Raw genomic sequence first — 72,089 nt, 5'->3', positions numbered from 1 at the left:
GGGGTGCTACGATGATTCTGGAGGCAGTGTTGTGGGTGGTCTGGAGTCTTTGACGGAGCTGGTTAGATATGCTGGTGTAGAGTGCATTGTCGTAGTCCAATCTGCTGGTTATGAAGGCCTGGGTGACAGTGCATCTTGCTTGCGTGGGGAGCCATTTGAAGAACTTGCAAAGAATTCTGAGTGTAAGGAAGCAGCAAGAGGTCACAGCATTCATCTCTTTGGACATTGTGAGTTTGTCTTCTAGGATGATTCTGAGGTTTCTAGTGTGGTCCATGGGGTTAAGCTGTAACTTCCATTTGGGAGCAGGTAGACAGTTCAAGTTTGATGGCTAAAAATGTGTAATTATAAGCCCTCTATAATGGTAAAGTTAGATATTTAATCACTATTCTGAAAATGTCACTTTTAGAATGTTGGTATTTTCTTGTACTAACCATTTGGTTTCTTCCCCCTGATCCTGGGTCACATGACTATCCGTAGGTGGCAGTTCTCTTTGTGCATTTCTCCCAGACAGTGAGACAAAAGGGAAGATAGATGTTGGCAGGATGGGCCACTCTGAATTAACAAAGGAGAGAAGCTGTCACCCAGCACACTTGCTCATCACAAAGGTCCTGCCTGAGTACACTCACAAATAGTTTGTCACTAGTCTTTTGTGACCCAAGACAAGCCGTGGCCAGGGCAGGGAGGAAGATGATGCCTGACACTTCAGGGGGATGGAAACTTCTAGAGGGTTTCTCGACTTCAAAGTGGGCACAAGAGAAAAATATTGGATCCTTGGGCTCAACTCTTTGGTACATTTCTGGACCTGTGGACTCTGCCAGGAAGGACTTCTGTACTGCTGAAAGGACTTCCACTCTGCTGGACTGCTGTTCTGAAGTACTACTGCCCTGCTGTGCTGACCTACTGCCCTCTTGCCTTGGTGAGTAAGACTGGACCTGCACCTCGAAACCCAGGTCTCGTGAATGACTCCAAAGCCAAGCTGGATGGCCTCCTGATAAGAAGCCTCAGAGACATAGCAGGCTTTCAACAACCTGCATTCTGATAGTCCTATCCTGCCATGCTATGTCATCCCAGTTATAGACCCTTGGAAGTGGACCTGCAGGTGCTCAATCAGTCCATCAGTGGACTCCGACACATCTACTCTGCTGCATGCTGCAACCCTGAGTAGAGGCTCTGCTGCATGGACTTTCCTGACACCAGGATTTCGCATTGCCCTCACTGCCTATTCAGAACTGCCACTGTTCAATGCATCAACAACACAGGCCCTCGCATTTCAAGCCTTTCATTGACGTTAGCTTCAACGACGAACCAGGATTCCCTATCGCAAGCTGTCAGCTTCTTTGGAACCACCTGGTGCGTGACTCGTCCTCGACGCAGGACTGCATATCGCAAGCCCCTTCATGTATGTCCTCTTTGACGGAACCCATTAGAACTGACGCTGGACAACACATCTCTGACCAGAACCTGGTATCACCTTTGTTGTGCAATGAATCCTAGATGCAGACATTTCAACTCTTCACAACCAGGATTTAAGGTATTGTTGTTCAGGGTCCTTGTAGCAGGCCTGTGCTCTAATGTAGTTAGCTTGAACTTGTGACTTTGCCCCAGTATTGTGCGGCCATGTATCCACAGTGGCACTTTGTGGTTTTTAGTCACTATTTTCACTTAAGTCTTTAAAATTCCATATCTCTGGCTCAACTGATTGGATGTTTGTCATTTTTGTCTTTATTTATTTATCAAAATGTAAACAGGTGTATCATTTTTCATGTGTTCTATTTTCACTTACTGTTCAAAGTCTTGCACACATCCTTTACACATTGCCTCTAACGTATGCCTGACTGCTCTGTGCCAAGCTACCAGAGATCTGAACACAGGTTAATTTGAGGTTTGCTTGGGACTTCACCTTGACAAGGATTATGGTTGCAACTTAAGTGGGGTTTCTTCCCCCCAACCAGTAACCCAATGTCCTAGTTGTAAAGAGAGAGCATATATAAATAAAAAGTCTTCTGCCCATTTGATACCCGCAACCTTGCTGAGAAACTCTTTGGTGTCCCTGAAAGAAAGGAAGACATGTAACAAAATCTCTGAAGTAGAAATAACACTATTTAGAGGTGTTTCCTAAGGTGCTGATAGGTTGAGATAATGAGCCTCATTTGGTGCCTAGTTTTGGTTTTATGAACCCTACATAGGAGATAAAATGCAGGCACACATGGGTGTTCTATCCTCAAGTGTTGCTACTCCTCTAGTTCTAATAGTCTCTTCACTCCATCCCTCTAACTGTTCCTTCCTAGTAGGTGACTAACCTACCAGTGTACCTCACTCTTGCAATGACTTCATAGCATGAGTGGTCATGCAGCTTGCGGTTAGCTTCCTCTATCTACATATCTCTAGGCAAAATAAAAACATGCCCCCCCATGCCAGCGGGGCGAATTACAATCCTATCATATTTAGCAAGATCATTCACAGCCCTCATCTATGTTATAGGTAAATTAAATTTGTTGTACTTTTTAATGCCTTTACGATGCACTGCATATATCCTTTTATATTACATAACTGATGCCATGTGATATCTTAGCATTCATAACCAAATTTATGACACCTCAACACTGTGCATGGTAGAGTGGCAAGTCATAGTTCATAAACTATGGCTAGCAAGTTGACAACATTGTGCATTGAGATGCACGAGTTATAGTAATTTCAAGGTGGAGCATAACATATGAATTTGAGGTCTAACTAGTTATAACTGTCGATGTTCTAATCTTTGTTTAGTTTAAGTTTGGTTTATAGAGAAATAATAAATCAAGTTATATTAACTTGAAGGTGGTGAATTAATTATAAATTTAACACCTTGGCTGCGGGGCGAATTTCGCCGCGGTGCTGGACATTCCAATCGCGGGCGTGGCTCAGACGGGCGCCAGCTGTCGTGTGCACACGCCCACAGTGACTCATGACGGATGAAAGGGGTTAGGATATAAATATGACTTTAGAATTTCGAATGTTTGTGTATTTTAAGTTTGATTTGTATGGAAATAATAAATAACATTTTCCTAAATTTAAATAAACTTTAACCTTTTTTAATTACATTTTAATGGAATTTATTTTTTAATAAAAAAGTGTATGAAATTATAGAGGGGAGAGTCATTAAGTGGATTGTCATAGAGTACAGTGGAGGAGAGTGTCGTAAAGTATATTGTGGTACAGTGGAGTGTTGAATAGTGGAGTGGAGTGGCAAAGAGTGGAGTGGAATAGCATAAAGTGGAGTAGCATAGACTGGAGTGGAGTTCACTGGAGTAACATAGAGTTGAGTAGTCTGGACCTTAGGTTTATCGAGTCTGAGCAGATCTTCAGACGTAAATTAAAAACCTGGCTGTTCACCCAACCTTGAGTAGGAGGGCTCCTGCTACACTAGGCTGGAGGGTAGGACCCGGGTTTCCTCCTCTGGTGATATTCTTGCTCTTTCAGCGCCGGGACACCCCCGACGGGGGTAGCTGCGCGCTTTATAAGCTTCCTAAATAAAATAAATAATAATAAATAAATAAAATAGTGTAGAGTGGAGTGGCATAAAGTAGAGTGGAGTAGAGTGGAGTGTCTTAGTGTGAATTAGTGCAGAGTGGAGTGACATAGAGTATAGTGTCATAAAGTGGAATGGCATAGAGTAGAGTGGAAGAGCATAGGCATTGAGTCGCATTGAGTGGAATAGCATGGAGTGGAGTGGCATAGAGTGGAATAGTTTTGAAGGAAGTGGCTCGATTAGGGTCACCCGGGTTACTCACGACCACCTCTCAGCCTTCCACAACAAATGAAGAGAATACAAACCAATATCTATTTATTCAATTACACTCAGAGTGGAGCCCAGTCTGCCCAGTCGCCTAGGAGTGCTGTAGAGGGACTGACATCAGCAAGCATTAAGATACTTTATGAACATTTCAGGACCAACAAAGGCACGCCCACAACGGAATTTTCCAAGCAGATGCAGCAAAACTATGAAATACAAAAAATTAAGTTTCAATTCTGAGGCTGGGCACACACTATTTACTATTCAAGGTTGTTCTGCCCATGCCCTCCACTAGACAAGGGGGAGAAGACCTATATCTAAAGGGAAAGCTGTGTGCTAATAACAACAGTGTATTCATTAGAGAAGCAAAACCTAACCTTGGAGAAACAGAACTTAACAGAGGCTTTTTCTCGGAAATAGCAGAATATATGTTTCAATTATAACCCAAGTGGCACCGGCAAAGCCAATGGTGCAGCGAATGCTTAAATACGTAGAACAATACATTAACATGAGTTTTCTATTCTAATAGTGTGTAGTGAATGAATGAATGAATGAATGACTTTTATTTGTGCAGGTTATCAAAACCATTACAAAACAAATCATATTTTAAAAAGAACGGGAGAAAAAACACTTTTAGAAATGTCAAACAACAAATAATTGTTCCCAAAAAATTATTGAAAACCACCATTTGTTTATGTTTATAAAATGAGCCAGAAATGTGCAAAAGACCAGTTATGGGAAAAGCAAGTCAATAGTTCAGTATTGTCCAAGCCTCCACAACCCGGCCCCAGCTTTCTACGGAACTCCGGAGGGTGCTCCTGAATCGGCGTGTGGAGAGTTGCCTTCAATAGTGTGCAAGTGTGGTAAACAAATTTCCCAAAGCTCGCCATGTGCTTTACAATGTCGAAAGTATAAAGTTGTTGGACTGCCTCTTTTGCTGTACGGGTGCCCAGTTGAAGGAGGATTGGTCTAAGATAAGTTCTACGAGCAGCTGGCTGAAGGGCTGGACAGCAAAATAGAGGGCCCAATTCACAGAACTAACTTAAGACAAAATACTAAACTTACTGCCATTTTGGTATTCACAGAAGGCACTTTCCCATTTCGGTAGTCACAGAAGTTAGGAGTCTTAACTTTAGGACTCCTAAATGCCTTCTGTGAATACCGAAAGTCTTAAAATTAGGATTTTTCTCAGTTTAGTAGTAATAAAGTTAGGACTCCAAACTTTAGGACTCCTCAATGCCTTCTGTGAATGCCGAAAGTCTTAAAATTAGGATTTTTCTCAGTTTAGTAGTATTAAAGTTAGGACTCCTAACTTTAGGACTCCTAAATGCCTTCTGTGAATACTAAAAGTCTTAAAATTAGGATTTTTCTCAGTTTAGGGGTCCTAAGGTTAGGACTCCCAACTTTACTACTACTAAAGTGAGAAAAATCCTAATTTTAAGGCTTTCGGTATTCACAGAAGGCATTTAGGAGTACTACATTTAGGACTCCTAACTTTACTACTACTAAACTGAGAAAAATCCTAACTTTAAGGCTTTCAGTATTCACAGAAGGCATTTAGGAGTCCTAAAGTTAGGACTCCTAACTTCTGTGAATACCGAATTGAGTAAGTGCCTTCTGCGAATACTAAAATGAGTAAGTGCCTTCTTTGAATACCAAAATGGTAGCAAGTTTAGGATTTTGTCTTAAGTTAGTTCTGTGACTCGGGCCCAGAATGTGGGCCAAGGATTCTCATTTGTAATTGCAGAAGCGGCCCTCCCTAATACACGTCCTTGAGTTCGCGGTTGGATAAGTTCTTTTAAAAGAAGAGGGTGTCATCTGGCAGCTAGGATCCTGTGTAAGGCGTGCATCCCCACGGCCTGCCTAAGGTGGAGTTTCTGGCTGCACTGTGTGTGTGGGAGACTTTGGGTCTCATGAAAGCATCTTGCTGCCAGAGATTCCATGTCTAAAGTTCGAGAGTGTAGCCGCAATTGCTTTTTTATTGTTGCCTTGTTGATAGCATAGTTGGTTAAACTGGGGTCCCAATTCTCTGTAGCAAGCTAAAGGTGATCTTCGGCTGAGGCAAGACGGGCAGACCATGGGTTGCTGGTTTGTAGGAAAATAAATCTTAAAACAGCCTTCATATAGTTTATGGAGGCCGCCGTTGTTAAGAAAAAGTATTTTGAGAGAGTCGCCAGCTCCTCTAGTTTTTGTTGATTGAGATTAAATTCCAAACGAATGAAGGTGTTCCTGGTGCAAGCTGGTAGATGGAATATCTTTTTGTAGGCGGAGCAATGTAATTTTTTCAGGTCATGCGCTAATTTCCCTGGGAATGCCTGTTGCGCGTATTTGAGTGACAGTAAAAGTTTGGCCCTCAGGGCTCTTTGTATGCCCATTGTCGTGGGGCTATCCAGTGTCGCGTATATTTGCAAAGGGCATAGGTGGCCATTTTCCCCTTCTGCTGCAGTTTGTGGAGGTGCACCTCTGGGTGGCCTGATTCGCTGATTCAAACCCCCAGGTATTTGTAAGATTGGACACAGTCCAGAGTCAGCGTGCCCAACCGCCACTTTGCCACCTTTTTTCTCGGGTAATGGCCAAAAATTACTATTTTGGACTTTGTTGAATTAGCATCCGCTTGTTCTGAGCGTTGTATACCGAAAGGGCCGTAAGCGCTTTTTGAAGATCTATTTTAGTATGGTCAAAAGGAACCAGATCATCGGCGTACTGCAGCAGCTGTATCTTTGTGAGGCCAATCCTGGGCATGGCTAGTGAGGCTCCATGCAGTGCCCGGCCCATGTCCGCAGTATACAGATTAAAGAGCATCGGGCCAGGACACATCCCTGCTTTAGCCCCGGTCTGTAGTAATTTTCCCTGTGGCGGACTGACTGGTGAGTTTGACCCTTAACCAAGTACGCGAGTATAGTGATTTAATGGCTTGTAATAGGGGTGGATTGATGTTGCAGTGAGCCAGTTTCTGCCAAAGGATGGATCAGTCTACACCATTGAAGGCCGCAGAGTAGTCAATGAAGCTGGCAAAAAGCGGCAGGGTGCAATGGGACACCGCGTGATGGGCTAGATATGACAGGGCAACAATGTTATCTACAGTTGAGCTCCCTCATCTAAACCCGGTCTGATAAAAGGGCAGAAGTCCTTGCGCCTTAACCCATTCCACTAATTCCGCCAAAAGTAAGCTTGCTTAAGCCTTGCCCTCGATGTCCAGGAGGGCGATCATTCGGTAGTTCCTAGGGTCAGAGTTTGGCCCTTTTTTATATATTGGTTGCAACAGTAAACCCCTCCAAGAGTCTGGGACATCCCCCAGTAGCCTACATTCTGCATATAATTGCACCAAGGTGTCTGACAGAAGTCTGTATTGTCCCTGAAGAGGGAACCTGGTAGACCACTGGGGTCGTATCTTTTTTAAAATTAAACTGTCCTCCCCTTTGCTTGGGAAAATTGAAGCGGCTAGAGGGACTGCCGGCTCTGCTAGAGTGTATCCATGTTTCCCTCCAGATGTTAAGGCACTGTTCTACAGAGTGCCGTTCGGAACATCGGTATACAGTCTTTTAAAATGGGCTACCCATGTAGCTGCATCATCTCTGTTTGAGGTCCCGTGGAATAGTTGGTTTAGATATCACCAGAATTCTTGGGATTTACACGGTGCCAATAGATCAAACATTTTCAGCCATGTTGCCTCAGTGAGTTCACGTTTCCCCTTCCAAACCTGCTGTGAATGATTTTTAGCGGCTAATTTGAGTTCCTTTTTGGCAGTGTCTGACCTAGTTTTTTGATAGGCCCTTCGTTTGGCCTTTAAGTGTTTAGCTCATTGCTTTATCGCTGGAACTCGACCCAGGATGTATGTTGGATTTCGTGGGATACTGTATGTGGTGTTCCCCCGCAGCAGTGTGGCCAGTGCATATGCAAGTTTGTCCCATTCCCCTACACGACCACAATTTTTGGGGCCGGTCTGCCATCCGACCCATGATATTTTCCATAGGGCAAATTCATTGGTTGTCTTTGCCCCATTTAATCCTTCTAAGGAGCCTATACTGTTCTTCACCCTGGCATGCTCCGATGCAGGGGACAGGATGGGGGATGTCTGTTCTGATGGTTAAGTTCAGAGTTAAGGCGGCATGATCACTTTCGCTCCGTGAAAGCACTTCGAAGTTTAGCATGTATTTTTGTAGCCACTCACCTAGTAGAATGTAGTCTATGGTGGTCTGGTTGTTGTAAGTGGGTGCGTGAGATACCCATGGCTTGCCCTTTGTAGATAGGGAGTGCGCAGAGGCCAGGTTGTGTGCCCACATAAAGGCGTTAAATCTCCCAGCCCTCCCAACGGAATGACTTCCCAGCACATCCTCTCCTATTTTATGCATGTTGAAATCCCCAAGGATGATAGGTTCCATAGAGGCAAACTGTGTGAGCAAAGACTCAATCTGTGCAATCAGTTGAGTAGTTTTGTCCTTGGGGGCCGGCCCGTGGGGGTTGTAATATACATTGATTAAGAGGGATAGCGGACCCTCACTCGTATTAAGATCTTTCAAGATCCCGGACAGGAACATGTCAGAGTCGTTCCTTATCTCGGTGAAGTGGACTTTCAAGGCATGTTTGATGTATATGGAGATGCCCCCCGCAGGTTTCCCGGTTATAGTGCCTTTGATTGCAAGTTTGAAGTATTCCGCATAGCCTCCTATTGGAATGGACATGGTTGACCACATTTCTTGAGCGAAGAATAGATCAGCCCCTGCAAGGAGCGGGGTCACCGAAGTACTTTGCAGAACCATTGTCATCCCTGCGATATTCCAGGTCATGATGTTTCGTATTTGGATGTTGGCAGAAAAGGGCCTGGGCTGAGCAAGGCTGTTACTTGGGACGAGCCAGGCCTTTGTCAATCCAGACCCCTCACTTGAGGGGGCCCTGAATTTTATTGGCCAAATTGGCCGTGATTGTTAGAAGCGGCTGTCTCTAGTTGGCAGAGGTATCCACTTCTGACAAATAGGGACACACCTTTTCTAGTCAGGGCAAGGGGATCACACACTTAGATAACCCCTGCTCACCCCTTGGTAGCTTGGCAAAGCAGACAGGCTTATCTCAGAGGCAGTGCGTTAAGTATTGATGACCACATACAGTAATAAAGTGAATACACTACAAATGGACACAACACAGTAGTATTATAAAAATAAGAATGTTTATATAAGGCTTAGCACAAGACCAAATAACGACAAAAATATACCACAATCTTCATAAATACTCTTGGAAGGAAAAATAATAGTTCAAGTACGGTTTCTTCTTAGCACACAGTCTTTAGTATCAAAAGCAACTCTTCTTCTCTAAAACACAGTTCTTGGCAACAATGTAACCCACACGGGAGTCACACGACGTCGAGGCAAAGTTAATCCAAAGGTTCGGCGTCGACCGCGAGGAGCGCTACGTCGAGCCCGGAGTCGCACAGACCCCAACAACACAGTACCTTGGAAAAGTGAAGCACTTGATGATCAGCGGCGTCGAGATGTCCGGCGTCGCGTCTTCGGCGTCGATCGGGCCTCGGAGTCGGGGCGATCTGCAGCGGCGTCGACCGAAGTCAGGCAGGAGCAGCGCTCATGAGATGAAGCAGGATACGGCGTTGTCGATGTCGATGTTGCAAGAGTGAGCAGCGCTCACGGCGTCGAGAGGGCTCGAAGTCGATGCGATCAGCAGCGGTGCAGACACGAGGTTACTTGGAGCTGGAGCCGAACTCACTACTCACTGGCGTTGTTGCTGGCGTCGATCGGGCCCGGCGGCCGGCGTCGAGGAAGCGGGACACTGGAGCCGTTACTCACGATGTCGAGCTGGATTCGGCGGCGTCCGTCGGCGTCGAGATTGCTGGATTCTTTCAGAGGTGCTGGATTCACAAGTTCCAGCAAACAGCACTTTAAGCAGATGAAGTCCTTTAGCCCTGTGACTTCAACAGGAGACTGGCACTCTTCCAGCCCTTGGAGATTTTCTTAGCAAAGATTGAGAGTACACACACAGTTCCTCTCTCCTGGTTCCTTGGCAAAAATAAAGAAGCAATGCAGGATTCCCCCAACAAACAGCACTCTGGCAGAAGGGGTAGGCAGTCCTTAGATCAGCAGGCTTCTTGTCCTTGGTTCAGGTTTCCTTGTCAGAAGTGATCTAAATTCTTGGTTCAGGGGTCCTTCTCTTATACCCCTTTTTGGCTTTGATCCCTTTGTCCATGCAGGGGAATTCCCCCCATCTTGGGTTTGTTGTGGGTGTTGCCAGGCCGAAGCACCTGGCCTATTCACTGTGCAGGGCAGAGTCTTCAGCCGCCCAGCAGGAGCGGAGCCAGCATTGTCACTGGCAGGGGCAGGGCCATCAGTTGCCCGGCAGGAGGTGGGCCAGGAAAGTCCCAGGCAGGCACAGAGTCATCAGTCGCCTGGCAGGGGGGCGGAGCCAGCATTGTATCAGGCAGGGCAGGCTATTAGGAGCTACTCTTCCCCTACTCTCAATGCAAATGTCCCACTCACCCCACACTGACTCATTCAGACCTCTGGAGCCACCCAGCTCCTGTCACACACACACCAGAACCAGCAGAGACCGGTAGACAGTTAGACAAGAAAATAGCTACTTTCTAAAAGTGCTATTTTCGAACACAGAGTCCAAAAACCATCCACACAAACGGATGCGTTATTAAACCCTGAGTTCAGGGATACCAAACTCGACATTGCACCATGCTCCCCGAGCCCGCTAGGATTATAGCATTAATAATCCTGGCAGCCCATTCTAACTGATGGAGAGCAGGTTACCTTACAATAGTGAAAAACGAATATGGCTGTGATTCACTATTAGGACAGGCCAACCTTGTCAGGCTTGTCCTACCTTATGCTTACAATGCACCCTGCCCTTGGGCCTACCATAGGGGTGACTAACATGAAGTTAAGGGAAGGTTTAGGGACTGGCAAGTAGGTGTACTTGCACAGTCTTCGTGACAGTCAGACTGCACGTGGTCTAGCAATGGTAGACCTTCAGACATACTTTTACTAGGCCGCTTTTGTGGGTGGCACAACACGTGCTGCAAGCCCACTAGCAGCATTTGTATTTACAAGCCCTGGCACTCCTGGTGCACTCTACTAGGGACTGACAGTAAACCAAATAAGCCAAACATGGAATTCAATCAATACAGCAATCTCACATAGGGAGCACTTGCACTGTGGCACTGATCAGCAGTGGCACAGTGCCCAAAGCATTTACCAGCAAAAACATCGTAAACAGAGGAGGCAAACAGAAAAAATGGAGGAGAGACTCATGCCAATGATGCCAGGTCTAACACGTGTCCCCTCCAGCTGAAATGTGGGGAGAACTACCCTTACCCTAGGGAGTCCTCATCACTAAGGCGGAAAAATCTGGACAGACCATCAGCATTGGCGTGATCTGTGCCAGAGCGGTGTTCCACCGTGAAGTCCATCCCCTGTAGGGAAATGGACCACCTCAACAGCTTTGGATTCTCACCCCTCATCTGCATCAACCATCTGAGGGGCCTGTGGTCTGTCTGAACCCAGAAGTGAGTCCCAAACAGGTAGGGTCTTAGCTTCTTCAGCGCCCAGACCACAGCAAATGCTTCTCTCTCTATCGCACTCCACCTCTGTTCCCTGGGAAGTAACCTCCTACTGATGAAGGCTACAGGTAAGTCTCAGCCCTCTTCATTCACCTGAGCTAGAACAGCCCCCACGCCATGCTCTGAAGCGTCCGTCTGGACAACAAATTCTTTAGAAAAGTCGGGTGCCTGGAGTATGGGTGCTGTGCACATTGCAGTTTTCAGGGTGTCAAAGGCCGTCTGACAGGCGTCAGTCCAGATCACAAGTCGTGGCTGCTTCCTGGAAGTCAGCGAAGTCAAGGGGTGCACAATGTTACCATAATCCTTGACAAACCTCCTGTAATAACCCGTGAGACCCAAGAAGGCTCTCACCTGAGTCTGGGTTTTGGGCGGTGCCCATGCCAGGATGGTATCGATCTTGGGTTGCAGGGGGGCCACCTTGCCGCTCCCTACTTGGTGCCCCAAGTACACCACTGAACCCTGCCCAATCTGGCACTTACTGGCTTTGATTGTGAGGCCTGCTCTGCGCAGGGCCAACAACACTTCCTGGAGGTGGCGCAAGTGTTCCTCCCAGCTGGCGCTGAACACTGCGATGTCGTCCAGGTAGGCGGCACTGAAATCCTCCAGTCCAGCCAAGACCTGGTTGACCAACATCTGGAAGGTGGCAGGGGCATTCTTCATCCCAAAGGGCATAACCCGGAACTGGTAGTGCCCATCTGGTGTGGAGAATGCTGACCTCTCTTTTGCCCCATCAGTCAAGGCGATCTGCCAGTACCCAGACGTTAAATCAAACGTACTAAGGTACCGGGCAGCCCCCAACCGATCTATGAGCTCATCAGCTCTGGGGATGGGGTGCGCGTCAGTCTTTGTGACTGAATTGAGTCCTCGGTAATCCACACAGAACCGAAGTTCCGCTGAAGCACCAGGCGCTGCAGCCTTTGGGACCAAGACCACTGGGCTGGCCCAAGGACTGCTAGAGGACTCAACCACCCCTAAGGCAAACATTTTGGAGACCTCCTCCTTGATGTATGCTCTGACCTTGTCAGTCACTCTGTAAGCCTTGTGCTTCACAGGAGTGCTGTCCCCGGTGTCCACATCATGGACACACCACTGAGTGACACCAGGAATCAAGGAAAACAGATCAGGGAATTGTCCCAACAATTGGCGACAATCCTGCGGCTGTTCAGGGGTCAGTGTGTCAGAGAGGACAACACCATCCACTGACCCATCTTGCTCTTTTGCAGACAGGAGGTCAGGAAGAGGCTCACTCTCCTCCTCCATTCCAGCATCTGTAGCTAGGAGCATGCCCACTTCTGACCTTTCTAAGTGGGGCTTTAAACGGTTGACATGCAGGACCCGCAAGGGGTTCCTGGGAGATTCCAAGTCCACCATGTAGGTGACATCGCTCTTTTTCTCCACAACCTTGAATGGTCCAGTCCACCTGTCCTTAAGCGCACAAGGTTCCACAGGGGACATAACCCAAACTTTCTGTCCAGGCTGAAGCTCTACCAGAGTGGCCTTCTGGTCGTACCACCGCTTCATCTCTTCCTGGCTGGCCTCCAGATTTGCCTGAGCAAGATCTCTGAAGTGCCTAGTCTGGTTCCTAAAGGCCAGCATGTAACTGTATACATCCTGGGGAGGTTTCCTGGGAGATTGCTCCCAGCCTTCTTTGACCAGACTCAAAGGTCCTCTTACCGGGTGACCATACAAGAGCTCAAAGGGGCTGAACCCTAGAGACTTTTGTGGCACCTCACGGTAAGCAAACAACAGGCATGGCAAGAGGACGTCCCATTTACGCCTCATTGGTTCTTCAAGACCCATAATCATGCCTTTAAGGGTACGGTTGAATCTTTCAACCAACCCATTACCTTGAGGGTGGTAAGGAGTGGTGAACTTGTAAGTTACCCCACACTCCTTCCACAAAGACTTCATATAGTTGGAAATGAAGTTGGTGCCCCGGTCTGACACCACCTCTCTGGGGAATCCCATTCGGGAAAAAACACCCATCAGTGCCCGTCCCACCATGGGGGCCGTCACCGTTCTGAGAGGGATGGCTTCCGGGTACCGTGTGGCATGGTCCACCAAGACCAGGATGAACCTGTTGCCCAGGGCTGTCTTGGGGTCCAGGGGCCCAACAATGTCAATCCCCACCCGGTCAAAGGGGGTACTGACCACGGGAAAAGGTTGGAGGGGAGCCTTCTGCTTCCGCCCGCTTTTCCCACTTGCCTGGCAAGTTTGACAGGTCTTGCAATGGATATCTGTATCCCTTCTCATCTGAGGCCAATAAAAATGGGTGACAAGCCTGTCATAGGTCTTGTCCTGCCCCAGATGCCCAGCTAACGGAACGTCATGAGCCAAACCCAGTAGGAAGGCTCTGAAGCGCTGGGGTACCACCAGCACACGGGCTGACCCAGGCTCAGCAGCCTTAGGCTCGCTATACAGGAGGTCGTTCTCCCAGTAAACAAAATGTGACCCTGACTGATCACCTGAGGTTTGGGCTGAGGCCTGCTGCCTCATACCCACAAGAGAAGGGCACACTTTCTGTTCTGCACAGAATTCCTCCCTGGAGGGACCACCATCCTGCTGCCAGTGGGTCAGCTCGGGTAGGTCTCCCAGTTCAGCAACTTGTTCACCTGTGGGTTCCAGGGCATACCCCTCAAGGTCTGCCTCCTCCTGGACCACGGGAACTACGGGGGACGGTTTCCCGCGCCCCCTGCCTCTTCTCTTCACAGCTGGGTCCTGAGCCATACTTTCAGGCTCCAGAACCCCATCAACACCCTTACTTGCTGTCATCGATCGAGTGGTTGCACACACCCACTCTGGCACACCCAACATTTTCAAATGTGTCTCCCTCTCCACCTTAGCCCAAGGGGAGTCTTCCAAATCATTGCCCAGGAGACAATCAACACGCATGGCGGGCCTTACAGCAACTTGAAGAGTACCTGAAACTCCCCCCCATTCAAAGGAAACTTGAGCTACCTCACACTCTCTCTGGGAGTTGTCAGCAGCTATCACAGGGTAGAATGCGTGGGGAACAACCTGCTCTCTGGACACCAAGTGACACTTGACAGCTGTCACACTCGCTCCGGTGTCTCTGAGAGCTTCCACTCTATGGCCATTAATAGTCACCCACTGCCTATATTTCTTAGTGTTACTAGGCAGAGGGGGTGGAGGGACCAATTCCATGTCTCCTAGAGAGACCAGGGACATCTCTGCGGGACCCTCCCCACCATGGGCAACCATCTCCTCCCATCCCAGGGCTACACTCGCCAACTGACGGGGAGATGCACGTGGTGGTGCAGTAGAGTTCTTCAAGGGACACTGAGGATCGTAAAAACGGTGTCCCACCTGCTTACAAGCGAAGCAGGTCATGGGGCTCCTACGAACAGGTTTACCTGTCGGGGCCTCTGATTTCTTATCTGGGGGAGGCTGGGAACCCTTCCCTTGGTTCCCTTGGGGATTACTTTGGGGCCCTTTCTGGAACTCCTTCTGTTTACCCTTGTCCCCCCCACTCTTCTGCTGGGGACCCTGCCCACCTTTGGCTGAGTCTCCCACTGGACCCTTGTGGACCCTGGTACTGACCCAGCGGTCCGCCTCCTCAGCAAGTTTTCTAGGTTTAGATATCTTGCTATCAATAAGGTGCTGGCACAGCTCTGGAAAACAGTTATTAGACAAGTGCTCCCAAGCAAACAAATCATAAAGAGCATCATAACTTTCCACTTTGCTGCCCTTTACCCAACCATCCATGGCTCTGCAAAAATATGACACATATTCCACCCACGTGGTACCAGGCAACTTCTTACATTCTCTAAAGGCCTGTCTGTACTTTTCTGGGGATAGGCCATACCTTAACATTAAAGCATCTTTCATATGAGCATAAGACATCCTATCCTCCACATGCATGTCTAACAGGGTATCTCTTCCCTCATTCACAAAGCGACCCCACAACCCCGCTCCCCAATCCTTCTCAGGGACCCGGTGGGCCAACAATGCTAACTCATATGCTTTAAACCATTGACCAATATCCTCATTCTTCTGAAAATCTTTGATCACATCTTTGGGAAAATAAAACCTACTTTCTGCAGGCACAGATGGGATGCTGCCACCAGAGGGATTCAATTCTAACTCTTTAGCTTTGAGCTCCAACTCCCTCATCCTGGTATCACGCTCAAAAGCTAACTTCTCTCTTTCAAACTCTAACCTTTTGATCTCCATATCAACTTCTCTCCTGCCTCTTGCGTTCTCTATTTCCAACTGCCCATCTATCTTAAGTTTTGCCATCTCCATGTTGTATGCTCGCTCCTTCGCCCTTTCTTCTCTTTCTTCAGGAGAAAGACCCTTGGAGGAAACACTGCTGCCGGGAGGGGATGTGGGCCCATTCATTGGCACTTCCTCCTCCCCTTCCCCTGGCGGTACCACCACCAGATCAGAGGAATCTCTGGCCTCCAACCAGGCCTGCAATGCTTTGTGATATTCTGGTTTGTTTTTGCAGCCTGTGGTAGGAACTTTAAATTGCTTGCAAAAGGATTTCAGATCCTGTAACTTGTAATCCTTTATCTTACTCCTATCAAACTCCTCCACAACAACAGGGGCAGCGACTCCGGCATCACTCATGGTCAAAACTGGCAGTTTCAAAAATCAATCTTCAGGAAAGCGGAGAACAAAAATAGGATATCCAACCAAAACAGATTGTGGCTGCGCTATGGTCTGCTTTCACTATGTAGCGCAAACTAATCACTGCACATTGGTCATAAATGCAAAGTTCAAATCCTTACCGCTGACCCACCAATGTTAGAAGCGGCTGTCTCTAGTTGGCAGATGTATCCACTTCTGACAAATAGGGACACACCTTTTCTAGTCAGGGCAAGGGGATCACACACTTAGATAACCCCTGCTCACCCCTTGGTAGCTTGGCAAAGCAGACAGGATTATCTCAGAGGCAGTGCGGTAAGTATTGATGACCACATACAGTAATAAAGTGAATACACTACAAATGGACACAACACAGTAGTATTATAAAAATAAGAATGTTTATATAAGGCTTAGCACAAGACCAAATAACGACAAAAATATACCACAATCTTCATAAATACTCTTGGAAGGAAAAATAATAGTTCAAGTACGGTTTCTTCTTAGCACACAGTCTTAAGTATCAAAAGCAACTCTTCTTCTCTAAAATACAGTTCTTGGCAACAATGTAACCCACACGGGAGTCACACGACGTCGAGGCAAAGTTAATCCAAAGGTTCGGCGTCGACCGCGAGGAGCGCTACGTCGAGCCCGGAGTCGCACAGACCCCAACAACACAGTACCTTGGAAAAGTGAAGCACTCGATGATCAGCGGCGTCGAGATGTCCGGCGTCGCGTCTTCGGCGTCGATCGGGCCTCGGAGTCGGGGCGATCTGCAGCGGCGTCGACCGAAGTCAGGCAGGAGCAGCGCTCACGAGATGAAGCAGGATACGGCATCGTCGATGTCGATGTTGCAAGAGTGAGCAGCGCTCACGGCGTCGAGAGGGCTCGAAGTCGATGCGATCAGCAGCGGTGCAGACACGAGGTTACTTGGAGCTGGAGCCGAACTCACTACTCACTGGCATTGTTGCTGGCGTCGATCTGGCCCGGCGGCCGGCGTCGAGGAAGCGGGACACTGGAGCCATTACTCACGATGTCGAGCTGGATTCGGCGGCGTCCGTCGGCGTCGAGATTGCTGGATTCTTTCAGAGGTGCTGGATTCACAAGTTCCAGCAAACAGCACTTTAAGCAGATGAAGTCCTTTAGCCCTGTGACTTCAACAGGAGACTGGCACTCTTCCAGCCCTTGGAGATTTTCTTAGCAAAGATTGAGAGTACACACACAGTTCCTCTCTCCTGGTTCCTTGGCAAAAATAAAGAAGCAATGCAGGATTCCCCCAACAAACAGCACTCTGGCAGAAGGGGTAGGCAGTCCTTAGATCAGCAGGCTTCTTGTCCTTGGTTCAGGTTTCCTTGTCAGAAGTGATCTAAATTCTTGGTTCAGGGGTCCTTCTCTTATACCCCTTTTTGGCTTTGATCCCTTTGTCCATGCAGGGGAATTCCCCCCATCTTGGGTTTGTTGTGGGTGTTGCCAGGCCGAAGCACCTGGCCTATTCACTGTGCAGGGCAGAGTCTTCAGCCGCCCAGCAGGAGCGGAGCCAGCATTGTCACTGGCAGGGGCAGGGCCATCAGTTGCCCGGCAGGAGGTGGGCCAGGAAAGTCCCAGGCAGGCACAGAGTCATCAGTCGCCTGGCAGGGGGGCGGAGCCAGCATTGTATCAGGCAGGGCAGGCTATCAGGAGCTACTCTTCCCCTACTCTCAATGCAAATGTCCCACTCACCCCACACTGACTCATTCAGACCTCTGGAGCCACCCAGCTCCTGTCACACACACACCAGAACCAGCAGAGACCGGTAGACAGTTAGACAAGAAAATAGCTACTTTCTAAAAGTGCTATTTTCGAACACAGAGTCCAAAAACCATCCACACAAACGGATGCGTTATTAAACCCTGAGTTCAGGGATACCAAACTCGACATTGCACCATGCTCCCCGAGCCCGCTAGGATTATAGCATTAATAATCCTGGCAGCCCATTCTAACTGATGGAGAGCAGGTTACCTTACAATAGTGAAAAACGAATATGGCTGTAATTCACTATTAGGACAGGCCAACCTTGTCAGGCTTGTCCTACCTTATGCTTACAATGCACCCTGCCCTTGGGCCTACCATAGGGGTGACTAACATGAAGTTAAGGGAAGGTTTAGGGACTGGCAAGTAGGTGTACTTGCACAGTCTTCGTGACAGTCAGACTGCACGTGGTCTAGCAATGGTAGACCTTCAGACATACTTTTACTAGGCCGCTTTTGTGGGTGGCACAACACGTGCTGCAAGCCCACTAGCAGCATTTGTATTTACAAGCCCTGGCACTCCTGGTGCACTCTACTAGGGACTGACAGTAAACCAAATAAGCCAAACATGGAATTCAATCAATACAGCAATCTCACATAGGGAGCACTTGCACTGTGGCACTGATCAGCAGTGGCACAGTACCCAAAGCATTTACCAGCAAAAACATCGTAAACAGAGGAGGCAAACAGAAAAAATGGAGGAGAGACTCATGCCAATGATGCCAGGTCTAACAGTGATCCACCCCCAATAGGCCAAATTTGGAGAGGGTGGGGAGCAAAAGGGGGTGGGGGGGTTTCATGTGGAGATGACCTGTCTCTCCCCCATGGCACACCGACCGTGCACTGAATATTCAAGTTAGCTTGTGCAAGGGAGCCCTCCCCTCCTCGGATCCCCTTCAATATGCGAACCATTGGGGGGTTCTTTGTGGGTGCCTGGAGGATATATGGATACTTTTCCTGTTCCAACCTCTGCACTTCGATCCCCCATTCGGAGAATTGTTCTTTTTCCATGAGGACTCTGTCAGTGATGTCTGTGTTGGCCCAGATTACGATAGTTTGTTCTTTCCCTGTGTGTGAAGGCAGGGAGGCAAATGGGACCCTGACAATTTCCCCGGTTGAGATCTGGGAGAGTGTCTGTGTATGTTGGAGGAGGATCAAAATATTTGTTTTGTTAAGAGAATCATGATTGCCCATTGAGGTATAGCTTGGAATAATACTCGTTGACTGGGTGTGAGTGTTTGATTGGTTCAGATGCTCCGTCCATCACCACAACCTTTTGTACCGCTTTGTTCGCCATAAGTTGGCAGGGTATGCTCAGACGTTCAGTTCCTTGCTCACTTTGCCACTGGATTCAAGCAAGCCTGGCTGAAGACGGCTGAAATGACAGGAACCGGTCCTATGAAGCTTGATTCCGGTCCAGGGAAGGCATGGCTTGGCAGTTTGGGCTGGACTGTTCCCATGAGGCACAGGGTCAGACTGATTTGTATATGGCCATGTCTGAACTGGGGTGGCAGAGTGGGCTAAAGAACGGTGATGGATTAAACCCAGATCTGTTGCCTGGGTTTGAGTGTTTGATTGGTTCAGATGCTCCGTCCATCACCACCCCCTTTTGTACCGCTTTGTTCGCCATAAGTTGGCAGGGTATGCTCAGACGTGAGTCCCTTGCTCACTTTGCCACTGGATTCAAGCAAGCCTGGCTGAAGACGGCTGAAATGCCAGAAACCGGTCCTAGGAAGCATGTTTCCGGTCCAGGGAAGGCATGGCTTGGCATTTAGGGCTGGACTGTTCCCATGAGGCACAGGGTCAGACTGATTTGCATATGGCAATGTCTGAACTGGGGTGGCAGAGTGGGCTAAAGAACGGTGATGGATTAAACCCAGATCTTTTGATTGGGTGTGAGTGTTTGATTTGTTCGGATGCTCCGTCCTTCACAACCCCCTTTGGTACTGCTTTGTTCGCCATAAGTTGGCAGGGTATGCTCAGACGTTAGTCCCATGCTCACTTTGCCACTGGATTCAAGCAAGCCTGGCTGAAGACAGCTGAAATGCCAGAAACGGGTCCTAGGAAGTGTGTTTCCGGTCCAGGCAAAGCATGGCTTGGCAGTTCGGGCTGGACTGTTCCCATGAGCACCGGGTCAGACTGATTTGCATATGGCCATTTCTGAACTGGGGTGGCAGAGTGGGCTAAACAACGGTGATGGATTAAACCCAGATCTTTTGACTGGGTGTGAGTGTTTGATTTGTTTAGATGCTCCGTCCATCACCACCCCCTTTGGTACCGCTTTGTTCGCCATAAGTTGGCAGGGTATGCTCAGACGTGAGTCCCTTGCTCACTTTGCCACTGGATTCAAGCAAGCCTGGCTGAAGACGGCTGAAATGCCAGAAACTGGTCCTAGGAAGCGTGTTTCCGGTCCAGGGAAGGCATGGCTTGGCAGTTCGGGCTGGACTGTTCCCATGAGGCACAGGGTCAGACTGATTTGCGTATGGCCATGTCTGAACTGGGGTGGCATAGTGGGCTAAAGAACGGTGATGGATTAAACCCAGATCTTTTGACTGCGTGTGAGTGTTTGATTTGTTCAGATGCTCCATCCATCACCACCCCCTTTGGTACCGCTTTGTTCGCCATAAGTTGGCAGGGTATGCTCAGACGTGAGTCCCTTGCTCACTTTGCCATTGGATTCAAGCAAGCCTGGCTGAAGACGGCTGAAATGCCAGAAACTGGTCCTAGGAAGCGTGTTTCTGGTCCAGGGAAGGCATGGCTTGGTAGTTCGGGCTGGACTGTTCCCATGAGGCACAGGGTCAGACTGATTTGCATATGGCCATTTCTGAACTGGGGTGGCAGAGTGGGCTAAAGAACGGTGATGGATTAAACCCAGATCTTTTGATTGGGTGTGAGTGTTTGATTTGTTCAGATGCTCCGTCCATCACCACCCCCTTTGGTACCGCTTTGTTCCCCATAAGTTGGCAGGGTATGCTCAGACGTGAGTCCCTTGCTCACTTTGCCACTGGATTCAAGCAAGCCTGGCTGAAGACGGCTGAAATGCGAGAAACCGGTCCTAGGAAGCGTGTTTCCGGTTCAGGGATGTCGTGTATTTCTATAGGTTCTGAATCGATCCCCCTATTCCTGACCCTATTCTGGTTAAACTAACTATCTAGTTAACTAACAGTCAGCCCATGAGGCAAGAAATCCCCCATGATGCAGATACCGTTATCTGACGCAGTCACACTACGGCACAGGAACGTGTTATCTGATTAGGTCATAACGCTTGAGATCTAATTAGACAAGCGACATTCCTCCAGCCCCTGATAAGGCATACGACGTTCTCATAACAAATCAAACCTATGACAACCTGGATAATCCGTGCGGCCATTGTTTTGATTTCACAGAGAACTTTAGTAAAGAATGTGCTAACGAGCAAGTCGTATGACATCTTTATTGACGTACCTATGTCCATCCTTACGTCAATCCCGGCACCTTTAAGGTATAAATATTGCCGACCTTGCCCTATGCAAACACACGCGTGGTGACAAGACGGAGCAGCCATACTTGCCGAAGCCGAGAGCAGAAGCAGACCCCGCTGGCAGCAGCCCCGCCTTCCTGACGCGCTGAGAGACGCGCTGCTATCTCAAGCCGAGAGACCCAGCACCGGCGCTTCCGGGTAGCCCTCGCAGGCAGCCTGGAATATCGAGAGCAGAGAAAGAGATACCATTCCTCATCCATCCTAAATTCCAGGTACAGAACTGAATAACCCCTCACAGAGAATTCTTTAGTTATTCACTTGGCAAAAACAAACTTAACTTAAACTGTAACTTTCTATTCCCGCCCACGCATTAGACTTAGGTCAGGTACACGGGGTAGGCGTATTTAGAAACACCAGTTGAGTACGTTTAGTCAAATGTATATGTGTATGTAAATATATTTTAATCATTTTAAAACATCATATGGCTCAGAAACCATATCAATGTTTTTACAGTATTATTTTATACTATTGCTTTTAATGTATGCACTTTACTTAACTATAAGTATTGCAATAATATCGATCCATTTCTCTTGTACGAGAAAAGAGACTGATCAATAAATAACACCTTTTTATTGAACACGCCCGTCTCTTCCTTTTCTCTACATTCTGATGAGACTAAGAATGCACGTACTGACTGAGTAAAATAATTGCCTTGTGCTCACACGACTCTTGAGATTGACTCTTGATTAGGGGAGAGCAAAGTTGTCATGTTCTATGGTTGTCAGAAACTAAATCCCTTCTTGTCTAATCAGGGGAGTTAATCCTTCCTTGAACATTCGAGAAAGTTTCTAGCGAACTCTGAGCTTAGCTGGCAAACCCAAAAATTAAGTCTAGTATCGACAGTAGTAGACCTAGTTAACGTCTGGTCTAGGCCTTTACTGCTGTAGGTACTATTCCAATGCGCAGAGCCTATTGGGAAAATAGGAGCTACACTACATGGCGCCCAACGCGTTTGGAAAGGGCGATAAAACTAACGTAAGACATTTAGAGTAACTCAGTCGTGCTTTCTCACTCAGACCCCTTTTCCCAAATACTCCAAAGACGTCTGGAGTGGGTGAAAGGTTATATCCTCCAAAACCTCGCAGGAGGGAACTCCTATGTATGGTTTTTTGTCAAGTCAACGTTGAAGGATAAAACAGTTCCAGAATATTGTGCATCTTATCTCTGTTTCCATAAGAAACCTGATCTGCAAACAAACATAATACCATCCTGTCTGTAAAATGGCAGAGAGTGATGATGAAAGAGAGGCAATTAAATTAGCTAATGAAATAGCAGATGCTGATGCTACCATGCAAACAGCAGACCCGGATATAATACTCATCCAGGTCGCCAAAAGGAGATCTATAACCTTAAAACTTATAGAAAATGGACTGACACCTAGAGGTGGCACAGTCATATTCGTAATTGAGGCACACGAATATCGGCAGACAGAGGTATACTATACATGGATACATTTTCCCGCAGCAAATGCTGTAACAAAGTACTTCCACTATTACAAAGTAGAGGAACCTCCTGACATTTACACTCCTTTCGAGGAGGTGGAAGTACCACTCAAATTCCAAGAGCATTTGCTCTTATTTGATGGCGCCCTAATACATAACAATCACATTACAAGGCTCGGTCCTTTAGGAAGACCAGGAGCAACGTGGCCGGTCCTAGCCGGATACACACCACATCCAGACATCGATAGGATGCCTGCAGCTGAATTATTAACACAGCTGAAACAATTACTAAAAATTCATAGACAATTAGTTCAGTATGTAATGCGGACTTCAACAATTCAGCCAGCGATTAAACTACCACAGCTGACCCCACACCAGGGGAACACAAATAAAATTACACCACAGAACATCCAATCCTGCCTAGGTAAGGTTCCAGCTAAACGGGAACAAATACCATTCTGGTTGGCACAGAAAATTACCCAAATAGAGGCGGTGTTTCCTGACACCACCCCGCTGGAAAAACACAGGATTCTGACTATATGTCTCCCAATGGGAATCGCACCACACATTGAGGACTGTGACACTTGGGGTACAGTCTTTGCTTCCATCTACACAAAAACGCACGGTGTTCCATCCATTTCGGTAATACCAGATGTGCTTAAACAAATTCAAGATGAATACGGTCCAGAACCTGCTTTAACTCTTGGTATGAAATTACTGAAAGACTTCAAGCAGGTCTCGGCTATATTACTAGCCAACATAAAAGGTGAAGCAGCGAACGTGGCGATCCGCCAGAGGTTAAAAGAGACAGATATAGCAGACCAACCAGCTGAAATTGCCAGAATCATAGAAAAATCCTATGAAGAACTAGGCAGAGATAGTCTAGGTGGAATACCAGTAAAACCGCAACTGACTACAAGTCCAGAAAAAATGTTTTTTAACAATAATAATAATTCACCAAAAAAGAACTGGGATGGAAACAAACAATCCAATCCTAAAGAAAAGAAATTCCAGTCCAGAGGAAGGTCGCCTAGGCGAAGAGAGAAATCTCCAAACCCGAGACAAAGGTCACCCCAGAGTGACCCCTCTGGGAATAGATATAACCTTAGAAATAGGGATAATATTAAAAAACCTGATAGATATCAAGACATTGATACACGTCCCTCTCAATCTTTTCAGAATTCCTCGCAGAAATCGGAAAGAAGAGGACGATCAGAAGAGCACGCCAAGTCCAAAGACAAGGAACCTGCTCAACTGAAAAAGAAATTACAATTTCCAAAAAAGAAGGTAGCCAGTATCAAGGTAGTTAACAATGCCGAGAATACTGAGGACACAACTGAAAAACGGAGAGTGGGCTCAGACAATGCTAGACAGCGCAGCAGAGGTGAGCATAGCTCGCAAAGTCCTTATGAATCATCTGGAGACAGTGGACACGAATGAATACCTTCAAGTGGAAACTGCAGATACCAGAGTTAGCAAGCCCCACAAGATATACGAGATAACATTACGTATAGAGGGAGATAAGACTAGGAAAATAAGGGGACTATTTTGGGATAACCTATCCAAGGGCTATGACATCCTTCTAGCTGAAAAAGACTGGCCACCAGAGTTTGTCAGGGAGTGCCCTCATGGCGAAGAAGTAATTATGCCTGCCTTCTCGAATCAAATACCGATTCATAAAAAATACACACTTGCTAGAAAGTGGGCAGTGGCCTTAGCACCTGCTTTATATAAAAATCATGTAGGATGGGATGAGGATTCTCCTCCTCACAAAATCCAGTTAAAATCACAACCAACTGCACAAAGGCAGTACCCAATTAAGCAAGAAGCTAAAAAACAGGTAAATGAAATACTAGACCAGCTAGAATACCAGGGGGTGATTGAAACTTGCACCTCACAAATGAACAATCCTTTGTTTCCGGTCTCCAAACCAGACAATTCATACCGTCTAGTTTTGGATTACCGACACCTTAACACATGTTGCAAAACCTTTGCAGTGCAAAACTCACACAGTGCTGCACTAATGAATAACATAGTGCGCAAAAAATACAAAACAACCTTGGACATCTCCAATGGATTCTTTTGTCAAAACATAGCACCAGAGAGCAGATATTTAACTGCATTCTCAGTAAATGGCACTCAAAAACAATTCTGTCGGTTAGCCCAGGGGTACAAGAACAGCCCAGGGGTATTCTCAGCGAGAGTAACAGAATTACTACAACTATATGATGATGAAGCATTATCTTATGTCGATGACATTTACTTAACAGATGATGACTTGGAGACTCACTTGAAAAGGGTGAACACCATAATACTTGGGTTCGCTGCATAGGGTTACAAATTCAACTTCAAAAAGTCCAGAATTGCCCATCTGACGGTCCTATTCTTAGGATATGAGCTATCAAGTGAAGGTAAAAGCCTGGCAGACAATTTCCTAGAGAAATGTGCCGTAATCCAAGCTCCTAAAACACTAAAAAACCTACAGTCAATTTTAGGCTTCCTAAATTTCGGAAGAACATACATTGCAAATTACGCAGAAAGGGTCAAACCCCTTTATGATCTAATTAAACCAGACTTTAAAAGATCCAGTTGGACTCAAACACACAGAAATTTTGAGATCCTTACAAACAGACATGCTAATTAAAACAAAATTAGAAACCCGTGATAATACACGCAACCTTGTGATCCGAGTCATCCCAGGGAGATGCGGATTCACATACCTGACCTCTAATGAGGGAGAAAAAGTACCAATTGCATTCAAATCACACTTGTACACTAAGGCTGAAATGAAATTTAGCCCAACGGAAAAAATTCTTACAGCAACACAGACAGCTATAGCAAAAGAACGAGCCCTGGCACAAGGTAAACGAATATTAATCGTGACACCGATACCAGCCCTAGAGGCTGTAACAAAAGCGAGCATTCCAAATGCTAAAGCACTCCATCCGAGATGGATACAATGGGCTAACTCTCTTGCTGCAACAGATGTGGTGTACGAATTTGATCCTTACTTGAAAACACAAGAATTTCTACAATATGAATTTGAATGTCCTCTGCCAACCGAAATTCTGCCTCTAGACCAATACGGCTGTATAATATATACAGACGGATCAGCACAACCCGCAGTAGGGGGTAAACAAGCTTACAGTGCTGCGTGCGCGATTGTTAAAGGTCGTTGGCACGAAGGGAAATTTAAACCAACCCTCACTAAAACACAATCTCTAGGAGATTGCACAGCTCAGCGAGCTGAACTACTAGCATTCAAGATGGCGCTTGAAAATACCGATCGAGAATTCCCCACACTTATAGTGTGCGATTCGTATTATTGCGTTCAGTCTTATAATGAATACTTGCAGATCTGGCTTCAGAACGGTTTCAAGGATGCGAAAGGTGGCACAATAAAGCATAAAATGCTCTGGGAACAAGTAGCTCTTTTACAAAAAGAACTACCAAAGACTCACGTGATACATACACTGAGTCATCAACGTGATAGCGTTCACGTTGCAGGGAATTCATTGGCTGATGAGGCCGCGAAAGCAGCTGTGCAAACGGCTTCCGTAGCTGCCGTCACCCGGTCAAAAACAAAAATAGACAGCGAAATATTACAAGCTGTCAGCGCTTCAGAAAAGGATTCGATAGAACCACTCCCTAAAGGCTTTCCAGTAAAATACTCATACATAACCGATGGAAACAATGTTCCTTTTGCTCAAATCCCTGGAGTGGGGGATAGGGCAATTCCAAACATGGAACACAGATTAGGACTAATAATAGCGGCACACGAAGGGCTTGCTTCTACCCATGCTGGCGTCTCAGCCACAGTATCATTATTAAAACAGAGATACTGGTGGCCACAAATGAGAAGACAAACAAGGAACTATGTTCTAGCATGTGAAATATGTCAAAAAATGAAAGTATCAACTGTGAGACGTCCAGCACAGACGCCCCTTCTAATCTCAGATAAACCATTAGCCTGTGTTTATCTAGACCACTGCGGTCCCTTACAAAGGGACGGTAACTATAAATATATCTTGGTCGCAGTGGACTCATGCACGAGATTCATATGGATGTGGCCCCAGCGAACGGCTGACGCCAGAACTGTTATAAAAGATTTGCGGGTCTTTATCGGCACATACGTAATTGGCATTCTGCATTCGGACAATGGTCCTGCTTTTAGCTCTCGGGCTTATAAGGAGGCCATGGTCAGCATGGGCGTGCAATTGCGGTACTCTTGTCCATTTCACCCTGAGGGGAACGGAATTGTTGAAAGAAAAAACCGTGACATAAAGCAATCTATAACAGCAAAGGTATTAGGTTCGGGAGCTGGGTGGGTCAAACATCTAATAAGTGTCCAACGTAGTCTAAATAACTTGCCAAGAAATTCTCTGAAGGGATTCAGTCCGTACGAATTATTATTCGGAACTAGGATGTTGATCTCTGACCTTGATAGTCAGACTTCAGTGGTAATAGAAAAAACCTTTGATGTCAAAGACCGTTTGGCTATTTTGCAGGACTTAAACAAAACAAGAAAAGACCTGAGCAACATACAGTTGAAACAACAGCCAACAACCACTGAAGAATCACCACCTGTCCCAGCAAGACCTGTCTGGATTCCAAAAGTCGGGGATCTAGTCAGGGAAAAGATCGCGGTAAAGAAGGAATTTGGGCCTTCTTACAGAAAAGCAGTTCCTGTCTTGTCTGTCAACGGGACAAGATCAGTTGTACTACCGCCACTTGCTGGAAAAAAGGAGAACCGAGTTGTATCCATCGACCTGGTAAAACCACAACATGTGGCCGATAACAAACGGTAGGCCAAGTGGACTCCCAATAAGTAGCAGAACACCAAGGTTTGCTACCAGTACAGAGGTCCTATCAAAGAGGCTCATCACATTTGAAACGCCTACAGAAGAACAACAAGGACTATGCAACAATGCAATAGAACTAAGACCTCTGAAAACCCAAATAAAAACATTTAGCAGAGACACACCAATCTACAATGAAGTTCCAAGTGAAAATGCAAGAAACAAAAATCCTGAACCAATTGGAACAATTGACAGAACTGCATCTGGTTACTTCATCAACTTCGATGATTCCTCTGAAGGTTTCAGCGAACAAAAGACACAGCCATCATCAAAATCCTTTAAAGACAAAGCTAAGGAACTTTTGAAACAACTGAAAGAAACATATCTGGTTTCCCCATGGATTGAATTTTGGGTGGGTTTTGGTGCATTTATCCTCATACTTTGGTTCATCATGGTATTTACTTTGGGACGCTTCATTGAGGGAAAATATGCTAAAATGGACACAGCAAGTCAGAACATCAACTTGGTCCTCAAACCACACACATCTTCACACGTCGAGAAAAGAGAACTTTCTTCAGAACTTTCTTCAGCCAACTTCACAGCAATTCCAATACCTGGTGGGGTAGCCTGGGACAACACTGACTATGAAATGTATGGTCCGGTCGAGATCCTGAAATATCCACACCAAATCAAGATCTCCTTGAGCGACTTTGCAAAACCAAACTCATTTGCTGATGATTGGGACTTTGAAAGTATAAACAATATGATGTCTGACTTAGTAATGTCTGCTAAATTTACAAAACATGATTATTTGCAAGGTTCTACAAATTATGATAGTATGTATTGCTATAACCATTATGGTAACAGTTTTTTGCATAAATCTGCACAACCAAGAAATGTTTTAAATTATAATCAATGGGAACATTGTGCTACACCTCCAAAAGGGAGCTCTAGAACCGTTTATGACAAATATTCATACTTTCAAGGTTTTAACACTAGTAATGCTGAAACATTTTATTATAAATTGTCAAACAAGACAGGGATGAAAACCATGATAACCAACACAAAATTGATATATTCAGATATATTCTTTGAAAAGATGAATACTTTTGGATTTGATTATTGGGACAAAAATGTTGATTTGAAAAGTGTTTGGGGTACAAAAGAATGGCAAGTACAGGGTTTAGAAGCTTTGTTTAGAGCCTGCATGATCCCAGAACAAATGATATTTTTAAATGACACTGTTCAACAAACCACCTGTCTTGGCTTAGCCAAAATCAAAGATTTAAATAACCCGTCTATTCCAAAGCCAACAATGTTTAGCAATAGCTCTGAAACAGATGAAGAAATAGACATAAACCATATACTTAACCAAAACAGAACACATCCTGATTGGAAACAATGGTTGATCTGGCCCACAGATACAAATCACTGTCAAGATAGATTCCTGAATAAAACACAGGGTTTCAAAATGACCAGGCCAGACCCTAGATATCCCCAAAGACATCACCCAGGGATAATAACAACCTACAGTGTGGGCAAATTATGCCTTCAATGGCTACAAACTTCCACACTGCCTGAAATTAAGCAACACCTAACTTTACTTACTGATGGTGCTGACTTGCGTGATTTCATACTGGGACCACTCAAACAGCGTCAAAAGCGTTTCATAGCAGCCTCTGTATATGCAGCATACAATGAGGCCTGGAAGGTTACTCAAATTGAAACAGCAGAAAGAATACGGGAAATTGACCGTATTAATTTGGAAAAATCACTTTCTGTAGTGGACAATGGGTTAATGACTCTGTCCTCCAGAATATTTTCATTGGACAGCATTGTGTCTTCAGCAATCGATATATTATCGCAAGACTTACTGTTATTACAACATGGTCAGTCACAATTGCGTTCTATTGTACAGCTTGGCTGGACGTTACAAAATCTGCGTTCAGGCTATGTGCCTTGGCGTTTAATCAACACAACGTCACTATTCCAAATCTTTAACCTTACTGATAGACAAATCGGTATGGCGCAGAAGGGTGCTGATTATACAATCTTGAGCATTGAAAAACTAGAAAGATTACCGTTGACAATGTCAGAACGACCTGTCAGTGAATGGATAATCCACGGAATCATAAATATTCCAATCTCAACCTTCAGGTTTCAATACTGCCAAAAATATATACAGGCTGGCATGTACGAGAAATTGGGAAAGGGGTACCTTAAAACAACTTGGAACCTGCCCTATTCACATGCATGTGTCAGTAATAAAGGACAGAAAGTTTTTTTTAGTGGCAACAATTGTGCTATGTCACTAAGCGGCACACTTCTGTGTAACGGTATTAGTTTGCACGGAGCCTGTGAAGGGAATTCATACAACCTTTCATGTCACCAGCAAGGCGCACCTGCAACTGAAATAGAACCATTCTTTCAAAGACTCTATAATGGGAGTTACATTCTTATTTTAGACCGCAGATGTTGTAGTCTTATGCCCGGGACTCCTTATCTCGTCACTACGACGGCGAAGGTCAAGTGCTGTGGACGTGCTTTGTTCCCCAGCTCCTTTCCAGACAGGGAGGCGAGGGCATGGCCCAGTTTGAAAATTACTTCTATTCGAATAGACACTTTAAGCAGAATGAAAACAGTGCTTCTTCAGACGCCTACAAGGCTCACGTCATCAAAAGAAACGTATGATCTACAAGTCGCAAGGACGACTGCAGAGATACATACATTATTATCAACCAATTCCCCCGTACATTTCGCGGAAATCCTGAGCGAAATCTTAAATATTTCTGATACCACTGGGGTCTCAAAGGTATTTAAGACAGTATTTTCGATGGCATTAACACCATTCAAAGCCATACTGGGTATTTTTCCAGATTTCGTCCATTCGATTTTTGGCGGACTTCCCCTGATCCTGGGACTAATTGCAGGAATCCTATTCCTAGTCCTTATTTTTCGTTATGGCAACCCATGTCACAGATCAAACTCTCGCGACAATGGAAGATACGATCCTAGCCATTGGATACCGGGACCGGATATCAAAAATCCTGGGACTCTCCCGGCTTAGAGACCTAAACATGACTTGGTTTCTATCATTTCGACCAATGTGGCAAAGGTGTGTTTTACCTGTACTAAGGTGTCTGCTATGCGGAGAAGAATGCGTGTTAGACACCTGTCTGACGCTACAATCGGATGCGCCGGTGGATGCAGATACACTGTTGGTTCCTACCAAGGTTCACGCTTTGTGCTGCCCTCAAAGGCTGCCAATCCTGATGACGGCATTCCTGGAATCTTCACCACTGCGATTGAAGGGTAGTGAAGTTCAAGATGAAAGCAGCATCGAACAGGTACGACCTTCTGTCAGCAATGCAAATCAGAATGTCAATGCAGACAATCATGCGCATGAATGCATGGTTACACCTATTTCCGACTTAGTGGAACTTTCCCATGAAGGTGTTGACAGTTTTTTCGAAAGCCTGAATGATATGATGTTCTCTCCGGAACAGAAATAGAGACTTTTGAGTAAACTCGCACACGGCGTTCCCTGAATTCGGCCTTCAACTTTAAAAATAAAGTCACATGAACAATTACAATCCAGTTCACGGACAGCGATTTTTTCAGCAAAGCCCCCTAAAAATATTTTTCTACATATTTTTTCCCGGGACACTGATCTTCTGCTTAAAGTAAGAAACTATTCCTAGAGAACTAAGATTTCTATTTTTAGATACTTTATAGAATTTAGCTGCCCGCTGGTATGTTCACAAAATTTTTATTATGTGATGAAATGGTCTCGACTTTCCTTTCTGTATAGCTATATTAAGAGCCATTTCATGTGTACTACTCATATACCAAAGAGCAATAATACATAAAAATGCGTGTTTACTTTTGCATTTAATTCATAGCTTAAGTGCATACAATATATATGACTGCAATTTTTCAGTATATTTGAAAATTTCGAAATGCATTTATGTATTTTGGGGTGGTAAGGTATACACTATACTCTATAGTATGTTGTACTATGTTATACTATGCATAGATTAGTAGATATGACCATAGTTAGCGTGGAGTGGGTGTCGTGTATTTCTATAGGTTCTGAATCGATCCCCCTATTCCTGACCCTATTCTGGTTAAACTAACTATCTAGTTAACTAACAGTCAGCCCATGAGGCAAGAAATCCCCCATGATGCAGATACCGTTATCTGACGCAGTCACACTACGGCACAGGAACGTGTTATCTGATTAGGTCATAACGCTTGAGATCTAATTAGACAAGCGACATTCCTCCAGCCCCTGATAAGGCATACGACGTTCTCATAACAAATCAAACCTATGACAACCTGGATAATCCGTGCGGCCATTGTTTTGATTTCACAGAGAACTTTAGTAAAGAATGTGCTAACGAGCAAGTCGTATGACATCTTTATTGACGTACCTATGTCCATCCTTACGTCAATCCCGGCACCTTTAAGGTATAAATATTGCCGACCTTGCCCTATGCAAACACACGCGTGGTGACAAGACGGAGCAGCCATACTTGCCGAAGCCGAGAGCAGAAGCAGACCCCGCTGGCAGCAGCCCCGCCTTCCTGACGCGCTGAGAGACGCGCTGCTATCTCAAGCCGAGAGACCCAGCACCGGCGCTTCCGGGTAGCCCTCGCAGGCAGCCTGGAATATCGAGAGCAGAGAAAGAGATACCATTCCTCATCCATCCTAAATTCCAGGTACAGAACTGAATAACCCCTCACAGAGAATTCTTTAGTTATTCACTTGGCAAAAACAAACTTAACTTAAACTGTAACTTTCTATTCCCGCCCACGCATTAGACTTAGGTCAGGTACACGGGTAGGCGTATTTAGAAACACCAGTTGAGTACGTTTAGTCAAATGTATATGTGTATGTAAATATATTTTAATCATTTTAAAACATCATATGGCTCAGAAACCATATCAATGTTTTTACAGTATTATTTTATACTATTGCTTTTAATGTATGCACTTTCCTTAACTATAAGTATTGCAATAATATCGATCCATTTCTCTTGTACGAGAAAAGAGACTGATCAATAAATAACACCTTTTTATTGAACACGCCCGTCTCTTCCTTTTCTCTACATTCTGATGAGACTAAGAATGCACGTACTGACTGAGTAAAATAATTGCCTTGTGCTCACACGACTCTTGAGATTGACTCTTGATTAGGGGAGAGCAAAGTTGTCATGTTCTATGGTTGTCAGAAACTAAATCCCTTCTTGTCTAATCAGGGGAGTTAATCCTTCCTTGAACATTCGAGAACGTTTCTAGCGAACTCTGAGCTTAGCTGGCAAACCCAAAAATTAAGTCTAGTATCGACAGTAGTAGACCTAGTTAACGTCTGGTCTAGGCCTTTACTGCTGTAGGTACTATTCCAATGCGCAGAGCCTATTGAGAAAATAGGAGCTACACTACAGGGAAGGCATGGCTTGGCAGTTTGGGCTGGACTGTTCCCATGAATTTAATAACAACAAGGGGCCCCAAATTAGTCTGCAGGGACCATGGGGAGCATACTTTTGAACAACAACAGTGGTCCCAAACATAAGGAATAACACGAGAATAAAATATAGACAGAGTCAATCTATATTTCCAGGACAGACATGTCCAGCCGGACAGGGGTCTTCCAGAGTTTTTACTCAAAATGTATATATTGAAATCATATACAGATACCATCCAACAATCAACCAGAGTGGACAACAAGCCTGTGTCCAGTACTGACAGAGCGAGTACAAGAGGTGATGTAGACAGCAGAGAAGGGCTTTTGTAAGGCAAAACAACGTAACTCTATCAACAGTACAGTTGTACAGAGTATAACACACATGCACTAGACATTTCAGTAGTAATCACAATTCAGTTCAAGTGCATAAAAGGTCGACGGCGTTTCGGACCCCTATAAAATGTCAGGGACCATCATCAGGACAATTACAATGAAAAGCCTTAGGTTAATTAAGCCTCTAAATGCCTGACATTTTATAGGGGTCCGAAACGCCGTCGACCTTTTATGCACTTGAACTGAATTGTGATTACTACTGAAATGTCTAGTGCATGTGTGTTATACTCTGTACAACTGTACTGTTGATAGAGTTACGTTGTTTTGCCTTACAAAAGCCCTTCTCTGCTGTCTACATCACCTCTTGTACTCGCTCTGTCAGTACTGGACACAGGCTTGTTGTCCACTCTGGTTGATTGTTGGATGGTATCTATATATGATTTCAATATATAAATTTTGAGTAAAAACTCTGGAAGACCCCTGTCCGGCTGGACATGTCTGTCCTGGAAATATAGATTGACTCTGTCTATATTTTATTCTCGTGTTATTCCTTATGTTTGGGACCACTGTTGTTGTTCAAAAGGACTGTTCCCATGAGGCACAGAGTCAGACTGATTTGCATATGGCCATGTCTGAATTGGCAAGGCAGAGTGGGCTAAAGAACAGGTGATGGATTAAAAGCAGATCTGTTGACTTGGTGTGAGTGTTTGATTGGTTCAGATACTCCGTCCATCACCACCCCCTTTTGTACCGCTTTGTTTGCCATAAGTTGACAGGGTATGCTCAGACGTGAGTCCCTTGCTCACTTTGCCACTGGATTCAAGCAAGCCTGGCTGAAGACGGCTGAAATGCGAGAAACCGGTCCTAGGAATCGTGTTTCCGGTTCAGGGAAGGCATGGCTTGGCAGTTTGGGCTGGACTGTTCCCATGAGGCACAGAGTCAGACTGATTTGCATGTGGCCATGTCTGAATTGGCAAGGCAGAGTGGGCTAAAGAACAGGTGATGGATTAAACGCAGATCTGTTGACTTGGTGTGAGTGTTTGATTGGTTCAGATACTCCGTCCATCACCACCCCCTTTTGTACCGCTTTGTTTGCCATAAGTTGACAGGGTATGCTCAGACGTGAGTCCCTTACTCACTTTGCCACTGTATTCAAGCAAGACTGGCTGAAGATGGCTGAAATGCCAGAAACCGGTCCTAGGAAGCGTGTTTCCGGTCCAGCGAAGGCATGGCTTGGCAGTTTGGGCGGGACTGTTCCCATGAGGCACAGGGTCAGACTGATTTGCATATGGTCATGTCTGAACTGGGGTGGCAGAGTGGGCTAAAGAACGGTGATGGATTAAACCCAGATCTGTTGACTGGGTGTGAGTGTTTGGTTGGTTCAGAGGCTCCGTCCACCACCCCCTTTTGTACCGCTTTGTTCGCCATAAGTTGGCAGGGTATGCTCAGACGTGAGTCCCTTGCTCACCTTGCCACTGGAATCAAGCAAGCCTGGCTGAAGACGGCTGAAATGCCAGAAACCGGTCCTAGGAAGCGTGTTTCCGGTCCAGGGAAGGCATGGCTTGGCAGTTCGGGCTGGACTGTTCCCAGGAGGCACAGGGTCAGACTGATTTGCATATGGCCATGTCTGAACTGGGGTGGCAGAGTGGGCTAAAGAACGGTGATGGATTAAACCCAGATCTTTTGACTGGGTGTGAGTGTTTGATTTGTTCAGATGCTCCGTCCATCACCACCCACTTTGGTACCGCTTTGTTCGCTATATGTTGGCAGGGTATGCTCAGACGTGAGTGCCTTGCTCACTTTGCCACTGGATTCAAGCAAGCCTGGCTGAAGACGGCTGAAATGCCGGAAACGGGTCCTAGGAAGCGTGTTTCCGGTCCAGGGAAGGCATGGCTTGGCAGTTCGGGCTGGACTGTCCCCATGAGGCATAGGGTCAGACTGATTTGCATATGGCCATTTCTGAACTGGGGTGGCAGAGTGGGCTAAAGAACGGTGATGGATTAAACCCAGATCTTTTGACTGGGTGTTAGTGTTTGATTTGTTCAGATGCTCCGTCCATCACCACCCCCTTTGGTACTGCTTTGTTCCACATAAGTTGGCAGGGTATGCTCAGATGCGAGTCCCTTGCTCACTTTGCCACTGGATTCAAGCAAGCCTGGCTGAAGACGGCTGAAATGCCAGAAACTGGTCCTAGGAAGCGTGTTTCCGGTCCAGGGAAGGCATGGCTTGGCAGTTCGGGCTGGACTGTTCCCATGAGGCACAGGGTCAGACTGATTTGCGTATGGCCATGTCTGAACTGGGGTGGCATAGTGGGCTAAAGAACGGTGATGGATTAAACCCAGATCTTTTGACTGCGTGTGAGTGTTTGATTTGTTCAGATGCTCCATCCATCACCACCCCCTTTGGTACCGCTTTGTTCGCCATAAGTTGGCAGGGTATGCTCAGACGTGAGTCCCTTGCTCACTTTGCCACTGGATTCAAGCAAGCCCGGCTGAAGACGGCTGAAATGCCAGAAACCGGTCCTAGGAAGCGTGTTTCCGGTCCGGGGAAGGCATGGCTTGGCAGTTAGGGCTGGACTGTTCCCATGAGGCACAGGGTCAGACTGATTTGCATATGGCCATTTCTGAACTGGGGTGGCAGAGTGGGCTAGAGAACGGTGATGGATTAAACCCAGATCTTTTGACTGGGTGTGAGTGTTTGATTTGTTCAGATGCTCCGTCCATCACCACCCCCTTTGGTACCGCTTTGTTCGCTATAAGTTGGCAGGGTATGCTCAGAGGTAAGTCCCTTGCTCACTTTGCCACTGGATTCAAGCAAGCCTGGCTGAAGATGGCTGAAATGCCAGAAACCGGTCCTAGGAAGCGTGTTTCCGGTCCAGGGAAGGCATGGCTTGGCATTTCGGGCTGGACTGTTCCCATGAGGCACAGGGTCAGACTGATTTGCATATGGCCATGTCTGAACTGGGGTGGCAGAATGGGCTAAAGAATGGTGATGGATTAAACCCAGATCTTTTGACTGGGTGTGAGTGTTTGATTTGTTCAGATGCTCCGTCCATCACCACCCCCTTTGGTACCGCTTTCTTCGCCATAAGTTGGCTGGGTATACTCAGACGTGAGTCCCTTGCTCACTTTGCCACTGGATTCAAACAAGCCTGGCTGAAGACGGCTGAAATGCCAGAAACCGGTCCTAGGAAGCGTGTTTCCGGTCCAGGGAACGAACGGCTTGGCAGTTCAGGCTGGACCGTTCCCATGAGGCACAGGGTCAGACTGATTTGCATATGGCCATTTCTGAACTGGGGTGTCAGAGTGGGCTAAAGAACGGTGATGGATTAAACCCAGATCTTTTGATTGGGTGTGAGTGTTTGATTTGTTCAGATGCTCCGTCCATCACCACCCCCTTTGGTACCGCTTTGTTCCCCATAAGTTGGCAGGGTATGCTCAGACGTGAGTCCCTTGCTCACTTTGCCACTGGATTCAAGCAAGCCTGGCTGAAGACGGCCGAAATGCGGGAAACCGGTCCTAGGAAGCGTGTTTCCGGTTCAGGGAAGGCATGGCTTGGCAGTTTGGGCTGGACTGTTCCCATGAGGCACAGAGTCAGACTGATTTGCATATGGCCATGTCTGAATTGGCAAGGCAGAGTGGGCTAAAGAACAGGTGATGGATTAAAAGCAGATCTGTTGACTTGGTGTGAGTGTTTGATTGGTTCAGATACTCCGTCCATCACCACCCCCTTTTGTACCGCTTTGTTTGCCATAAGTTGACAGGGTATGCTCAGACGTGAGTCCCTTGCTCACTTTGCCACTGGATTCAAGCAAGACTGGCTGAAGATGGCTGAAATGCCAGAAACCGGTCCTAGGAAGCGTGTTTCCGGTCCAGCGAAGGCATGGCTTGGCAGTTCGGGCGGGACTGTTCCCATGAGGCACAGGGTCAGACTGATTTGCATATGGTCATGTCTGAACTGGGGTGGCAGAGTGGGCTAAAGAACGGTGATGGATTGAACCCAAATCTTTTGACTGGGTGTGAGTGTTTGATTTGTTCAGATGCTCCATCCATCACCACCCCCTTTGGTACTGCTTTGTTTGAAATAAGTTGGCAGGGTATGCTCAGACGTGAGTCCCTTGCTCACTTTGCCACTGGATTCAAGCAAGCCTGGCTGAAGACGGCTGAAATGCCAGAAACCGGTCCTAGGAAGCGTGTTTCCGGTCCGGGGAAGGCATGGCTTGGCAGTTAGGGCTGGACTGTTCCCATGAGGCACAGGGTCAGACTGATTTGCATATGGCCATTTCTGAACTGGGGTGGCAGAGTGGGCTAGAGAACGGTGATGGATTAAACCCAGATCTTTTGACTGGGTGTGAGTGTTTGATTTGTTCAGATGCTCCGTCCATCACCACCCCCTTTGGTACCGCTTTTTTTGCCATAAGTTGGCAGGGTATGCTCAGACGTGAGTCCCTTGCTCACTTTGCCACTGCATTCAAACAAGCCTGGCTGAAGACAGCTGAAATGCCAGAAACCGGTCCTAACAAGCGTGTTTCCGGTCCAGGGAAGGCATGGCTTGGCAGTTCGGGCTGGACTGTTCCCATGAGGCACAGGGTCAGACTGATTTGCATATGACCATGTCTGAACTGGGGTGGCAGAGTGGGCTAAAGAACGGTGATGGACTAAACCCAGATCTTTTGACTGGGTGTGAGTGTTTGATTTGTTCAGATGCTCCGTCCATCACCACCCCCTTTGGTACCGCTTTGTTCGCTATAAGTTGGCAGGGTATGCTCAGACGTAAGTCCCTTGCTCACTTTGCCACTGGATTCAAGAACGCCTGGCTGAAGATGGCTGAAATGCCAGAAACCGGTCCTAGGAAGCGTGTTTCCGGTCCAGGGAAGGCATGGCTTGGCATTTCGGGCTGGACTGTTCCCATGAGGCACAGGGTCAGACTGATTTTCATATGGCCATGTCTGAACTGGGGTGGCAGAGTGGGCTAAAGAATGGTGATGGATTAAACCCAGATCTTTTGACTTGGTGTGAGTGTTTGATTTGTTCAGATGCTCCGTCCATCACCACCCCCTTTGGTACCGCTTTCTTCGCCATAAGTTGGCTGGGTATACTCAGACGTGAGTCCCTTGCTCACTTTGCCACTGGATTCAAGCAAGCCTGGCTGAAGACGGCTGAAATGCCAGAAACCGGTCCTAGGAAGCGTGTTTCCGGTTCAGGGAACGAACGGCTTGGCAGTTCAGGCTGGACCGTTCCCATGAGGCACAGGGTCAGACTGATTTGCATATGGCCATGTCTGAACTGGGGTGGCAGAATGGGCTAAAGAATGGTGATGGATTAAACCCAGATCTTTTGATTGGGTGTGAGTGTTTGATTTGTTCAGATGCTCCGTCCATCACCACCCCCTTTGGTACCGCTTTGTTCCCCATAAGTTGGCAGGGTATGCTCAGACGTGAGTCCCTTGCTCACTTTGCCACTGGATTCAAGCAAGCCTGGCTGAAGACGGCTGAAATGCGAGAAACCGGTCCTAGGAAGCGTGTTTCCGGTTCAGGGAAGGCATGGCTTGGCAGTTTGGGCTGGACTGTTCTCATGAGGCACAGAGTCAGACTGATTTGCATATGGCCATGTCTGAATTGGCAAGGCAGAGTGGGCTAAAGAACAGGTGATGGATTAAACGCAGATCTGTTGACTTGGTGTGAGTGTTTGATTGGTTCAGATACTCCGTCCATCACCACCCCCTTTTGTACCACTTTGTTTGCCATAAGTTGACTGGGTATGCTCAGACGTGAGTCCCTTATTCACTTTGCCACTGTATTCAAGCAAGACTGGCTGAAGATGGCTGAAATGCCAGAAACCGGTCCTAGGAAGCGTGTTTCCGGTCCAGCGAAGGCATGGCTTGGCAGTTCGGGCGGGACTGTTCCCATGAGGCACAGGGTCAGACTGATTTGCATATGGTCATGTCTGAACTGGGGTGGCAGAGTGGGCTAAAGAACGGTGATGGATTAAACCCAGATCTGTTGACTGGGTGTGAGTGTTTGGTTGGTTCAGAGGCTCCGTCCACCACCCCCTTTTGTACCGCTTTGTTCGCCATAAGTTGGCAGGGTATGCTCAGACGTGAGTCCCTTGCTCACCTTGCCACTGGATTCAAGCAAGCCTGGCTGAAGACGGCTGAAATGCCAGAAACCGGTCCTAGGAAGCGTGTTTCCGATCCAGGGAAGGCATGGCTTGGCAGTTCGGGCTGGACTGTTCCCATGAGGCACAGGGTCAGACTGATTTGCATATGGCCATTTCTGAACTGGGGTGGCAGAGTGGGCTAGAGAACGGTGATGGATTAAACCCAGATCTTTTGACTGGGTGTGAGTGTTTGATTTGTTCAGATGCTCCGTCCATCACCACCCCCTTTGGTACCGCTTTGTTCGCTATAAGTTGGCAGGGTATGCTCAGAGGTAAGTCCCTTGCTCACTTTGCCACTGGATTCAAGCAAGCCTGGCTGAAGATGGCTGAAATGCCAGAAACCGGTCCTAGGAAGCGTGTTTCCGGTCCAGGGAAGGCATGGCTTGGCATTTCGGGCTGGACTGTTCCCATGAGGCACAGGGTCAGACTGATTTGCATATGGCCATGTCTGAACTGGGGTGGCAGAATGGGCTAAAGAATGGTGATGGATTAAACCCAGATCTTTTGACTGGGTGTGAGTGTTTGATTTGTTCAGATGCTCCGTCCATCACCACCCCCTTTGGTACCGCTTTCTTCGCCATAAGTTGGCTGGGTATACTCAGACGTGAGTCCCTTGCTCACTTTGCCACTGGATTCAAACAAGCCTGGCTGAAGACGGCTGAAATGCCAGAAACCGGTCCTAGGAAGCGTGTTTCCGGTCCAGGGAACGAACGGCTTGGCAGTTCAGGCTGGACCGTTCCCATGAGGCACAGGGTCAGACTGATTTGCATATGGCCATTTCTGAACTGGGGTGTCAGAGTGGGCTAAAGAACGGTGATGGATTAAACCCAGATCTTTTGATTGGGTGTGAGTGTTTGATTTGTTCAGATGCTCCGTCCATCACCACCCCCTTTGGTACCGCTTTGTTCCCCATAAGTTGGCAGGGTATGCTCAGACGTGAGTCCCTTGCTCACTTTGCCACTGGATTCAAGCAAGCCTGGCTGAAGACGGCTGAAATGCCAGAAACCGGTCCTAGGAAGCGTGTTTCCGGTTCAGGGAACGAACGGCTTGGCAGTTCAGGCTGGACCGTTCCCATGAGGCACAGGGTCAGACTGATTTGCATATGGCCATGTCTGAACTGGGGTGGCAGAATGGGCTAAAGAATGGTGATGGATTAAACCCAGATCTTTTGATTGGGTGTGAGTGTTTGATTTGTTCAGATGCTCCGTCCATCACCACCCCCTTTGGTACCGCTTTGTTCCCCATAAGTTGGCAGGGTATGCTCAGACGTGAGTCCCTTGCTCACTTTGCCACTGGATTCAAGCAAGCCTGGCTGAAGACGGCTGAAATGCGAGAAACCGGTCCTAGGAAGCGTGTTTCCGGTTCAGGGAAGGCATGGCTTGGCAGTTTGGGCTGGACTGTTCTCATGAGGCACAGAGTCAGACTGATTTGCATATGGCCATGTCTGAATTGGCAAGGCAGAGTGGGCTAAAGAACAGGTGATGGATTAAACGCAGATCTGTTGACTTGGTGTGAGTGTTTGATTGGTTCAGATACTCCGTCCATCACCACCCCCTTTTGTACCACTTTGTTTGCCATAAGTTGACTGGGTATGCTCAGACGTGAGTCCCTTATTCACTTTGCCACTGTATTCAAGCAAGACTGGCTGAAGATGGCTGAAATGCCAGAAACCGGTCCTAGGAAGCGTGTTTCCGGTCCAGCGAAGGCATGGCTTGGCAGTTCGGGCGGGACTGTTCCCATGAGGCACAGGGTCAGACTGATTTGCATATGGTCATGTCTGAACTGGGGTGGCAGAGTGGGCTAAAGAACGGTGATGGATTAAACCCAGATCTGTTGACTGGGTGTGAGTGTTTGGTTGGTTCAGAGGCTCCGTCCACCACCCCCTTTTGTACCGCTTTGTTCGCCATAAGTTGGCAGGGTATGCTCAGACGTGAGTCCCTTGCTCACCTTGCCACTGGATTCAAGCAAGCCTGGCTGAAGACGGCTGAAATGCCAGAAACCGGTCCTAGGAAGCGTGTTTCCGATCCAGGGAAGGCATGGCTTGGCAGTTCGGGCTGGACTGTTCCCATGAGGCACAGGGTCAGACTGATTTGCATATGGCCATTTCTGAACTGGGGTGGCAGAGTGGGCTAGAGAACGGTGATGGATTAAACCCAGATCTTTTGACTGGGTGTGAGTGTTTGATTTGTTCAGATGCTCCGTCCATCACCACCCCCTTTGGTACCGCTTTGTTCGCTATAAGTTGGCAGGGTATGCTCAGAGGTAAGTCCCTTGCTCACTTTGCCACTGGATTCAAGCAAGCCTGGCTGAAGATGGCTGAAATGCCAGAAACCGGTCCTAGGAAGCGTGTTTCCGGTCCAGGGAAGGCATGGCTTGGCATTTCGGGCTGGACTGTTCCCATGAGGCACAGGGTCAGACTGATTTGCATATGGCCATGTCTGAACTGGGGTGGCAGAATGGGCTAAAGAATGGTGATGGATTAAACCCAGATCTTTTGACTGGGTGTGAGTGTTTGATTTGTTCAGATGCTCCGTCCATCACCACCCCCTTTGGTACCGCTTTCTTCGCCATAAGTTGGCTGGGTATACTCAGACGTGAGTCCCTTGCTCACTTTGCCACTGGATTCAAACAAGCCTGGCTGAAGACGGCTGAAATGCCAGAAACCGGTCCTAGGAAGCGTGTTTCCGGTCCAGGGAACGAACGGCTTGGCAGTTCAGGCTGGACCGTTCCCATGAGGCACAGGGTCAGACTGATTTGCATATGGCCATTTCTGAACTGGGGTGTCAGAGTGGGCTAAAGAACGGTGATGGATTAAACCCAGATCTTTTGATTGGGTGTGAGTGTTTGATTTGTTCAGATGCTCCGTCCATCACCACCCCCTTTGGTACCGCTTTGTTCCCCATAAGTTGGCAGGGTATGCTCAGACGTGAGTCCCTTGCTCACTTTGCCACTGGATTCAAGCAAGCCTGGCTGAAGACGGCCGAAATGCGGGAAACCGGTCCTAGGAAGCGTGTTTCCGGTTCAGGGAAGGCATGGCTTGGCAGTTTGGGCTGGACTGTTCCCATGAGGCACAGAGTCAGACTGATTTGCATATGGCCATGTCTGAATTGGCAAGGCAGAGTGGGCTAAAGAACAGGTGATGGATTAAAAGCAGATCTGTTGACTTGGTGTGAGTGTTTGATTGGTTCAGATACTCCGTCCATCACCACCCCCTTTTGTACCGCTTTGTTTGCCATAAGTTGACAGGGTATGCTCAGACGTGAGTCCCTTGCTCACTTTGCCACTGGATTCAAGCAAGACTGGCTGAAGATGGCTGAAATGCCAGAAACCGGTCCTAGGAAGCGTGTTTCCGGTCCAGCGAAGGCATGGCTTGGCAGTTCGGGCGGGACTGTTCCCATGAGGCACAGGGTCAGACTGATTTGCATATGGTCATGTCTGAACTGGGGTGGCAGAGTGGGCTAAAGAACGGTGATGGATTGAACCCAAATCTTTTGACTGGGTGTGAGTGTTTGATTTGTTCAGATGCTCCATCCATCACCACCCCCTTTGGTACTGCTTTGTTTGAAATAAGTTGGCAGGGTATGCTCAGACGTGAGTCCCTTGCTCACTTTGCCACTGGATTCAAGCAAGCCTGGCTGAAGACGGCTGAAATGCCAGAAACCGGTCCTAGGAAGCGTGTTTCCGGTCCGGGGAAGGCATGGCTTGGCAGTTAGGGCTGGACTGTTCCCATGAGGCACAGGGTCAGACTGATTTGCATATGGCCATTTCTGAACTGGGGTGGCAGAGTGGGCTAGAGAACGGTGATGGATTAAACCCAGATCTTTTGACTGGGTGTGAGTGTTTGATTTGTTCAGATGCTCCGTCCATCACCACCCCCTTTGGTACCGCTTTTTTTGCCATAAGTTGGCAGGGTATGCTCAGACGTGAGTCCCTTGCTCACTTTGCCACTGCATTCAAACAAGCCTGGCTGAAGACAGCTGAAATGCCAGAAACCGGTCCTAACAAGCGTGTTTCCGGTCCAGGGAAGGCATGGCTTGGCAGTTCGGGCTGGACTGTTCCCATGAGGCACAGGGTCAGACTGATTTGCATATGACCATGTCTGAACTGGGGTGGCAGAGTGGGCTAAAGAACGGTGATGGACTAAACCCAGATCTTTTGACTGGGTGTGAGTGTTTGATTTGTTCAGATGCTCCGTCCATCACCACCCCCTTTGGTACCGCTTTGTTCGCTATAAGTTGGCAGGGTATGCTCAGACGTAAGTCCCTTGCTCACTTTGCCACTGGATTCAAGCAAGCCTGGCTGAAGATGGCTGAAATGCCAGAAACCGGTCCTAGGAAGCGTGTTTCTGGTCCAGGGAAGGCATGGCTTGGCATTTCGGGCTGGACTGTTCCCATGAGGCACAGGGTCAGACTGATTTGCATATGGCCATGTCTGAACTGGGGTGGCAGAGTGGGCTAAAGAATGGTGATGGATTAAACCCAGATCTTTTGACTTGGTGTGAGTGTTTGATTTGTTCAGATGCTCCGTCCATCACCACCCCCTTTGGTACCGCTTTCTTCGCCATAAGTTGGCTGGGTATACTCAGACGTGAGTCCCTTGCTCACTTTGCCACTGGATTCAAGCAAGCCTGGCTGAAGACGGCTGAAATGCCAGAAACCGGTCCTAGGAAGCGTGTTTCCGGTTCAGGGAACGAACGGCTTGGCAGTTCAGGCTGGACCGTTCCCATGAGGCACAGGGTCAGACTGATTTGCATATGGCCATGTCTGAACTGGGGTGGCAGAATGGGCTAAAGAATGGTGATGGATTAAACCCAGATCTTTTGATTGGGTGTGAGTGTTTGATTTGTTCAGATGCTCCGTCCATCACCACCCCCTTTGGTACCGCTTTGTTCCCCATAAGTTGGCAGGGTATGCTCAGACGTGAGTCCCTTGCTCACTTTGCCACTGGATTCAAGCAAGCCTGGCTGAAGACGGCTGAAATGCGAGAAACCGGTCCTAGGAAGCGTGTTTCCGGTTCAGGGAAGGCATGGCTTGGCAGTTTGGGCTGGACTGTTCTCATGAGGCACAGAGTCAGACTGATTTGCATATGGCCATGTCTAAATTGGCAAGGCAGAGTGGGCTAAAGAACAGGTGATGGATTAAACGCAGATCTGTTGACTTGGTGTGAGTGTTTGATTGGTTCAGATACTCCGTCCATCACCACCCCCTTTTGTACCACTTTGTTTGCCATAAGTTGACTGGGTATGCTCAGACGTGAGTCCCTTATTCACTTTGCCACTGTATTCAAGCAAGACTGGCTGAAGATGGCTGAAATGCCAGAAACCGGTCCTAGGAAGCGTGTTTCCGGTCCAGCGAAGGCATGGCTTGGCAGTTCGGGCGGGACTGTTCCCATGAGGCACAGGGTCAGACTGATTTGCATATGGTCATGTCTGAACTGGGGTGGCAGAGTGGGCTAAAGAACGGTGATGGATTAAACCCAGATCTGTTGACTGGGTGTGAGTGTTTGGTTGGTTCAGAGGCTCCGTCCACCACCCCCTTTTGTACCGCTTTGTTCGCCATAAGTTGGCAGGGTATGCTCAGACGTGAGTCCCTTGCTCACCTTGCCACTGGATTCAAGCAAGCCTGGCTGAAGACGGCTGAAATGCCAGAAACCGGTCCTAGGAAGCGTGTTTCCGATCCAGGGAAGGCATGGCTTGGCAGTTCGGGCTGGACTGTTCCCAGGAGGCACAGGGTCAGACTGATTTGCATATGGCCATGTCTGAACTGGGGTGGCAGAGTGGGCTAAAGAACGGTAATGGATTAAACCCAGATCTTTTGACTGGGTGTGAGTGTTTGATTTGTTCAGATGCTCCATCCATCACCACCCACTTTGGTACCGCTTTGTTCGCTATATGTTGGCAGGGTATGCTCAGACGTGAGTGCCTTGCTCACTTTGCCACTGGATTCAAGCAAGCCTGGCTGAAGACGGCTGAAATGCCGGAAACGGGTCCTAGGAAGCGTGTTTCCGGTCCAGGGAAGGCATGGCTTGGCAGTTCGGGCTGGACTGTCCCCATGAGGCATAGGGTCAGACTGATTTGCATATGGCCATTTCTGAACTGGGGTGGCAGAGTGGGCTAAAGAACGGTGATGGATTAAACCCAGATCTTTTGACTGGGTGTTGGTGTTTGATTTGTTCAGATGCTCCGTCCATCACCACCCCCTTTGGTACTGCTTTGTTCCACATAAGTTGGCAGGGTATGCTCAGACGTGAGTCCCTTGCTCACTTTGCCACTGCATTCAAGCAAGCCTGGCTGAAGACAGCTGAAATGCCAGAAACCGGTCCTAACAAGCGTGTTTCCAGTCCAGGGAAGGCATGGCTTGGCAGTTCGGGCTGGACTGTTCCCATGAGGCACAGGGTCAGACTGATTTGCATATGGCCATGTCTGAACTGGGGTGGCAGAGTGGGCTAAAGAACGGTGATGGATTAAACCCAGATCTTTTGACTGGGTGTGAGTGTTCAATTTGTTCAGATGCTCCGTCCATCACCACCCCCTTTGGTACCGCTATGTTTGCCATAAGTTGGTAGGGTATGCTCAGACGTGAGTCCCTTGCTCACTTTGCCACTGGATTCAAGCAAGCCTGGCTGAAGACGGCTGAAATGCCAGAAACCGGTCCTAGGAAGAGTGTTTCCAGTTCAGGGAAGGCATGGCTTGGCAGTTCGGTCTGGACTGTTCCCATAAGGCACAGGGTCAGACTGATTTGCATATGGCCATGTCTGAACTGGGGTGGCAGAGTGGGCTAAAGAACGGTGATGGATTGAACCCAGATCTTTTGACTGGGTGTGAGTGTTTGATTTGTTCAGATGCTCCGTCCTTCACCACCCCCTTTGGTACTGCTTTGTTTGAAATAAGTTGGCAGGGTATGCTCAGACGTGAGTCCCTTGCTCACTTTGCCACTGGATTCAAGCAAGCCTGGCTGAAGACGGCTGAAATGCCAGAAACCGGTCCTAGGAAGCATGTTTCCGGTCCAGGGAAGGCATGGCTTGGCATTTAGGGCTGGACTGTTCCCATGAGGCACAGGGTCAGACTGATTTGCATATGGCCATGTCTGAACTGGGGTGGCAGAGTGGGCTAAAGAACGGTGATGGATTAAACCCAGATCTTTTGATTGGGTGTTAGTGTTTAATTTGTTCAGATACTCCGTCCATCACCACCCCCTTTGGTACCGCTTTGTTTGCCATAAGTTGGCAGGGTAAGCTCAGACGTGAGTCCCTTGCTCACTTTGCCACTGGATTCAAGCAAGCCTGGCTGAAGACGGCTGAAATGCCAGAAACCGGTCCGAGGAAGCGTGCTTCCGGTTCAGGGAAGGCATGGCTTGGCAGTTCGGGCTGGACTGTTCCCATGAGGCACAGGATGAGACTGATTTGCATATGGCCATGTCTGAACTGGGGTGGCTGAGTGGGCTAAAGAACGGTGATGGATTGAACCCAGATCTTTTGACTGGGTGTGAGTGTTTGATTTGTTCGGATGCTCCGTCCTTCACAACCCCCTTTGGTACTGCTTTGTTCGCCATAAGTTGGCAGGGTATGCTCAGACGTTAGTCCCATGCTCACTTTGCCACTGGATTCAAGCAAGCCTGGCTGAAGACGGCTGAAATGCCAGAAACGGGTCCTAGGAAGTGTGTTTCCGGTCCAGGCAAAGCATTGCTTGGCAGTTCGGGCTGGACTGTTCCCATGAGGCACCGGGTCAGACTGATTTGCATATGGCCATTTCTGAACTGGGGTGGCAGAGTGGGCTAAACAACGGTGATGGATTAAACCCAGATCTTTTGACTGGGTGTGGGTGTTTGATTTGTTTAGATGCTCCGTCCATCACCACCCCCTTTGGTACCGCTTTCTTCGCCATAAGTTGGCAGGGTATGCTCAGACGTGAGTCCCTTGCTCACTTTGCCACTGGATTCAAGCAAGCCTGGCTGAAGACGGCTGAAATGCCAGAAACTGGTCCTAGGAAGCGTGTTTCCGGTCCAGGGAAGGCATGGCTTGGCAGTTCGGGCTGGACTGTTCCCATGAGGCACAGGGTCTGACTGATTTGTCTATGGCCATGTCTGAACTGGGGTGGCATAGTGGGCTAAAGAACGGTGATGGATTAAACCCAGATCTTTTGACTGCGTGTGAGTGTTTGATTTGTTCAGATGCTCCATCCATCACCACCCCCTTTGGTACCGCTTTGTTTGCCATAAGTTGGCAGGGTATGCTCAGACGTGAGTCCCTTGCTCACTTTGCCACTGGATTCAAGCAAGCCTGGCTGAAGACGGCTGAAATGCCAGAAACCGGTCCTAGGAAGCGTGTTTCCGGTCCGGGGAAGGCATGGCTTGGCAGTTAGGGCTGGACTGTTCCCATGAGGCACAGGGTCAGACTGATTTGCATATGGCCATTTCTGAACTGGGGTGGCAGAGTGGGCTAGAGAACGGTGATGGATTAAACCCAGATCTTTTGACTGGGTGTGAGTGTTTGATTTGTTCAGATGCTCCGTCCATCACCACCCCCTTTGGTACCGCTTTTTTTGCCGTAAGTTGGCAGGGTATGCTCAGACGTGAGTCCCTTGCTCACTTTGCCACTGCATTCAAGCAAGCCTGGCTGAAGACAGCTGAAATGCCAGAAACCGGTCCTAACAAGCGTGTTTCCGGTCCAGGGAAGGCATGGCTTGGCAGTTCGGGCTGGACTGTTCCCATGAGGCACAGGGTCAGACTGATTTGCATATGACCATGTCTGAACTGGGGTGGCAGAGTGGGCTAAAGAACGGTGATGGACTAAACCCAGATCTTTTGACTGGGTGTGAGTGTTTGATTTGTTCAGATGCTCCGTCCATCACCACCCCCTTTGGTACCGCTTTGTTCGCTATAAGTTGGCAGGGTATGCTCAGACGTAAGTCCCTTGCTCACTTTGCCACTGGATTCAATCAAGCCTGGCTGAAGATGGCTGAAATGCCAGAAACCGGTCCTAGGAAGCGTGTTTCCGGTCCAGGGAAGGCATGGCTTGGCATTTCGGGCTGGACTGTTCCCATGAGGCACAGGGTCAGACTGATTTGCATATGGCCATGTCTGAACTGGGGTGGCAGAATGGGCTAAAGAATGGTGATGGATTAAACCCAGATCTTTTGACTGGGTGTGAGTGTTTGATTTGTTCAGATGCTCCGTCCATCACCACCCCCTTTGGTACCGCTTTCTTCGCCATAAGTTGGCTGGGTATACTCAGACGTGAGTCCCTTGCTCACTTTGCCACTGGATTCAAGCAAGCCTGGCTGAAGACGGCTGAAATGCCAGAAACCGTTCCTAGGAAGCGTGTTTCCGGTCCAGGGAACGAACGGCTTGGCAGTTCAGGCTGGACCGTTCACATGAGGCACAGGGTCAGACTGATTTGCATATGGGCATTTCTGAACTGAGGTGGCAGAGTGGGCTAAAGAACGGTGATGGATTAAACCCAGATCTTTTGATTGGGTGTGAGTGTTTGATTTGTTCAGATGCTCCGTCCATCACCACCCCCTTTGGTACCGCTTTGTTCCCCATAAGTTGGCAGGGTATGCTCGGACGTGAGTCCCTTGCTCACTTTGCCACTGGATTCAAGCAAGCCTGGCTGAAGACGGCTGAAATGCGAGAAACCGGTCCTAGGAAGCGTGTTTCCGGTTCAGGGAAGGCATGGCTTGGCAGTTTGGGCTGGACTGTTCCCATGAGGCACAGAGTCAGACTGATTTGCATATGGCCATGTCTGAATTGGCAAGGCAGAGTGGGCTAAAGAACAGGTGATGGATTAAAAGCAGATCTGTTGACTTGGTGTGAGTGTTTGATTGGTTCAGATACTCCGTCCATCACCACCCCCTTTTGTACCGCTTTGTTTGCCATAAGTTGACAGGGTATGCTCAGACGTGAGTCCCTTGCTCACTTTGCCACTGGATTCAAGCAAGACTGGCTGAAGATGGCTGAAATGCCAGAAACCGGTCCTAGGAAGCGTGTTTCCAGTCCAGCGAAGGCATGGCTTGGCAGTTCGGGCGGGACTGTTCCCATGAGGCACAGGGTCAGACTGATTTGCATATGGTCATGTCTGAACTGGGGTGGCAGAGTGGGCTAAAGAACGGTGATGGATTGAACCCAGATCTTTTGACTGGGTGTGAGTGTTTGATTTGTTCAGATGCTCCGTCCTTCACCACCCCCTTTGGTACTGCTTTGTTTGAAATAAGTTGGCAGTGTATGCTCAGACGTGAGTCCCTTGCTCACTTTGCCACTGGATTCAAGCAAGCCTGGCTGAAGACGGCTGAAATGCCAGAAACCGGTCCTAGGAAGCGTGTTTCCGGTCCGGGGAAGGCATGGCTTGGCAGTTAGGGCTGGACTGTTCCCATGAGGCACAGGGTCAGACTGATTTGCATATGGCCATTTCTGAACTGGGGTGGCAGAGTGGGCTAGAGAACGGTGATGGATTAAACCCAGATCTTTTGACTGGGTGTGAGTGTTTGATTTGTTCAGATGCTCCGTCTATCACCACCCCCTTTGGTACCGCTTTTTTTGCCATAAGTTGGCAGGGTATGCTCAGACGTGAGTCCCTTGCTCACTTTGCCACTGCATTCAAACAAGCCTGGCTGAAGACAGCTGAAATGCCAGAAACCGGTCCTAACAAGCGTGTTTCCGGTCCAGGGAAGGCATGGCTTGGCAGTTCGGGCTGGACTGTTCCCATGAGGCACAGGGTCAGACTGATTTGCATATGACCATGTCTGAACTGGGGTGGCAGAGTGGGCTAAAGAATGGTGATGGACTAAACCCAGATCTTTTGACTGGGTGTGAGTGTTTGATTTGTTCAGATGCTCCGTCCATCACCACCCCCTTTGGTACCGCTTTTTTCGCTATAAGTTGGCAGGGTATGCTCAGACGTAAGTCCCTTGCTCACTTTGCCACTGGATTCAAGCAAGCCTGGCTGAAGATGGCTGAAATGCCAGAAACCGGTCCTAGGAAGTGTGTTTCCGGTCCAGGGAAGGCATGGCTTGGCATTTCGGGCTGGACTGTTCCCATGAGGCACAGGGTCAGACTGATTTGCATATGGCCATGTCTGAACTGGGGTGGCAGAGTGGGCTAAAGAATGGTGATGGATTAAACCCAGATCTTTTGACTTGGTGTGAGTGTTTGATTTGTTCAGATGCTACGTCCATCACCACCCCCTTTGGTACCGCTTTCTTCGCCATAAGTTGGCTGGGTATGCTCAGACGTGAGTCCCTTGCTCACTTTGCCACTGGATTCAAGCAAGCCTGGCTGAAGACGGCTGAAATGCCAGAAACCGGTCCTAGGAAGCGTGTTTCCGGTCCAGGGAACGAACGGCTTGGCAGTTCAGGCTGGACCGTTCCCATGAGGCACAGGGTCAGACTGATTTGCATATGGCCATTTCTGAACTGGGGTGGCGGAGTGGGCTAAAGAACGGTGATGGATTAAACCCAGATCTTTTGATTGGGTGTGAGTGTTTGATTTGTTCAGATGCTCCGTCCATCACCACCCCCTTTGGTACCGCTTTGTTCCCCATAAGTTGGCAGGGTATGCTCAGACGTGAGTCCCTTGCTCACTTTGCCACTGGATTCAAGCAAGCCTGGCTGAAGACGGCTGAAATGCGAGAAACCGGTCCTAGGAAGCGTGTTTCCGGTTCAGGGAAGGCATGGCTTGGCAGTTTGGGCTGGACTGTTCCCATGAGGCACAGAGTCAGACTGATTTGCACATGGCCATGTCTGAATTGGCAAGGCAGAGTGGGCTAAAGAACAGGTGATGGATTAAACGCAGATCTGTTGACTTGGTGTGAGTGTTTGATTGGTTCAGATACTCCGTCCATCACCACCCCCTTTTGTACCGCTTTGTTTGCCATAAGTTGACAGGGTATGCTCAGACGTGAGTCCCTTACTCACTTTGCCACTGTATTCAAGCAAGACTGGCTGAAGATGGCTGAAATGCCAGAAACCGGTCCTAGGAAGCGTGTTTCCGGTCCAGCGAATGCATGGCTTGGCAGTTCGGGCGGGACTGTTCCCATGAGGCACAGGGTCAGACTGATTTGCATATGGTCATGTCTGAACTGGGGTGGCAGAGTGGGCTAAATAACGGTGATGGATTAAACCCAGATCTGTTGACTGGGTGTGAGTGTTTGGTTGGTTCAGAGGCTCCGTCCACCACCCCCTTTTGTACCGCTTTGTTCGCCATAAGTTGGCAGGGTATGCTCAGACGTGAGTCCCTTACTCACTTTGCCACTGTATTCAAGCAAGACTGGCTGAAGATGGCTGAAATGCCAGAAACCGGTCCTAGGAAGCGTGTTTCCGGTCCAGCGAAGGCATGGCTTGGCAGTTCGGGCGGGACTGTTCCCATGAGGCACAGGGTCAGACTGATTTGCATATGGTCATGTCTGAACTGGGGTGGCAGAGTGGGCTAAATAACGGTGATGGATTAAACCCAGATCTGTTGACTGGGTGTGAGTGTTTGGTTGGTTCAGAGGCTCCGTCCACCACCCCCTTTTGTACCGCTTTGTTCGCCATAAGTTGGCAGGGTATGCTCAGACGTGAGTCCCTTGCTCACCTTGCCACTGGATTCAAGCAAGCCTGGCTGAAGACGGCTGAAATGCCAGAAACCGGTCCTAGGAAGTGTGTTTCCGGTCCAGGGAAGGCATGGCTTGGCAGTTCGGGCTGGACTGTTCCCAGGAGGCACAGGGTCAGACTGATTTGCATATGGCCATGTCTGAACTGGGGTGGTAGAGTGGGCTAAAGAACGGTGATGGATTAAACCCAGATCTTTTGACTGGGTGTGAGTGTTTGATTTGTTCAGATGCTCCGTCCATCACCACCCACTTTGGTACCGCTTTGTTCGCTATATGTTGGCAGGGTATGCTCAGACGTGAGTGCCTTGCTCACTTTGCCACTGGATTCAAGCAAGCCTGGCTGAAGACGGCTGAAATGCCGGAAACGGGTCCTAGGAAGCGTGTTTCCGGTCCAGGGAAGGCATGGCTTGGCAGTTCGGGCTGGACTGTCCCCATGAGGCATAGGGTCAGACTGATTTGCATATGGCCATTTCTGAACTGGGGTGGCAGAGTGGGCTAAAGAACGGTGATGGATTAAACCCAGATCTTTTGACTGGGTGTTAGTGTTTGATTTGTTCAGATGCTCCGTCCATCACCACCCCCTTTGGTACTGCTTTGTTCCACATAAGTTGGCAGGGTATGCTCAGATGCGAGTCCCTTGCTCACTGTGCCACTGGATTCAAGCAAGCCTGGCTGAAGACGGCTGAAATGCCAGAAACTGGTCCTAGGAAGCGTGTTTCCGGTCCAGGGAAGGCATGGCTTGGCAGTTCGGGCTGGACTGTTCCCATGAGGCACAGGGTCAGACTGATTTGCGTATGGCCATGTCTGAACTGGGGTGGCATAGTGGGCTAAAGAACGGTGATGGATTAAACCCAGATCTTTTGACTGCGTGTGAGTGTTTGATTTGTTCAGATGCTCCATCCATCACCACCCCCTTTGGTACCGCTTTGTTCGCCATAAGTTGGCAGGGTATGCTCAGATGTGAGTCCCTTGCTCACTTTGCCACTGGATTCAAGCAAGCCTGGCTGAAGACGGCTGAAATGCCAGAAACCGGTCCTAGGAAGCGTGTTTCCGGTCTGGGGAAGGCATGGCTTGGCAGTTAGGGCTGGACTGTTCCCATGAGGCACAGGGTCAGACTGATTTGCATATGGCCATTTCTGAACTGGGGTGGCAGAGTGGGCTAGAGAACGGTGATGGATTAAACCCAGATCTTTTGACTGGGTGTGTGTGTTTGATTTGTTCAGATGCTCCGTCCATCACCACCCCCTTTGGTACCGCTTTTTTTGCCATAAGTTGGCAGGGTATGCTCAGACGTGAGTCCCTTGCTCACATTTGCCACTGCATTCAAGCAAGCCTGGCTGAAGACAGCTGAAATGCCAGAAACCGGTCCTAACAAGCGTGTTTCCGGTCCAGGGAAGGCATGGCTTGGCAGTTCGGGCTGGAGTGTTCCCATGAGGCACAGGGTCAGACTGATTTGCATATGACCATGTCTGAACTGGGGTGGCAGAGTGGGCTAAAGAACGGTGATGGATTAAACCCAGATCTTTTGACTGGGTGTGAGTGTTTGATTTGTTCAGATGCTCCGTCCATCACCACCCCCTTTGGTACCGCTTTCTTCGCCATAAGTTGGCTGGGTATACTCAGACGTGAGTCCCTTGCTCACTTTGCCACTGGATTCAAGCAAGCCTGGCTGAAGACGGCTGAAATGCCAGAAACCGGTCCTAGGAAGCGTGTTTCCGGTCCAGGGAACGAACGGCTTGGCAGTTCAGGCTGGACCGTTCCCATGAGGCACAGGGTCAGACTGATTTGCATATGACCATTTCTGAACTGGGGTGGCAGAGTGGGCTAAAGAACGGTGATGGATTAAACCCAGATCTTTTGATTGGGTGTGAGTGTTTGATTTGTTCAGATGCTCCGTCCATCACCACCCCCTTTGGTACCGCTTTGTTCCCCATAAGTTGGCAGGGTATGCTCAGACGTGAGTCCCTTGCTCACTTTGCCACTGGATTCAAGCAAGCCTGGCTGAAGACGGCTGAAATGCGAGAAACCGGTCCTAGGAAGCGTGTTTCCGGTTCAGGGAAGGCATGGCTTGGCAGTTTGGGCTGGACTGTTCCCATGAGGCACAGAGTCAGACTGATTTGCATATGGCCATGTCTGAATTGGCAAGGCAGAGTGGGCTAAAGAACAGGTGATGGATTAAAAGCAGATCTGTTGACTTGGTGTGAGTGTTTGATTGGTTCAGATACTCCGTCCATCACCACCCCCTTTTGTACCGCTTTGTTTGCCATAAGTTGACAGGGTATGCTCAGACGTGAGTCCCTTGCTCACTTTGCCACTGGATTCAAGCAAAACTGTCTGAAGATGGCTGAAATGCCAGAAACCGGTCCTAGGAAGCGTGTTTCCGGTCCAGCGAAGGCATGGCTTGGCAGTTCGGGCGGGACTGTTCCCATGAGGCACAGGGTCAGACTGATTTGCATATGGTCATGTCTGAACTGGGGTGGCAGAGTGGGCTAAAGAACGGTGATGGATTGAACCCAGATCTTTTGACTGGGTGTGAGTGTTTGATTTGTTCAGATGCTCCGTCCTTCACCACCCCCTTTGGTACTGCTTTGTTTGAAATAAGTTGGCAGGGTATGCTCAGACGTGAGTCCCTTGCTCACTTTGCCACTTGATTCAAGCAAGCCTGGCTGAAGACGGCTAAAATGCCAGAAACCGGTCCTAGGAAGCGTGTTTCCGGTCCGGGGAAGGCATGGCTTGGCAGTTAGGGCTGGACTGTTCCCATGAGGCACAGGGTCAGACTGATTTGCATATGGCCATTTCTGAACTGGGGTGGCAGAGTGGGCTAGAGAACGGTGATGGATTAAACCCAGATCTTTTGACTGGGTGTGAGTGTTTGATTTGTTCAGATGCTCCGTCCATCACCACCCCCTTTGGTACCACTTTTTTTGCCATAAGTTGGCAGGGTATGCTCAGACGTGAGTCCCTTGCTCACTTTGCCACTGCATTCAAACAAGCCTGACTGAAGACAGCTGAAATGCCAGAAACCGGTCCTAACAAGCGTATTTCCGGTCCAGGGAAGGCATGGCTTGGCAGTTCGGGCTGGACTGTTCCCATGAGGCACAGGGTCAGACTGATTTGCATATGGTCATGTCTGAACTGGGGTGGCAGAGTGGGCTAAAGAACGGTGATGGATTAAACCCAGATCTGTTGACTGGGTGTGAGTGTTTGGTTGGTTCAGAGGCTCCGTCCACCACCCCCTTTTGTACCTCTTTGTTCGCCATAAGTTGGCAGGGTATGCTCAGACGTGAGTCCCTTGCTCACCTTGCCACTGGATTCAAGCAAGCCTGGCTGAAGACGGCTGAAATGCCAGAAACCGATCCTAGGAAGCGTGTTTCCGGTCCAGGGAAGGCATGGCTTGGCAGTTCGGGCTGGACTGTTCCCAGGAGGCACAGGGTCAGACTGATTTGCATATGGCCATGTCTGAACTGGGGTGGCAGAGTGGGCTAAAGAACGGTGATGGATTAAACCCAGATCTTTTGACTGGGTGTGAGTGTTTGATTTGTTCAGATGCTCCGTCCATCACCACCCACTTTGGTACCGCTTTGTTCGCTATATGTTGGCAGGGTATGCTCAGACGTGAGTGCCTTGCTCACTTTGCCACTGGATTCAAGCAAGCCTGGCTGAAGACGGCTGAAATGCCGGAAACGGGTCCTAGGAAGCGTGTTTCCGGTCCAGGGAAGGCATGGCTTGGCAGTTCGGGCTGGACTGTCCCCATGAGGCATAGGGTCAGACTGATTTGCATATGGCCATTTCTGAACTGGGGTGGCAGAGTGGGCTAAAGAACGGTGATAGATTAAACCCAGATCTTTTGACAGGGTGTTAGTGTTTGATTTGTTCAGATGCTCCGTCCATCACCACCCCCTTTGGTACTGCTTTGTTCCACATAAGTTGGCAGGGTATGCTCAGATGCGAGTCCCTTGCTCACTTTGCCACTGGATTCAAGCAAGCCTGGCTGAAGACGGCTGAAATGCGAGAACCGGTCCTAGGAAGCGTGTTACCGGTTCAGGGAAGGCATGGCTTGGCAGTTTGGAGTGGACTGTTCCCATGAGGCACAGAGTCAGACTGATTTGCATATGGCCATGTCTGAATTGGCAAGGCAGAGTGGGCTAAAGAACGGTGATGGATTAAATGCAGATCTGTTGACTGGGTGTGAGTGTTTGATTGGTTCAGATACTCCGTCCATCACCACCCCCTTTTGTACAGCTTTGTTTGCCATAAGTTGGCAGGGTATGCTCAGACGTGAGCCCCTTTCTCACTTTGCCACTGGATTCAAGCAAGCCTGGCTGAAGATGGCTGAAATGCCAGAAACCGGTCCTAGGAAGCGTGTTTCCAGTCCAGGGAAGGCATGGCTTGGCAGTTCAGGCTGGACTGTTCCCATGAGGCACAGGGTCAGACTGATTTGCATATGGCCATGTCTGAACTGGGGTGGCAGAGTGGGCTAAAGAACGGTGATGGATTAAACCCAGATCTTTTGACTGGGTGTGAGTGTTTGATTGGTTCCGATACTCCGTCCATCACCACCCCCTTTTGTACCGCTTTGTTTGCCATAAGTTGACAGGGTATGCTCAGACGTGAGTCCCTTGCTCACTTTGCCACTGGATTCAAGCAAGACTGGCTGAAGATGGCTGAAATGCCAGAAACCAGTCCTAGGAAGCGTGTTTCCGGTCCAGCGAAGGCATGGCTTGGCAGTTCGGGCGGGACTGTTTCCATGAGGCACAGGGTCAGACTGATTTGCATATGGTCATGTCTGAACTGGGGTGGCAGAGTGGGCTAAAGAACGGTGATGGATTAAACCCAGATCTGTTGACTGGGTGTGAGTGTTTGGTTGGTTCAGAGACTCCGTCCACCACCCCCTTTTGTACCGCTTTGTTCGCCATAAGTTGGCAGGGTATGCTCAGACGTGAGTCCCTTGCTCACCTTGCCACTGGATTCAAGCAAGCCTGGCTGAAGACGGCTGAAATGCCAGAAACCGGTCCTAGGAAGCGTGTTTCCGGTCCAGGGAAGGCATGGCTTGGCAGTTCGGGCTGGACTGTTCCCAGGAGGCACAGGGTCAGACTGATTTGCATATGGCCATGTCTGAACTGGGGTGGCAGAGTGGGCTAAAGAACGGTGATGGATTAAACCCAGATCTTTTGACTGGGTGTGAGTGTTTGATTTGTTCAGATGCTCTGTCCATCACCACCCACTTTGGTACCGCTTTGTTCGCTATATGTTGGCAGGGTATGCTCAGACGTGAGTCCCTTGCTCACTTTGCCACTGGATTCAAGCAAGCCTGGCTGAAGACGGCTGAAATGCCAGAAACTGGTCCTAGGAAGCGTGTTTCCAGTCCAGGGAAGGCATGGCTTGACAGTTCGGGCTGGACTGTTCCCATGAGGCACAGGGTCAGACTGATTTGCATATGGCCATGTCTGAACTGGGGTGGCAGAGTGGGCTAAAGAACGGTGATGGATTAAACCCAGATCTTTTGACTGGGTGTGAGTGTTTGATTGGTTCAGATACTCCGTCCATCACCACCCCCTTTTGTACCGCTTTGTTTGCCATAAGTTGACAGGGTATGCTCAGACGTGAGTCCCTTGCTCACTTTGCCACTGGATTCAAGCAAGCCTGGCTGAAGACGGCTGAAATGCCAGAAACCGGTCCTAGGAAGCGAGTTTCCAGGCCAGGGAAGGCATGGCTTGGCAGTTTGGGCTGGACTGTTCCCATGAGGCACAGGGTCAGACTGATTTGCATATGGCCATTAAGCATGGGCAGAAAATCCGTTACTCTCGCGGATTTTGCGAATTTTTGGTATATTCGCGATCCGCGAACTCCCGCGAATTTACCGTGAATTCGCAAATCCGGGAGCGGCGGATTCCGGGGGCAAAAGTTCAAGCCTTGCTGGCCTGTTGTAACTATTTTACGATGGCACCGGCAAGCTGCCAGCGCCATCCTAAAAAAGTTACTAAGTTAGCTTCAACAGGAAGCTCTAATAGATAAAATAAAGCAGGTGCTCGAGCACCTGCTTTATTTTATCTATTAGAGCTTCCTGTTGAAGCTAATTTAGTAACTATTTTAGGATGGCGCTGGCAGCTTGCCGGCGCCATCGTAAAATAGTTACAACAGGCCAGGATGGTGTGGCTTCTTCTTAAATAAATATGAAGGGCAGGGTTCATTCTGGCACGATGGTCCTGGCACAAAAATTAAACCTCAACCGGAGGCACTTACAGATATCAATTAAGCATGTGCCCTAGTTGAAGCTTAAATTCAGTGACTCATTCATCAGCCCAAAAACAATCGTGAGCGTTGTCAAGGCTGGGCAGATGTGCCTTCTTCCCAAATATACCATCGAAAATCAGTTGTGATGCTGGACAGAGGCCTTTGCATCCTTGACTTTCACGAGCGCAATCCTCGTGCTGTTCCTGTGGCCAGGAGCTTCTGTATCTTCATCTGCTTCTCTGATCGGTCTCTGACCTTTTATACACACAAGAGGCATGTGCACTCGCATGGAAGCCCCGTCCGTTTGGCCCCGCCCACACACTCGCGGTGTGCACCGTCTTCCCGCCATTTACCCACTATGATGGACAGCTCACTCAAGGGACCCCTGCGCCCTTCGGCGCGATTGCATAGTAACACACACCTGGTCGCTGTAGACAACTCTCTGGCACTTTAGGCAGCTGTAGTGTAGAACTGAAGGACTCCGCAGGCACACGCCGGGAGCTTCACAGCGCGAATTTTAAAAATTGAAAATTGTTTGTTTTTTAACTTGTTTGCTGAAAACCTACCTAAGCCCTCTTGAAACAGCCGTGAAGCGCTGCATAGCGCCGGCTGCAACGACCACTGCAAACGCCATTCAGGCGAGTCCCTGGGCCACGCCCTCATCGCTGGCCACGCCCCCTCCGTCAGGCAGCCAATAAATACGCGCCTCTGAGAGCGCCGCCTTGAGAACTGAAGGACTCCGCAGGCACACGCCGGGAGCTTCACAGCGCGAATTTTAAAAATTGAAAATTGTTTGTTTTTTAACTTGTTTGCTGAAAACCTACCTAAGCCCTCTTGAAACAGCCGTGAAGCGCTGCATAGCGCCGGCTGCAACGACCACTGCAAACGCCATTCAGGCGAGTCCCTGGGCCACGCCCACATCGCTGGCCACGCCCCCTCCGTCAGGCAGCCAATAAATACGCGCCTCTGAGAGCGCCGCCTTGAGAACTGAAGGACTCCGCAGGCACACGCCGGGAGCTTCACAGCGTGAATTTTAAAAATTGAAAATTGTTTGTTTTTTAACTTGTTTGCTGAAAACCTACCTAAGCCCTCTTGAAACAGCCGTGAAGCGCTGCATAGCGCCGGCTGCAACGACCACTGCAAACGCCATTCAGGCGAGTCCCTGGGCCACGCCCACATCGCTGGCCACACCCCCTTCCTCAGCTGCATTATGTGCTGTTACCGGACGCGCAGCGGACGAGCGCAGCGGGAGCGCCGTCTGCGCGCCGAAGGAGCGCCAAAGGAGGGCCCGTCTGTGCCCGTCCGTGTCCCGGATGCGGCCAGCGCCAGCCCCCTTGCAGCTGCCCCCCTACCCTGTAATCAACCGCGTGTTCCCTACTCTCGGGAGTATTTAATTGCACTGAATACTAAATCATGCTCCTGTTCGAGTCAATGGGACCTAGCGGATTCTGTTCAGTACACTTGTCAATCATGCACATTCCGCTTTCAACCTGCTCTTCCAGCCCCCACACAATGTGCTACTGACCCGTTTAGTCTCCGGGCCGGCTTGATCAATGCCAGATCTCTGGCAAAACATTCTAATGAAATATTCGAGCTACTGAGTGACAACGAGTTTGACCTTCTCTTTGTCACAGAAACATGGCTCAATGACACATGTAACCCAGTGATCGAACTTGCCATCCCACGTGGCTTTAAAATTATCAGACAAGACCGACCCCTAGGCAGAGGAGGTGGCGTAGCAGCCATTTTTCGGGATAAATGGACCTTTTCTTTAGACCCTAAGGGCCCATCTATTGATGCTGAGGTGCTCCATTTTTCTCTCACTTTAGGGGCTCATTTTACTTTAGGTGGATCTCTGGTATACCGACCACCTGGCCACGCAGGAAAATTTCTAGAGTCACTAGAGGACATGATAGTCCCACGCGCCCTGAAATACCCCACATATCTCCTTCTGGGGGATTTTAATATCCATGTGGACCTGCCTGATCTATCCGACACAGTTCGGCTAAACGACGCGCTTGCGATGGCCCAACTGAAACAGTGGATCAAGGCTCCCACCCACTCAGGGGGCCATTCCCTTGACTTAGTATGCACCAACTTTAACATAAATATGTCTGAACCTGAGAAATTAAACTGGTCTGATCACATGCTAATAAGATTCTCCTGGCCCCTGTCCCGCCCTGCTGAGACCAACCACTCTGTGGCTCATACACAGAAAATTAATTTAGCTCTGCTCTGTGATCATCTCGATACCTCTCGCCCCTCACTGCCTTCAGAAGTTGAACCAGCAGTGAGCTTATTCAATTCATGGATTGAAGAAGGTGTTGCTCTTTCAACCAAATCAGGTCGCGTCTGTAGAGTTCGCTCCTCCCCTTCTAAACCCTGGTTCTCCAACACCCTCCGTGATCTTAAATCAGGCTACAAAAAACTCGAAAGACGTTGGAGACAAGCATACCTCCCCGAGGCCAAGAAAGAACTTAGAACAGCTCAAAAGAAATATTATGCTGCAATTAAAGCGGCAAAAAGCTCATACTATGAAGGGCGCATTTCCAAGGCCAATAACAACAGCGCCGAAATCTTTGCTGTTGTCAAAAGTTTTGTTTCCCCTTGCGCCGCTCACCCTCTTCTAGCCTCATCGGCAAAATGGTGTGAAGAACTCTCTGTGTTTTTTGTGGAAAAAATTGACAAAATCCAAGATGATCTGCTTACTGTATGTAACAATTTTCCAGCCTCCATGACTACTCCTATTCCCACTATGCCCACTTCTACGGACCAGTTTGCCCTCTTCACTCCAGTGAATACAACTGAGGTCGTGAAAATTCTGGCTACCTTAAAATCAGGTTCCCCTGTGGACCCCTGCCCAGCCAGAGTCCTTGCAGGCCTGGCTAACACAGTCGGCCAAGAGGTGACGCATATTGTGAACCTCTCTTTTTCCAGCGCCACAGTCCCAGCTTGCTGGAAACAGGCAAAACTGCTACCACTCCTTAAGAAAAATGGCCTAGATCCAAAAACTCCCGCTAACTTCCGGCCCATTTCTTTACTGCCAGGTCTAACAAAGATATGCGAAAAAGCTGCATTTTCACAGTTGGACCGATTCGTAGAAAACTCTCAAGCTCTCCACCCTGCGCAATCAGGCTTTAGAGCTGCTTTCAGCACAGAGACGGCCCTAGTTGAGGTCTCTGAGGCTATTCGTGAGTGCTTAGACGGAGGTGGCAGAGCGGCGCTGATTTTATTGGACCTCTCTGCCGCCTTCGATACGGTCCCTCACTCCCTCCTACTTACCAGACTAGCAGATATAGGCATAACTGGCCCTGCCCTCGGATGGCTAAGATCTTTCTTAGATGACAGGTCCCAGCAAGTGTGGATGCCGCCTTTCTCTTCCTCTCCCAAAAAACTCTCAACTGGCGTACCTCAGGGCTCCACCTTAAGCCCCCTGCTTTTTAATGTCTATATGACCCCCCTTATCTATCTTGCGGAACAGCTAGGGGCCAAAATTATGGCCTACGCCGATGATACCCAGCTCTTGTTTACATGGCCCAAAAACAACCTGGACACAACGAGAGTCCAATTCTGCTTATCATCGGTCTTCCGCTGGCTGGCCTTGGCTCAACTTAAGTGTAATGAGAGCAAATCTGAGATTCTGCTGTACGGCTCCTTCCCAGATAATTTCTATGATTCTCTCTGGCCCACCGATTTTCCCAGCCCCAAATCCACAGGTGGACCTGCAAAAAACCTAGGAATCTGGTTTAGCAATAATCTCAGATTTGAAGATCACCTGAAAAAACTCACCGGAATCTGCTTCTCCACTCTCAAAACTCTACGCAGATTCCTTCCTCTGCTTCCGCGATCAGCTAAGGAGACGGTCATTCGCGCTCTGATATTATCCAGATTGGATTACGCGAATGCTCTCTACTGCGGACTCCCAGCCTATCTGATCCACCGCCTCCAAGTCATCCAAAACACTGCGGTTCGGCTGCTGTTTAACATCCCCAGAAGATCTAGCGTCCGCCAACCACTCCGAGACCTTCACTGGCTTCCAGTGGCTCAAAGGATCTTATTCAAGATCCTTGTGTTAGCATACCGAGCACTCCACCTAACAGGCCCAACCTATTTGAGAAAAAGATTCTCTCTTTATGCCCCCAACCGCCCTCTCAGATCAAGCAATCTTCATCAAATGACTGTACCAAAGTTCAAATATAGCAGGCTTGGTGGACAATCCATTTCTGTCAGAGCAGCGAGAGCTTGGAATACCCTGCCTCTGCAACTGAGAACAGCCCCTACCATCATGGCTTTCAGGAAAGGCCTAAAAACCTACCTCTTCAACACCAATGCCTAATAGCTGTCCCTCTTTTGCATTTACTGTGATCTGTCCCCTTCTTTTCTCTTCGCGCCAGGATACTATACTATTTAGTAGCAGAGCGCGTTATAAAAGCCTCTATAATAATAATAATAAAAGCTCTATACATCTACCAAACGAGGTAGCACTTACTGATTATCCAGTAGAAAGTACTCCAGTTGAGTAGAGGTATGGCACAAAACGGTGGCGTCTTCTTGAATAAATATGAAGGGCAGGGTTCATTCTGGCACTATGGTCCTGGCACAAAAATTAAACCTCAACCGGAGGCACACACAGATATCAATTAAGCATGTGCCCCAGTTGAAGCTTAAATTCAGTGACTCATTCATCAGCCCAAAAACAATCGTGAGCGTTGTCAAGGCTGGGCAGATGTGCCTTCTTCCCAAATATACCATCGAAAATCAGCTGTGATGCTGGACAGAGGCCTTTGCATCCTTGACTTTAACGAGCGCAATCCTCGTGCTGTTCCTGTGGCCAGGAGCTTCTGTATCTTCATCTGCTGCTCTGAACGGTCTCTGACGTTTTATACACACAAGAGGCATGTGCACTCGCATGGAAGCCCCGCCCCAAATCCGCGGATCCGCAAATCCGCAAAATCCGCGGATTTTGCGGATCCACGATCCGTAAATCCGCAAATCCGCAAATCGTGGATCCGCAAAATCCGCCCATGCTTAATGGCCATGTCTGAACTGGGGTGGCAGAGTGGGCTAAAGAACGGTGATGAATTAAACCCAGATCTTTTGACTGGGTGTGAGTGTTCAATTTGTTCAGATGCTCCGTCCATCACCACCCCCTTTGGTACCGCTTTGTTTGCCATAAGTTGGCAGGGTATGCTCAGACGTGAGTCCCTTGCTCACTTTGCCACTGGATTCAAGCAAGCCTGTCTGAAGACGGCTGAAATGCCAGAAACCGGTCCTAGGAAGCGTGTTTCCAGTCCAGGGAAGGCATGGCTTGGCAGTTCGGGCTGGACTGTTCCCATGAGGCACAGGGTCAGACTGATTTGCATATGGCCATGTCTGAACTGGGGTGGCAGAGTGGGCTAAAGAACGGTGATGGATTAAACCCAGATCTTTTGACTGGGTGTGAGTGTTCAATTTGTTCAGATGCTCCGTCCATCACCATCCCCTTTGGTACCGCTATGTTTGCCATAAGTTGGCAGGGTATGCTCAGACGTGAGTCCCTTGCTCACTTTGCCACTGGATTCAAGCAAGCCTGGCTGAAGACGGCTGAAATGCCAGAAACCGGTCCTAGGAAGCGTGTTTCCAGTTCAGGGAAGGCATGGCTTGGCAGTTCGGTCTGGACTGTTCCCATGAGGCACAGGGTGAGACTGATTTGCATATGGCCATGTCTGAACTGGGGTGGCTGAGTGGGCTAAAGAACGGTGATGGATTGAACCCAGATCTTTTGACTGGGTGTGAGTGTTTGATTTGTTCGGATGCTCCGTCCTTCACAACCCCCTTTGGTACTGCTTTGTTCGCCATAAGTTGGCAGGGTATGCTCAGACGTGAGTCCCATGCTCACTTTGCCACTGGATTCAAGCAAGCCTGGCTGAAGACGGCTGAAATGCCAGAAACGGGTCCTAGGAAGTGTGTTTCCGGTCCAGGCAAAGCATGGCTTGGCAGTTCGGGCTGGACTGTTCCCATGAGGCACAGGGTCAGACTGATTTGCATATGGCCATGTCTGAACTGGGGTGGCATAGTGGGCTAAAGAACGGTGATGGATTAAACCCAGATCTTTTGACTGCGTGTGAGTGTTTGATTTGTTCAGATGCTCCATCCATCACCACCCCCTTTGGTACCGCTTTGTTCGCCATAAGTTGGCAGGGTATGCTCAGACGTGAGTCCCTTGCTCACTTTGCCACTGGATTCAAGCAAGCCTGGCTGAAGACGGCTGAAATGCCAGAAACCGGTCCTAGGAAGCGTGTTTCCGGTCCGGGGAAGGCATGGCTTGGCAGTTAGGGCTGGACTGTTCCCATGAGGCACAGGGTCAGACTGATTTGCATATGGCCATTTCTGAACTGGGGTGGCAGAGTGGGCTAGAGAACGGTGATGGATTAAACCCAGATCTTTTGACTGGGTGTGAGTGTTTGATTTGTTCAGATGCTCCGTCCATCACCACCCCCTTTGGTACCGCTTTTTTTGCCATAAGTTGGCAGGGTATGCTCAGACGTGAGTCCCTTGCTCACTTTGCCACTGCATTCAAGCAAGCCTGGCTGAAGACAGCTGAAATGCCAGAAACCGGTCCTAACAAGCGTGTTTCCGGTCCAGGGAAGGCATGGCTTGGCAGTTCGGGCTGGACTGTTCCCATGAGGCACAGGGTCAGACTGATTTGCATATGACCATGTCTGAACTGGGGTGGCAGAGTGGGCTAAAGAACGGTGATGGACTAAACCCAGATCTTTTGACTGGGTGTGAGTGTTTGATTTGTTCAGATGCTCCGTCCATCACCACCCCCTTTGGTACCGCTTTGTTCGCTATAAGTTGGCAGGGTATGCTCAGACGTAAGTCCCTTGCTCACTTTGCCACTGGATTCAAGCAAGCCTGGCTGAAGATGGCTGAAATGCCAGAAACCGGTCCTAGGAAGCGTGTTTCCGGTCCAGGGAAGGCATGGCTTGGCATTTCGGGCTGGACTGTTCCCATGAGGCACAGGGTCAGACTGATTTGCATATGGCCATGTCTGAACTGGGGTGGCAGAATGGGCTAAAGAATGGTGATGGATTAAACCCAGATCTTTTGACTGGGTGTGAGTGTTTGATTTGTTCAGATGCTCCGTCCATCACCACCCCCTTTGGTACCGCTTGCTTCGCCATAAGTTGGCTGGGTATACTCAGACGTGAGTCCCTTGCTCACTTTGCCACTGGATTCAAGCAAGCCTGGCTGAAGACGGCTGAAATGCCAGAAACCGGTCCTAGGAAGCGTGTTTCCGGTCCAGGGAACGAACGGCTTGGCAGTTCAGGCTGGACCGTTCCCATGAGGCACAGGGTCAGACTGATTTGCATATGGCCATTTCTGAACTGGGGTGGCAGAGTGGGCTAAAGAACGGTGATGGATTAAACCCAGATCTTTTGATTGGGTGTGAGTGTTTGATTTGTTCAGATGCTCCGTCCATCACCACCCCCTTTGGTACCGCTTTGTTCCCCATAAGTTGGCAGGGTATGCTCAGACGTGAGTCCCTTGCTCACTTTGCCACTGGATTCAAGCAAGCCTGGCTGAAGACGGCTGAAATGCGAGAAACCGGTCCTAGGAAGCGTGTTTCCGGTTCAGGGAAGGCATGGCTTGGCAGTTTGGGCTGGACTGTTCCCATGAGGCACAGAGTCAGACTGATTTGCATATGGCCATGTCTGAATTGGCAAGGCAGAGTTGGCTAAAGAACAGGTGATGGATTAAAAGCAGATCTGTTGACTTGGTGTGAGTGTTTGATTGGTTCAGATACTCCGTCCATCACCACCCCCTTTTGTACCGCTTTGTTTGCGATAAGTTGACAGGGTATGCTCAGACGTGAGTCCCTTGCTCACTTTGCCACTGGATTCAAGCAAGACTGGCTGAAGATGGCTGAAATGCCAGAAACCGGTCCTAGGAAGCGTGTTTCCGGTCCAGCGAAGGCATGGCTTGGCAGTTCGGGCGGGACTGTTCCCATGAGGCACAGGGTCAGACTGATTTGCATATGGTCATGTCTGAACTGGGGTGGCAGAGTGGGCTAAAGAACGGTGATGGATTAAACCCAGATCTGTTGACTGGGTGTGAGTGTTTGGTTGGTTCAGAGGCTCCGTCCACCACCCCCTTTTGTACCGCTTTGTTTGCCATAAATTGGCAGGGTATTCTCAGACGTGAGTCCCTTGCTCACTTTGCCACTGGATTCAAGCAAGCCTGGCTGAAGATGGCTGAAATGCCAGAAACCGGTCCTAGGAAGCGTGTTTCCGGTCCGGGGAAGGCATGGCTTGGCAGTTAGGGCTGGACTGTTCCCATGAGGCACAGGGTCAGACTGATTTGCATATGGCCATTTCTGAACTGGGGTGGCAGAGTGGGCTAGAGAACGGTGATGGATTAAACCCAGATCTTTTGACTGGGTGTGAGTGTTTGATTTGTTCAGATGCTCCGTCCATCACCACCCCCTTTGGTACCGCTTTTTTTGCCATAAGTTGGCAGGGTATGCTCAGACGTGAGTCCCTTGCTCACTTTGCCACTGCATTCAAGCAAGCCTGGCTGAAGTAAGCTGAAATGCCAGAAACCGGTCCTAACAAGCGTGTTTCCGGTCCAGGGAAGGCATGGCTTGGCAGTTCGGGCTGGACTGTTCCCATGAGGCACAGGGTCAGACTGATTTGCATATGACCATGTCTGAACTGGGGTGGCAGAGTGGGCTAAAGAACGGTGATGGACTAAACCCAGATCTTTTGACTGGGTGTGAGTGTTTGATTTGTTCAGATGCTCCGTCCATCACCACCCCCTTTGGTACCGCTTTGTTCGCTATAAGTTGGCAGGGTATGCTCAGACGTAAGTCCCTTGCTCACTTTGCCACTGGATTCAAGCAAGCCTGGCTGAAGATGGCTGAAATGCCAGAAACCGGTCCTAGGAAGCGTGTTTCCGGTCCAGGGAAGGCATGGCTTGGCATTTCGGGCTGGACTGTTCCCATGAGGCACAGGGTCAGACTGATTTGCATATGGCCATGTCTGAACTGGGGTGGCAGAATGGGCTAAAGAATGGTGATGGATTAAACCCAGATCTTTTGACTGGGTGTGAGTGTTTGATTTGTTCAGATGCTCCGTCCATCACCACCCCCTTTGGTACCGCTTTCTTCGCCATAAGTTGGCTGGGTATACTCAGACGTGAGTCCCTTGCTCACTTTGCCACTGGATTCAAGCAAGCCTGGCTGAAGACGGCTGAAATGCCAGAAACCGGTCCTAGGAAGCGTGTTTCCGGTCCAGGGAACGAACGGCTTGGCAGTTCAGGCTGGACCGTTCCCATGAGGCACAGGGTCAGACTGATTTGCATATGGCCATTTCTGAACTGGGGTGGCAGAGTGGGCTAAAGAACGGTGATGGATTAAACCCAGATCTTTTGATTGGGTGTGAGTGTTTGATTTGTTCAGATGCTCCGTCCATCACCACCCCCTTGGTACCGCTTTGTTCCCCATAAGTTGGCAGGGTATGCTCAGACGTGAGTCCCTTGCTCACTTTGCCACTGGATTCAAGCAAGCCTGGCTGAAGACGGCTGAAATGCGAGAAACCGGTCCTAGGAAGCGTGTTTCCGGTTCAGGGAAGGCATGGCTTGGCAGTTTGGGCTGGACTGTTCCCATGAGGCACAGAGTCAGACTGATTTGCATATGGCCATGTCTGAATTGGCAAGGCAGAGTTGGCTAAAGAACAGGTGATGGATTAAAAGCAGATCTGTTGACTTGGTGTGAGTGTTTGATTGGTTCAGATACTCCGTCCATCACCACCCCCTTTTGTACCGCTTTGTTTGCGATAAGTTGACAGGGTATGCTCAGACGTGAGTCCCTTGCTCACTTTGCCACTGGATTCAAGCAAGACTGGCTGAAGATGGCTGAAATGCCAGAAACCGGTCCTAGGAAGCGTGTTTCCGGTCCAGCGAAGGCATGGCTTGGCAGTTCGGGCGGGACTGTTCCCATGAGGCACAGGGTCAGACTGATTTGCATATGGTCATGTCTGAACTGGGGTGGCAGAGTGGGCTAAAGAACGGTGATGGATTAAACCCAGATCTGTTGACTGGGTGTGAGTGTTTGGTTGGTTCAGAGGCTCCGTCCACCACCCCCTTTTGTACCGCTTTGTTTGCCATAAGTTGGCAGGGTATTCTCAGACGTGAGTCCCTTGCTCACCTTGCCACTGGATTCAAGCAAGCCTGGCTGAAGACGGCTGAAATGCCAGAAACCGGTCCTAGGAAGCGTGTTTCCGGTCCGGGGAAGGCATGGCTTGGCAGTTAGGGCTGGACTGTTCCCATGAGGCACAGGGTCAGACTGATTTGCATATGGCCATTTCTGAACTGGGGTGGCAGAGTGGGCTAGAGAACGGTGATGGATTAAACCCAGATCTTTTGACTGGGTGTGAGTGTTTGATTTGTTCAGATGCTCCGTCCATCACCACCCCCTTTGGTACCGCTTTTTTTGCCATAAGTTGGCAGGGTATGCTCAGACGTGAGTCCCTTGCTCACTTTGCCACTGCATTCAAGCAAGCCTGGCTGAAGACAGCTGAAATGCCAGAAACCGGTCCTAACAAGCGTGTTTCCGGTCCAGGGAAGGCATGGCTTGGCAGTTCGGGCTGGACTGTTCCCATGAGGCACAGGGTCAGACTGATTTGCATATGACCATGTCTGAACTGGGGTGGCAGAGTGGGCTAAAGAACGGTGATGGACTAAACCCAGATCTTTTGACTGGGTGTGAGTGTTTGATTTGTTCAGATGCTCCGTCCATCACCACCCCCTTTGGTACCGCTTTGTTCGCTATAAGTTGGCAGGGTATGCTCAGACGTAAGTCCCTTGCTCACTTTGCCACTGGATTCAAGCAAGCCTGGCTGAAGATGGCTGAAATGCCAGAAACCGGTCCTAGGAAGCGTGTTTCCGGTCCAGGGAAGGCATGGCTTGGCATTTCGGGCTGGACTGTTCCCATGAGGCACAGGGTCAGACTGATTTGCATATGGCCATGTCTGAACTGGGGTGGCAGAATGGGCTAAAGAATGGTGATGGATTAAACCCAGATCTTTTGACTGGGTGTGAGTGTTTGATTTGTTCAGATGCTCCGTCCATCACCACCCCCTTTGGTACCGCTTGCTTCGCCATAAGTTGGCTGGGTATACTCAGACGTGAGTCCCTTGCTCACTTTGCCACTGGATTCAAGCAAGCCTGGCTGAAGACGGCTGAAATGCCAGAAACCGGTCCTAGGAAGCGTGTTTCCGGTCCAGGGAACGAACGGCTTGGCAGTTCAGGCTGGACCGTTCCCATGAGGCACAGGGTCAGACTGATTTGCATATGGCCATTTCTGAACTGGGGTGGCAGAGTGGGCTAAAGAACGGTGATGGATTAAACCCAGATCTTTTGATTGGGTGTGAGTGTTTGATTTGTTCAGATGCTCCGTCCATCACCACCCCCTTTGGTACCGCTTTGTTCCCCATAAGTTGGCAGGGTATGCTCAGACGTGAGTCCCTTGCTCACTTTGCCACTGGATTCAAGCAAGCCTGGCTGAAGACGGCTGAAATGCGAGAAACCGGTCCTAGGAAGCGTGTTTCCGGTTCAGGGAAGGCATGGCTTGGCAGTTTGGGCTGGACTGTTCCCATGAGGCACAGAGTCAGACTGATTTGCATATGGCCATGTCTGAATTGGCAAGGCAGAGTTGGCTAAAGAACAGGTGATGGATTAAAAGCAGATCTGTTGACTTGGTGTGAGTGTTTGATTGGTTCAGATACTCCGTCCATCACCACCCCCTTTTGTACCGCTTTGTTTGCGATAAGTTGACAGGGTATGCTCAGACGTGAGTCCCTTGCTCACTTTGCCACTGGATTCAAGCAAGACTGGCTGAAGATGGCTGAAATGCCAGAAACCGGTCCTAGGAAGCGTGTTTCCGGTCCAGCGAAGGCATGGCTTGGCAGTTCGGGCGGGACTGTTCCCATGAGGCACAGGGTCAGACTGATTTGCATATGGTCATGTCTGAACTGGGGTGGCAGAGTGGGCTAAAGAACGGTGATGGATTAAACCCAGATCTGTTGACTGGGTGTGAGTGTTTGGTTGGTTCAGAGGCTCCGTCCACCACCCCCTTTTGTACCGCTTTGTTTGCCATAAATTGGCAGGGTATTCTCAGACGTGAGTCCCTTGCTCACTTTGCCACTGGATTCAAGCAAGCCTGGCTGAAGATGGCTGAAATGCCAGAAACCGGTCCTAGGAAGCGTGTTTCCGGTCCGGGGAAGGCATGGCTTGGCAGTTAGGGCTGGACTGTTCCCATGAGGCACAGGGTCAGACTGATTTGCATATGGCCATTTCTGAACTGGGGTGGCAGAGTGGGCTAGAGAACGGTGATGGATTAAACCCAGATCTTTTGACTGGGTGTGAGTGTTTGATTTGTTCAGATGCTCCGTCCATCACCACCCCCTTTGGTACCGCTTTTTTTGCCATAAGTTGGCAGGGTATGCTCAGACGTGAGTCCCTTGCTCACTTTGCCACTGCATTCAAGCAAGCCTGGCTGAAGACAGCTGAAATGCCAGAAACCGGTCCTAACAAGCGTGTTTCCGGTCCAGGGAAGGCATGGCTTGGCAGTTCGGGCTGGACTGTTCCCATGAGGCACAGGGTCAGACTGATTTGCATATGACCATGTCTGAACTGGGGTGGCAGAGTGGGCTAAAGAACGGTGATGGACTAAACCCAGATCTTTTGACTGGGTGTGAGTGTTTGATTTGTTCAGATGCTCCGTCCATCACCACCCCCTTTGGTACCGCTTTGTTCGCTATAAGTTGGCAGGGTATGCTCAGACGTAAGTCCCTTGCTCACTTTGCCACTGGATTCAAGCAAGCCTGGCTGAAGATGGCTGAAATGCCAGAAACCGGTCCTAGGAAGCGTGTTTCCGGTCCAGGGAAGGCATGGCTTGGCATTTCGGGCTGGACTGTTCCCATGAGGCACAGGGTCAGACTGATTTGCATATGGCCATGTCTGAACTGGGGTGGCAGAATGGGCTAAAGAATGGTGATGGATTAAACCCAGATCTTTTGACTGGGTGTGAGTGTTTGATTTGTTCAGATGCTCCGTCCATCACCACCCCCTTTGGTACCGCTTTCTTCGCCATAAGTTGGCTGGGTATACTCAGACGTGAGTCCCTTGCTCACTTTGCCACTGGATTCAAGCAAGCCTGGCTGAAGACGGCTGAAATGCCAGAAACCGGTCCTAGGAAGCGTGTTTCCGGTCCAGGGAACGAACGGCTTGGCAGTTCAGGCTGGACCGTTCCCATGAGGCACAGGGTCAGACTGATTTGCATATGGCCATTTCTGAACTGGGGTGGCAGAGTGGGCTAAAGAACGGTGATGGATTAAACCCAGATCTTTTGATTGGGTGTGAGTGTTTGATTTGTTCAGATGCTCCGTCCATCACCACCCCCTTGGTACCGCTTTGTTCCCCATAAGTTGGCAGGGTATGCTCAGACGTGAGTCCCTTGCTCACTTTGCCACTGGATTCAAGCAAGCCTGGCTGAAGACGGCTGAAATGCGAGAAACCGGTCCTAGGAAGCGTGTTTCCGGTTCAGGGAAGGCATGGCTTGGCAGTTTGGGCTGGACTGTTCCCATGAGGCACAGAGTCAGACTGATTTGCATATGGCCATGTCTGAATTGGCAAGGCAGAGTTGGCTAAAGAACAGGTGATGGATTAAAAGCAGATCTGTTGACTTGGTGTGAGTGTTTGATTGGTTCAGATACTCCGTCCATCACCACCCCCTTTTGTACCGCTTTGTTTGCGATAAGTTGACAGGGTATG

This window comes from Lissotriton helveticus, chromosome 6, assembly GCF_964261635.1.
Source record: "Lissotriton helveticus chromosome 6, aLisHel1.1, whole genome shotgun sequence".
NCBI classification, from domain to species: Eukaryota; Metazoa; Chordata; class Amphibia; order Caudata; family Salamandridae; genus Lissotriton; species Lissotriton helveticus.
The sequence above is the reverse complement of the archived record's forward strand: the minus strand, read 5'-3'. Positions refer to the sequence as shown.